Genomic DNA, 72,089 nt, shown 5'->3' with positions numbered 1-72,089 from the left:
CCCACCCACCATTACCGGAAACATGAAGTTTTCCTTAACTACACCTGAGGAGTTGTATTAACTTATTAACTCCAGTGATATTTATTTTGGGCTTGATAACATGCCAAGCCCTGGGGATGCAAGTTAAGTGTGCTGTGTTTACACACAAAATTGTCAAGGTGGGAAGACAGGCATTTTGAATAGAGAATAAGGGTATCCACCCTAGTCAGGAAGCAGCCCAGGAAGTCCTCTCTGAGGAGGCAGCATCTGAACTGAGCCGTAAGGATGACCAGGAGGTTACAGGGAAGGGAAGGAGAAGGGAAGGAGTCTTGATACTGCACAGTGTGATGGGTTCACAGGACATGGTGTACATGTCACTGAGGAGTACAGGCCTCACCTGAACCACCCAGATTCCAGAATTTCTTCCACACCACTTAGCTGTGTGACCCAGAGAGAGAATCTAGCACAGGTTGGTTCTGGGAGCTGTACAGGAAAGGGTCTTGTTTCATTTCCAGAAGGACCAGCCACCCTGAGTGTGGTGTGCCAAGATGTCCTAGAGCACAAACGTCAATTGGCACTGCAGAAGAAGGGAGACGCTGTGTCTTAGGAGGCAGGTAAACCCTTTTAGTGTCTTGTCTAAATTGGGACAAACTTTTGCTCTATTATTAGCTTTAGCATTATTCCTGAAACTAAAGTCCTGTATTCTAAACACAATCCTAAAGCACAGTAGCTTCTCTTTCAGTCCTGGTTCTATTGGTAAAAGTTATTTATGAATACAAACCACCTCACTCCTCAATATCTCAGGCAGCAGAAGACATTACAGTTCTCTGCTGCAGATCTAGAAATTGTAGTGTGCCTCTAACATTTCCCATGCCATCCATAATCCTCTGTTTAGGAAACATCATTGGATACAAATTGAAAAGGCAAAAAAGCACTGACTAGACAGGGCTTTTATTTAAGGTAGACTGTACTATTTGAGCAAATAAAAACACCATTGTTTCTAGAAAAAGTGTACCCTTGATATGTTCATCAGGTATTTGGGGGCTGAAAATGGTAAAATCTAACTCCAGCTGTCAGAATGGGATTCTTTGTCTTGTTGAATGGACTAAAGAAAGGCAGGAGTCAAGAGGACCTGCACTAAGCCTGAGTGCCCTCTGCTCCTCTTGCTGCTAAATGAGGAACAGCCTGTCCCTGGGGGACCATCCTGGGCCGACACTGCCACCATGGGGTGGTGGGTTCACCGATGGTGGTTCAGTAGTAAGAAGCCATTGGCTCTCACACTAGCTATTCCTTCAACTTACATGTCAGTCCTAGCGGTGATCACGGGACCTTCCAGCCTCCTCATTCTATTTTCTCAGTCTGTTCAAAAGGAGAGGGGCTGTTTACTGAAGGCCCTTCACAGACAATGATGACCTCTCAGGCTGAGGGTCCTCTCACGCCAAGAGAGGTGTCTGGTGGTCACTTAACTACTGTCCTGTCTCTCAGGTGAGAGTGGATGCAGTTTCCACCCCAATAACTCTGTGGCCAGCCTTTTGGAAACAGAATCCCTGAAATCCCCAAAACCGGATATGCTGCCAAAGTCTGAAGTACTGCAGAGGTCAGGAGGGCATCAGCTGTAGACTCTTGCTCTCGCTTCTGCCTGATGGGAGTGAGGAATTTATAGTGGAGTGTTAGATTATGGGCCTATTTTTTAACATCGTTGCCACTCGGGGGAAGGAAAATAGAATGTTTTATACCAGGAATCAGACTCATAGATCTGTTATTTGAGGTCAGTAAATTATTTAAAGTCAGTGAGCCCCTTTTATACCACATTACTTATGATCTTCCATTTTACTTATGATAAAACTGAGCCTTGGGGGAGGAGCCAAGATGGCAGTGTGAGAAGGGCAGAGGAAATCTCCTCCCAAAACCATACATATTTTTGAAAATACAACAAATACAACTATTCCTAAAAGAGAGACCAGAAGATACAGTACAACAGCCAGGCTACATCTACACCTGTGAGAACCCAGCACCTCATGAAGGGGGTAAGATAAGCCGTGGCCTGGCGGGACCCGAGCGCCCCTCACCCCAGCTCCCAGCAGAAGGAGAGGAGTCGGAGTGGGGAGAGAGTGGAAGCCCAGGACTGCTAATTACCCAGCCCTAGTCATCTGCACCAGGAGCACAGACACACAGCATGTGGTGTGCTGGATACTAGGGAAATGGAAAAGTGAAATCTGTGAGCAGGTCCCCACACCCAGAGCCCCTGGGACAAAAGAAAAGTGAGTGATTTTTGAAAGTCTTAAAAGGACAGGAACCTCACAGCTGGACGGAAACATCCGAGCACACTCAGCTGAGCAGCTGGGAATCCCATGGAACTCCGGGCACCCTAACCCCCTGGGTGGCAGCCCCTCACAGTGATAAACAGCCCCACGCCCGTTCCCCCTCCAGCACGGCCCTGCCATAGTGGAGCAGCAGCCTGAGAGTGGCCGCACCCACAGCAGCTGTGCAGAGTCCTGTCTGCAGCTGCCCAGGCCAAACTCAGAGGCTCTGTCGGTTCACAGCTGCACAGCACAAGTTGCTAGGGGTCGCTATTCTCGTCAGAGAGGAAGGCCATAAACTAGCAAGAAGGGACTTTGTTCTCCCAGCTGACACATGGTCCAACTCCCCACAACTACATCTATCACCATGAAAAGGCAGAAGAATTTGACACAGACCAGAATCACAGAGGCAACCCCTGAGAGGGAGCCTGGGGATATAGATTTAACCAATCTTTCTGAAAAAGAATTCAAAATAAAGGTCATAACCATGCTGATGGAGCTGCAGAGAAAAATGCAAGAGCTAATGGATAAAGTTGGAAGGGAGAATACAGAAATAAAACAATCTCTGGAAGGAATTAAAAGCAGAATAGACAAGGTGCAAGAGGATGTTAATGGAATAGAAACCAGAGAACAGTAATGCAGAGAAGCTGATGCACAGAGAGATAAAAGGATCTCCAGGAATGAAAGAATATTAAGAGAACTGTGTGACCAATCCAAACAGAAAAATATCCAGATTATAGGGGTACCAGAAGAAGAAGAGAAAGACAAAGGGGTAGAAAGTGTATTTGAAGAAATAATTGCTGAAAAATTCCCCAAGCTGGGGAAGGAAATAGTCTCTCAGACCATGGAAGCACACAGAACTCTCTCCCAACATAACGGACCCAAGGACATCAACACCAAGACACATAATAATTAAAATGGCAAAGATCAAGGACAAGGACAGAGTATTAAAGGCAGCCAGAGACAGAAAAAAAGGTCACCTACAAAGGAAAACCCATCAGGCTATCATCAGACTTCTCAACAGAAACCTTACAGACCAGAAGAGATTGGCATGATATATTTAATGCAATGAAACAGAATGGCCTTGAACCAAGAATAGTGTATCCAGCATGATTATCATTCACATATGAAGGAGGGATTAAAGAATTCCCAGACAAGCAAAAGTTGAGGGAATTTGCCTCCCACAAACCACCTCTACACAGTATTTTAGAGAGACTACTCTGGATGGAGGCACTGCTAAAGCTAAATAGATCTCACCAGAGAAAATAAAATCACAGCAAAGAAAGCAGACCAACTGAATATTAACTAAATGCAAAAAATAAAATAAACTACACACAAAAGCAGTCAAAGGAAACACAAAAGAGCACAAAATAAAACACCTAGCATATAAAGAATGGAGGAGGAGGAATAAGAAGGGAGAGAAATAAAGAATCATGAGACTGTGTTTATAATAGCTCAATAAGTGAGTTAAGTTAGACAGTCAGATAGTAAAGAAGCTAACCTTGAACTTTTGGTAACCACGAACCTAAAGCCTGCAATGGCAATAAGTACACATCTTTCAATAATCAACCTAAATGTAAATGGACTGAATGGACCAATCAAAAGACACAGAGTAATAGAGTGGATAAAAAAGCAAGACCCATCTATATGCTGCTTACAAGAGACTCACCTCAAACCCAAAGACATGCACAGACTAAAAGACAAGGGATAGAAAAAGATATTTCATTCAAACAACAGGGAGAAAAAGCACGTGTTGCACTACTAGTATCAGACCAAATAGACTTCAAATGTGCACTACTAGTATCAGACCAAATAGACTTCAAAACCAAGAAAGTAACAAGAGATAAAGAAGGACATTACTTAATGATAAAGGGCTCAGTCCAACAAGAGGATATAACCATTATAAATATATATGCACCCAATACAGGAGCACCAACATATGCGAAACAAATACTAACAGAATTAAAGGAAATAGAATGCAATGCATTCATTTAAGGAGACTTCAAGACACCACTCACTCCAAAGGACAGATCCACCAGACAGAAAATAAGTAAGGACATAGAGGCACTGAACAATGCACTAGAACAGATGGACCTAATAGACATCTATAGAACTCTACACCCAAAAGCAGCAGGATACACATTCTTCTCAAGTGCAAATGGAACATTCTCTAGAATAGACCACATACTAGGCCACAGAAAGAGCCTCAGTAAATTCAAAAAGATTGAAATTCTACCAACCAACTTTTCAGACCACAAAGGTATAAAACTAGAAATAAATTCTACAAAGAAAACAAAAAGGCTCACAAACACATGGAGGCTTAACAACATGCTCCTAAATAATCAATGGATCAACAACCAAATTAAAATACAGACCAAGCAATATATGGAAATAAATTACAACAACAACACAAAGCCCCAACTTCTGTGGGACACAGCAAAAGCAGTTTTAAAAGGAAAGTATATAGCAATCCATGCATATTTGAAGGAGTAATAACAATCCCAAATGAACAGTCTAAAGTCACAATTATTGAAACTGGAAAAAGAAGAAGAAATGAAGCCTGAAGTCAGCAGAAGGAGGGACATAATAAAGATCAGAGAAGAAATAAACAAAATTGAGAAGAATAAAACAATAGAAAAAATCAATGAAACCAAGAGCTGGTTCTTTGAGAAAATAAACAAAATAGATAAGCCCATAGCCAGGCTTATTAAGAGAAAAAGAGAATCAACACACATCAACAGACTCAGAAATGAGAAAGGAAAGAAAACGACAGACCCAACAGAAATACAAAGAATTATTAGAGAATACTATGAAAACCTATATGTTAACAAGCTGGAAAACCTAGAAGAAATGGACAACTTCCTAGAAAAATACAACCTTCCAAGGCTGACTCAGAAAGAAACAGAAAATCTAAACAGACCAATTACCAACAACGAAATTGAAGTGGTAATCAAAAAACTACCCAAGAACAAAACCCCCGGGCCAGATGGATTTACCTCGGAACTACATCAGACATACAGAGAAGATATAATACCCATTCTCCGTAAAGTTTTCCAAAAAACTGAAGAGGAGGGAATACTCCCAAACTCATTCTATGAAGCCAACATCGCCCCAATACCAAAACCAGGCAAAGACCCCACAAAAAAAGAAAATTACAGGCCAATATCCTTGATGAACATAGATGCAAAAATACTCAACAAAATATTAGAAAACCGAATTCAAAAATACATCAAGAGGATCATACACCATGACCAAGTGGGATTCATCCCAGGAATACAAGGATGGTACAACATTCGAAAATCCATCAACATCACCCACCACATAAACAAAAAGAAGGACAAAAACCACATGATCATTTCCATAGACGCTGAAAAAGCATTCAACAAAATTCAACATTCATTCATGATAAAAACTCTAAACAAAATGGGTTTAGAGGGCAAGTACCTCAACATAATAAAGGCCATATATGATAAACCCACAGGTAACATCATACTGAACAGCAAGAAGCTGAAAGCTTTTCCTCTGAGATCGGGAACAAGACAGGGATGCCCACTCTCCCCAATGTTTTTCAACGTAGTACTGGAGGTCCTAGCCACGGCAATAAGACAAACAAAGAAATACAAGGAATCCAGATTGGTAAAGATGTCAAACTGTCACTATTTTCAGATGACATGCTATTGTACATAAAAAACCCTAAAGACTCCACTCCAAAACTACTAGAACTAATATCAGAGTTCAGCAAAGTTTCAGCATACAAAATTAATATACAGAAATCTGTGGCTTTCCTATACACTAACAATGAACTGAAAGAAAAAGAAATCAGGAAAACAATTCCATTCACAATTGCATCAAAAAGAAAAAAATACCTAGGTATAAACCTAATCAAGGAAGTAAAAAACCTATACCCCGAGAACTACAAGACACTCTTAAGAGAAATTAAAGAGGACACTAACAAATGGAAACACATTCCATGCTCTTGGCTAGGAAGAATTAATATTGTCAAAATGGCCATCCTGCCCAAAGCAATCTACAGATTCAATGCAATTCCTATCAAAACACCAACAGCATTATTCAACGAACTGATACAAATAGTTCAACATTTTATATGGAACCACCTAAGACCCCGAATAGTCAAAACAATCCTGAGAAGGAAGAATAAAGCAGGGGGGATCTCACTCACAACTTCAAGCTCTACTACAAAGCCACAGTAATCAAGACAATTTGGTACTGGCGCAAGAACATACCCACAGACCAGTGGAACAGAATAGAGACTCCAGACATTAACCCAAACATATATGGTCAATTAATATATGATAAAGGAGCCATGGATATACAATGAGGAACGGAGAGTCTCTTCAACAGTTGGTGTTGGCAATACTGGACAGCTACATGTAAGAGAATGAAATTGGATCATTGTCTAACGCCATACACAAAAGTAAATTCGAAATGGATCAAAGACCTGAATGATAGTCATGAAACCATAAAACTCTTAGAAAAAAACATAGGCAAAAGTCTCTTGGACATAAACATGAGCGACTTCTTCATGAACATATCTCCCTGGGCAAGGGAAACAAAAGCAAAAATGAACAAGTGGGACTACATCAAACTGAAAAGCTTCTGTACAGCAAAGGACACCATCAATAGAACAAAAAGGCATCCTACAGTATGGGAGAATATATTCATAAATGACAGATCCGATAAAGGGTTGACATCCAAATTATATAAAGAGCTCACACACCTCAACAAAAAACAAATAATCCAATTAAGAAATGGGCAGAGTTGAACAGACAGTTCTCTAAAGAAGAAATTCAGATGGCCAACAGACTCATGAAAAGATGCTCCACATCACTAGTTATCAGAGAAATGCAAATTAAAACCACAATGAGGTATCACCTCACACCAGTAAGGATCGCCACCATCCAAAAGACAAACAACAACAAATGTTGGTGAGGTTGTGAAGAAAAGGGGAACCCTCCTACACTGCTGGTGGGAATGTAAATTAGTTCAACCATTGTGGAAAGCAGTAATGAGTTTCCTCAAAATGCTTAAAATAGAAATACCACTTGACCCAGGAATTCCACTTCTAGGAATTTACCCTAAGAGTGCAGCAGCCCAGTTTGAAAAAGACAGATGCACCCCTATGTTTACTGCAGCACTATTTACAATAGCCAAGAAATGGAAGCAACCTAAATGTCCATCAGTAGATGAATGGATAAAGAAGAGGTGGTACATATACACAATGGACTATTATTCAGCCATAAGAAGAAAACAGATCCTACCATTTGCAACAACATGGATGGAGCTAGAGGGTATTATGCTCAGTGAAATAAGCCAGGCGGAGAAAGACAAGTACCAAATGATTTCACTCATATGTGGAGTATAAGGACAAAGAAAAAACTGAAGGAACAAAACAGCAGCAGAATCACAGATCACAAGAATGGACTAACAGTTACCAAAGGGGAAGGGGCTGGGGAGGATGGATGGGAAGGGAGGGATAAGTGTGGGGGGAAAAGGGGGCCTTACAATTAGCATGTATAATGTCGGGGGAGGCACGGGGAGGGCTGTGCAACACAGAGAAGACAAGTAGTAATTCTACAGCATCTTACTACGCTGATAGATCATGACTGTAATGGGGTTTGTGGAGGGGGGACTTGGTGAAGGGGGAGCCTAGTAAACATAATGTTCCTCATATAATTGTAGATTAATGATACTAAATAAAAAAAACTGAGCCTTGGAGACAGTATAGGATTTGTTCAAGTTTGTCCAATTAGGAGGCAGAGTCAAGATTCAAACCAGTCTTTCATCATTTGAAAGATGCTGCTCTTTGCTACATGACACTCTACAGCTTTTCAAAGTGATCTATTGACAACAAACTCAGTCCACTTTCTGAGCCTAGTCAGTCTTCCCCTAATGGGTCACCAAAGGTAGGGCAGCTCAAGGCAAGACCATCTGCCCCTTCTGCCTCTTCTAAGTGAACTCTCACTCCATGGTGATCTGTCCTGTTTCTTCTTCCAGAGGCCATGTCTGTTGACCTGGAGCAACACCATGGAAATCTGGAAGCCACTAGAGCACAATGAAAGAGCATCCAGGACAGCCCAAGGTGAATCCCGCTGTGGCCCTAAAGAGAGTGAGTTTATACCTTGTATTATAAAATGAGGAGGTCCTTCCTTCTCACTCTAGGAAGAGACTGGGAAGCTCTTTAGCACCTTCTGCACCTCCCAATTTGTAGAAGCTTCTCAGCACATGGACTGTCCACAGGCCTATGAAAGAAGAGGTTTCCTGGGGTCCTAAGGATCCCTGAGAATGACTGTCAGGTCTAATGTAAAAGAACTCATAGCTTTTGTGCAAAAGGCATCTTCTTTACCTCTGTAGACTTTAATTAACTAGTTTTTAGAAGACTTCTGTGAGATTAGAGAATGGAAAGATTGTCATATCACTGAAATTCAGTCCGTGAATTCAATTCATACCTTCTACAACATTTTTCCACCATAAGATGTGGGAATCCAATCTGGTAGAAGAACAAAGAAAAGCCTGGGGACAGTCAAGACTAGAAGTAGTTCTAAGTGTAATAAATGTAACCAAGGTCAAACTAGAGGGAGAATGAGTTAAAGATCTTAAATGTAATATTTAGAAGTCTTGGGGAGATTGTAGCAGTATTGAGCTTTAGGAATCCCCCATTATTTATAGGGGATATGTTCTAAGACCCCCAGTGGATACCTGAAGCCATGAATAGTACTAAACCCTATCTGTCCAATCCTTTTCCTATACAGTCATACCAATAATGTTTAACAAAAATTAGGAACAATAAAAAAAACTAACAACAATAACTAATAGTAAAATAGAACAATTAAAAGAGTATGCCGTAGTAAAAGTCATATGAATGTGCTCTCTCTCTCTCTCAAAATACTTTATTGAACTGTCCTCACCCTTCTTGTGATGATGTGAGATGATAAAATGCTCACATGATGAAATGAGTGAGGTGAGTGATGCAGACACTGCAACGTAGTGCTAGGCTACCACTGACCTGGTGATACATCAGAAGGAGGATCATCTGCTTCCAGGTCAGGGTTGACCTCAGGTAACTGAGACAGTGGAAAACAAAACAACAGATAAGGGGGCACTGTTGTCATTACTTGCTCACATGTCCAAGTGAAAACCATGGAAATTTACTGGACACCTCGTGTCATCCAGGTCCCTTCATATGTAATTTCATATCCTCCTACAAATAATGCATCCAAGGCAGATTCTATCACATAGAAGTGGCCATAAGGAAACTGATGCCTAGGAAGACTTACTCATGTCTTACAGTCACAGAGCTGCAAGGCTGTTTAGCCAGAACCCATCCCAGGTCTGGCTTCCACTGGGTTTGGGAGTCTGTACTCCACCCCCATCAGGCTGCCTCTCCAGCCCTGCAGCCCAGCACCCAGGAGACATGTGGGTTAGCCAGATACAGAGCAGGCACTGGCATCACCAGGCTGGAGAGGGGGTGGGCCTGGTCTATGTTCAGCCCACTGTTCTCTCCATCGCAGAGGGGCCGCCATGAGATTATGGAGCATAGAGAAAAGGTGGGGCTGAGGCTCCTCCATCTCAGTGTTCAGTATGCAGCCAGTCCGGAGCCTTATATCCAGACCCCAGGGAGCTGGAGATACACTTCCTGATAATGAGACCTATGTTCTCCTCTCAGCTGAGGCCAAAGAGCAGACGAGTGCTGCTTCAATGGAAATAGGTGAAAAGGAGATTTAGAAGAGGAAAGTTTATAGAAGGATGCTTGTCAGACTGTGCACCCTCCCAGGTCACCTAGAGGGCAAGGAGTCAAGGTGGTCACTTCCCTGAGCCTGTGCCATGACCCTAATCAGTCCAAGCAGAGTGGCAGGGCCTGAACCCAACCACAGCTACTCAGCTCTCTCCCACTCTGGGGCCAAACCTGGAGCAGTAGACATGTCACTGCAGGCACATGATGACACTGGAATGGGTGGCATCCCCACTGAAGGCTGTGTGCCTAGCACACCTGCCACCTGCCTTCTCTGTTTAGTCCTGAGAAAATAACACTAGATAAGGAAGGTGACATTAGAGAGACTGGTGGCTGCCAGAAAATGTTTAGATGTAGAACTAGTAAAGACCTTATAAATCATACTCATTATATGGAAAACAGTAAATGGATTTTAAAGGCCATTAGGGCTGACGAATGGCAGGATGGTGGTGCAAACCCAGCACTACTCCTCCTCCTCCAGTGCACTTTTCATTGTGCCACAAGGAAGGACCAAGGCTGGAGGTCCAAGAGAAGGGCTGGAGGCTCATCTCCTTCCACTTCTTTTCCACATAGAAAATGTAGGGCCCAAATGGAGGCAAGAGGCCACTGAAACTTACAGGCTTGTCTCAGGTGGTTCTACTCCTAGTCCAGAGTTGAATGTGAGTTATCTGACCTCTAAGCTTTAAGCTATGAATGACAACAACATTTTTGAGAGGTAAAGCCAAGCAGCAGCAGATCTGTTTTCTCTGCAAACAGTTCAAGCCTTCTCACTGAAGTTTATTAATATAGAGGGAAACTGAGGAATCTAAGTTAGATATGAAAAGTATGCCAAACTTTAAGAGTCCTGGGTGTTGCAAGTCATATAATAAATAAATAATCTTTTAGCAGTGGGATGAACTTCAGAGAGACAATTCGCCTCCTGAACATAAGCAGCTATGCTAGAAGAAGCTGTCCAAGGTAAAGCCTGTATTACACAAAGCTAAGAGGCCTTTTTAGGGTCCCACTGAAGGCATACAGCTCTCTTTCCTTCCTGGTGGCATCTGTCTAAGATCAGTAAATATTTTGACTAAAATCATGAAAGGTATGTGTTGGGGGAGCAACTGTTTTAAAAGAGCATAGTGGAAAAAGTTTGAGATTCTCTGGTGGAGGAAATAATAACTTAGACTTTGAAAAGTAATGATGATTTTCTGTTTCTTTTAGGAGCAATGGACATGAACACAGAGAGTTCAAAGTGTAAGCAAGGTTTTTGTGACCCACAGGCTGAAGCATCCACATGAGTCAGAAATGCTTCTGTAAAAACAGCCACAGAACATGAATAATGGAAATTAAGAGAGAGAACCTAGAAAGTCCCCTTTCCTCATGTGGACAATGCAGGTAACAGGAAGAATAAGGTCACCCTCCAGAGGTCATGTCAGAGCTGCTCTTCCATCTGAGGTAGCCACATGATACAACCCCCTCATCTTTCTGAGACTCAGCTTCTTTCCTATAAAGAAGTAACACTTTCTTTATCTCCCAGAATTGTCATGAACCTTAAATATTTATTGGTAAATTGTAAGATGCTAGGTAAGAGCATTCATTAAGAATAATAATGACTTATCTCATCTTGTGGAGGAGGAAACTGAGTAACACATCACTGGAGTGATTGACTCCAACTGAACCGGGGCTAGGATCTGGGTCTCCTATTTCTGTCCAGTGGAGCTCTGACCCTCAGTCTCTTTCTCTAGCAGTGGAAGTGGTCCTGGACCAGAACACTGCTCACCCGAAGCTCCTGGTCTCTGAGGACAGAAATGTGTGACTATGAGAGGCTCTTTGCAGGACTGTCTGCTCATCCCAAGACATTCAACACCAACCCCTGTGTGCTGGGTCAGATGGACTACTTCTATGGGATCCACCATTGGATGATGTCACTGTCATAATAGGGGGACTGGGTCCTGGGGGTGACTCTAGAGTCAGTGAGAAGAAAGGGAGAGATCTCCCTTTGCCAGAAGGGGGGCATCTGGGCTGTGAGGGTCACCAGGGGACTGTTCTGGGCTCTCACAGCACCAGAAACAAAACTGACCCTGGATGAAAATCCCCAGATTACAGGGTGACAGCACTTCTGAGTGAAGACTTCCCCCAAACATCAGAAACATTAAGTAGCAGAAATTTTAAAAAATCATACTCATTAAGGTATCAAAGGTCAGCATCTGTGGCTGTCAGTGCATTTGGAAATTTAAGGGAAATACCAGGAACAAGGCAACCACAGAGAAGGTGAGTGCCACAATCTGAGTAAAAACTGCCCACATCCTTGGTTGAGCACTAAATCATACACACAGAGGAGAGATCACTCAAGAGTCAGGATGAAAACATGGCAACTGGGGACCAGAAAATGGAGCAGAGACAACAGCTGTTAACGCTGCAGAGGTTCACACTGTAGTGTGCTCCATGCAAGGTAACCAACTCTAGGTGAAAAAGAAACCCTCAAAAAAATAAAGATTCTGGAATTGCTAAAACATAGTATCATCAACATTCCCTTTTAAATTAAATATTACCAGACATGCAAAGCAGAAATGTGTGACTCTAATGAGAAAGTCAGTAGAAATGGATGCCCAGTATGCTCACATGTTAGATTTAGCACCCAAAGATATTCTCACAGTTGTAAGAAATATATATTCAAAGGACTGAAGGAATATATGTTGAAGAAATTAAAGGATATCTTGGTAGTAAAGAGTGAATGGACAGCAGATATGAATGAAGACATAGAATGTATAAAGAGGACTAAATATAAATCCTAGAACTGAAAAGAAAAAAAAAAGTGAAATAGAAGTTCAGTAGGTAAGCAGAGGGTCTGGGAAGGCAAAACAAAGAATCAGTGAGCTTAAATATAAATCCACAGAAATCATCCAAACCAACATATCATAGAAAAGATTGGAGAATGATTAATAAAACTTCAGAAACCCATGGGAGAATGCAAAAAAAAAGCCAATACACAATCAAAAATGAGAAGGAGGAAAAAAGAGCAGAAAAAGATTTGAAGAAATCATATTTGAAAGTTCTCCATATTTGTTGAAAAACTTTAGCATTTAGATCCAAGAAGCTCAACAGACATCAAAAGAGAGAAGCTTTGGAGCTGGGCAGTGGTTGGAAGCTGGAAGTATCGTGGAGTATTTAGGAAAACTAGATTAGTCAGAACATTGCAAATTTTCAATGAAAAGGGCAAAGACATTATAAAATGAAAGGGGGCACATACATACTTAAAATTACTGGTAAGAAGGAGACTGAAAAAATGATGCAACCACAAGCATAGTACATTTCATGGAAAAGATGGATCACTGAGTGTGGAAGAGGTTAAAAACAAAACCAACTATATGCTGTTTACAAGAGATGTGTTAATATAAAAACACAAGTTGAAAGTTACTGATGATAACTCATATACACAGAAAGGAATAACAACAGAAATGTTACATAATATTCTGCTTACATACAATTTTTCTTAATTTTTTCTAAAGACATATGACTGAGGACTTTGCAAGGCTCAAGACGGTGGAGTAGGAGGGCAAGACAGACACCTCCCCCCACCCCCACACACAAAGGAAACAACTACAGAAAACACAACTAAACCTGATATGCCATGCAAACAATAAAAAAGGAGGTGAAGTGGCTATATTGATATTAGAAATAAAAGAGATTTTTAAATAGAATTCATTGCTAGAGATAAAGAGAGAACCCTCAAAATGATCAAATTTAATAGAATGTGAATTTCACAACTAAAGACAGAGAGGAGAGCAATAGTTGCCTGGGGTTGGGGGCAGGAGGAAGTACTAGGATAAGGGAACTGTTCTTATGTTCATTGTGGTAGTAGTTCCATGATTCTAAACAATTACTGATATTCATCTAGCTATACATATAAAATTGGTGATTTCATTCCATGTAAAGACTTTATTAAACGTTTTTAATGGAGAGAAAGATGACAAAGTAAAGAAACTTACAGATAAATAAAAACGGAGAATTCATTGCTAGCTCTCCTGCACTAATTTTAGAGGAAACCCTACAGGCTGATGGGAAATGTCACTAGATGATAACTCATATACACAGAAAGGAATAACAACAGAAATGTTACATAATATTCTGCTTACATACATTTTTTTTCTTAATTTTTTCTAAAGACATATGTCTGAAGACTTTGCAAGGCTCAAGATGGTAGTGTAGGAGGGCAAGACAGACACCTTCTCCCCCCCACACACAAAGGAAGCAACTACAGAAAACACAACTAAACCTGAAAATGAACTGAAGACTACAGAACATGCCATATACATCTGGAAAAAAAGAGAAGACCACACAGAAAGGAGTAAAGTGGCAGAGCCATGATCCAGCGAGACCCAAGCCCTTCCCCCATTCCCACCCCACAGGCAGGAGAAAGAGGAATGGAGCAGGGAGGGGATAGGCGCCGAGGAACTCTGCACACCTGACCCTGGAGATCTGCTCCAGGAACACAAGTCCACATTGCACTGGGTTCTGGTGATTAGTGGGACTGCACATCAGGGACAGTTGGAACACTCTGAGAGGCTAAGACTCCAGCCACCTGTGGAGAAGAGACACGCTCTTCTGGCTCTACTGGGACCCAACACAAAGGTAGCAGTTTGAAAGACTTGCCAGCAATGGGAGGGATGCCAGAGGGGTGAGGGTTGGGCAGAACTATCTCTGCAGGAGAAAGGGCAGGTGAAGGGTACCTTCCCAGCCCTCCTAAGCCCAACAGGTTGAGCATTCTCAGGGGGCCCAGATGTTCCATTGCCGTGGCTGATGGCTTAGCCACAAGGCACCTCCCCATGCACCAACACACCAGCCCACTCAGCCCAACAGCTCCAGACTTTGCTGCCTTAGCAGGCAGAGGGAGAGTCCCCCGTTTTCACAGCCCTGTGTCAACCCAGTTGGGAGTCACCTGCAGGAGCCAGCTCCCAGAGGTCCTTCATCCCCATAGGTGGCCAAGCCAGATACTGTGCACCTTGCTAGGAGAGGCCAGTGAGACTCACTGCTGCAGGAACTGCACACCACCATGGGATGACTAGCTTCCTCTGCTGCTGGAATGTGACTCACTATTGCCACTTGTCCGTGCAGTCACACAAACCCCATCATGTGTCATGCCTCCTCCGTGAGCCCATGCACACTTCCACTGGGCCACTAGCTGCCCCAATTCACAGTTCACCACTGCTGCATGCCCCACCACCAGTGGCTTTGCTGTGCCTGTGGGCTCTTCAACAGGGTGACTGGCCACCACTGTGTGCTTGTGCACCCCACCATTGTACAACTCGCCCTGTGACTGCCCCTCTTACCCTGTTAACCTAACAGCACCACCATCACTGCAGGGCAGGCAGAGGGTGGCCCCACTCACAATGATCACAGCAGAAACCACTGCTCTAATCACAAAGGGCCAGGCTGAGGCAAACCACCAGCATCAGCCAACTGAGATAAACCACTGCAGACAGACAGAAAGGTGACCCCACCATGTCCACCAACAACTTGGGCTCTACAGCAAGGGAGAAGCAGGCACTGGAAAGGAATGAGTCCTGAGCTTCTGGGCACCACAGGATATCATCTTCTTAAAGCCGTTACTCTCCAGATCAGGAAACATAGCAGATCCATCTAATGCAAAGGAAGAAACACAAAAACCCTGACAAATGAGGCAGGAAATATGTTCCAAGCCAAACTATAGGACAAGACACTAGAAAGAGGACTAAATGAAATGGAGATGGCCAAACTTCCTGATAAAGATTTCAAAGTAAAAGTCAAAAAAATGCTCAATGATCTGCAGAAACATATTAAAGCTCACAGGGAGGACTTCAACAAAGAGATGTAAGAGCTGAAGAATACAGTAACTGAAATGAAACACAAAATGGAGGAAATGAATAATAGGTTGCTCCATGTAGAGGAGATCATCAATGAGACAGAAGTCAAAGCAAAGGAAACCAATGAAGGTGAGGAACAGAGAGAATAAAGGATCTCTAGGAATAAAAGAATGATGAGAGAGCTGTATGACCAACCCAAATGAAACAATATTTGCCTAATAAGGGTACCAGAAGGAGAAGAGGGAGACAAAGGGATGGAAAATCTCTTTGAAAAATAATTGTTGGAAACTTCCCCAGTATGGAAAAGAAAATAGACACTCAGGTGATGGAAGCCCAGAGAGCCCCTAACAAAAGGAACTCCAGGAAGAAAACACCAAGACATGTAATAATTAAAACGGTGAAGATTAAGGATAAGGAGAGAGTATTGAAAGCAGCCAAGGACAGAAAAAAAGATTACTTATGAGGGAAACCACATCAGGCTATTATCAGACTTCTCAGCAGAAACTTTACAGGTTAGGAAGGAGTGGCATGAAATATTTAATGTACTGAAACAGAAGAACCTTCAACTAAGAATCCTCCACCCAGCAAGATTATCATTTAAATTTGAAGCATGTATTAAACAATTTCCAGAAAAATGAAGGTTCAAAGAATTTATAACAACTAAACCAGTATTACAGGATATATTAAAGGAACTACTGTGGCTAGAAATGTTCCTACGGCTAAATAGATTTCACCAGCAAAACTAAAACTACAGTAAATATTGTAGACCAATTACTTATAAACCAAGTTAGAATTAAAACAAAACAAAAGGAACAAAACCAGCTATACACAAAATCAGTCAAGGGATATGCAAAAACTTCAGATTATGAAGCCTAATACATAAATGTGGAGGACAAAGAAGAAAAAAAGAAGTACTTTTAGATTGTGTTTGAAGTAGAGAAATCAGCAACTTGATATAGACTGTTATGTAGCTAGGAAGCTATCCTTGAACCTTTGGTAACCACAAACCTATGGCCTATAATAGATACATAAAACATTAAAAAAGAGAAATCCAACTACAATACTAAAGAAAACCATCAAATAACAAGAGAAGAGTATAAGAGAGGAAGAAAGGAACAGAGAAGAGCTATAAAAACAAACAGAGGGGGCGGAAGATGGCGGCGTGAGTAGAGCAGCGGAAATCTCCTCCCAAAACAACATATATCTATGAAAATATAACAAAGACAACCCTTCCTAGAATAAAGACCAGAGGACACAGGACAATATCCAGACCACATCCGGACCTGAGAGAACCCAGCGCCTCGCGAAGGGGGTGAGAGAGACCAGCGCCTCGCGAAGGGGGTAAGATACAAGCCCCGGCCCCGCGGGAGCCGAGCGCCCCTCCCCCCAGCTCCCGGCGGGAGAAGAGCAGGCAGAGCGGGAGGGAGACGGAGCCCAGGACTGCCGAACACCCAGCCCCCGCCATCCGGGACAGAGTGCAGGGCCCTCGATACTGGGAAAACAGGGCAGCAAGAACAGTGAGCAGGCACTGGAGGCTGGGCGACAGAGGACATAAGAAAAGCGCGCGACCATTTTTTTTTTTGCTTTTTTGCTGCTTTGTTTTGGCGAGCGCTTTTTGGAAGTCTTAAAGGGACAGGGACCCCAATATTAGGGAAACAGGGCAGAAAGACCGGTGAGCAGAGGCCTGAGGCTGGCACCGGAGAATAAAGAAAAACGAATGACCACCTTTTTTTTTTTAATTAAAAATTTTTTTTTTTTTTTATTAAAAAATTTTTTTTTTCTTGTTTTTTTTTGTGGTCGTTGTTTTGTTTTGGCGGGTGCTTTTTGGAAGTCTTAAAGGGGCAGGGCGGGCCACTTAATCCAGAGGTAGGGAATCCGGGATCTCTGGGCACCCTAACCCCTGGGCTGCAGGGAGCAGGGAGGCCCCTTACGGAGATAAATAGCCTCCCAGCAGCTCCTGCTCCAACGCGACTCCACCATTTTGGAGTAGCTGCCCGAGCCAGGCCACGCCCACAGCAACAGCGGAGATTAACTCCATAGCAGCCGGGCAGGAAGCAGAAACCCTGTCTGCGCGCAGCTGCGCAGCACAAGCCACTAGAGGCCGCTGTTCTCCCAGGAGAGGAGGGCCACAAACCAACAAGAAAGGAAGTCCTTCCAGCCGTCACTCGTCCCAGTTCTGCAGACTATTCCTATCACCATGAAAAGGCAAAGCTACAGGCAGACAAAGATCACAGACACAACACCAGAGAAGGAGACAGACCTAACCAGTCTTCCTGACAAAGAATTCAAAATAAGAATCATAAACATGCTGACAGAGATGCAGAGAAACACGCAAGAAAAATGGGATGAAGTCCGGAAAGAGATCACAGATGCCAGAAAGGAGATCGCAGAAATGAAACAAACTCTGGAAGGGTTTATAAGCAGAATGGATAGAATGCAAGAGGCCATTGATGGAATTGAAATCAGAGAACAGGAACGCATAGAAGCTGACATAGAGAGAGACAAAAGGATCTCCAGGAATGAAACAATATTAAGAGAACTGTGTGACCAATCTAAAAGGAGCAATATCCGTATTATAGGGGTCCCAGAAGAAGAAGAGAGAGGCAAAGAGATGGAAAGTATCTTAGAAGAAATAATTGCTGAAAACTTCCCCACACTGGGGGAGGAAGTAATCAAACAGACCATGGAAATACACAGAACCCCCAACAGAAAGGATCCAAGAAGGGCAACACCAAGACACATAATAATTAAAATGGCAAAGATCAAGGACAAGGAAAGAGTGTTAAAGGCAGCTAGAGAGAAAAAGGTCACCTATAAAGGGAAACCCATCAGGCTAACGTCAGATTTCTCAACAGAAACCCTACAGGCCAGAAGAGAATGGCATGATATATTTAATACAATGAAACAGAAGGGCCTTGAACCAAGGATACTGTATCCAGCACGACTATCATTCAAATATGACGGTGGGATTAAACAATTCCCAGACAAACAAAAGCTGAGGGAATTTGCTTTCCACAAACCACCTCTACAGAACATCTTACAGGGACTGCTCTAGATGGGAGCACTCCTAGAAAGAGCACAGCACAAAACACCCAACATATGAAGAATCGAGGAGGAGGAACAAGAAGGGAGAGAAGAAAAGAATCTCCAGACAGTGTATATAACAGCTCAATAAGCGAGCTAAGTTAGGCAGTAAGATACTAAAGAGGCTAACCTTGAACCTTTGGTAACCACGAATTTAAAGCCTGCAATGGCAATAAGTACATATCTTTCAATAGTCACCCTAAATGTTAATGGGTTGAATGCACCAATCAAAAGACACAGAGTAACAGAATGGATAAAAAAGCAAGACCCATCTATATGCTGCTTACAAGAAACTCACCTCAAACCCAAAGACATGTACAGACTAAAAGTCAAGGGATGGAAAAACATATTTCAAGCAAACAACAGTGAGAAGAAAGCAGGGGTTGCAGTACTAATATCAGACAAAATAGACTTCAAAACAAAGAAAGTAACAAGAGATAAAGAAGGACACTACATAATGATAAAGGGCTCAGTCAAACAAGAGGATATAACCATTCTAAATATATATGCACCCAACACAGGAGCACCAGCATATGTGAAACAAATACTAACAGAACTAAAGGGGGATATAGACTGCAATGCATTCATTCTAGGAGACTTCAACACACCACTCACCCCAAAGGATAGATCCACTGGGCAGAAAATAAGTAAGGACACGGAAGCACTGAACAACACAGTAGAGCAGATGGACCTAATAGACATCTATAGAACTCTACATCCAAAAGCAGCGGGATATACATTCTTCTCAAGTGCACATGGAACATTCTCCAGAATAGACCACATACTAGGCCACAAAAAGAGCCTCAGAAAATTCCAAAAGATTGAAATCCTACCAACCAACTTTTCAGACCACAAAGGCATAAAACTAGAAATAAACTGTACAAAGAAAGCAAAGAGGCTCACGAACACATGGAGGCTTAACAACACGCTCCTAAATAATCAATGGATCAATGACCAAATCAAAATGGAGATCCAGCAATATATGGAAACAAATGACAACAACAACACTAAGCCCCAACTTCTGTGGGACACAGCAAAAGCAGTCTTAAGAGGAAAGTATATAGCAATCCAAGCATATTTAAAAAAGGAAGAGCAATCCCAAATGAATGGTCTAATGTCACAATTATCGAAATTGGAAAAAGAAGAACAGATGAGGCCTAAGGTCAGCAGAAGGAGGGACATAATAAAGATCAGAGAAGAAATAAATAAAATTGAGAAGAATAAAACAATAGCAAAAATCAATGAAACCAAGAGCTGGTTCTTCGAGAAAATAAACAAAATAGATAAGCCTCTAGCCAGACTTATTAAGAAGAAAAGAGAGTCAACACAAATCAACAGTATCAGAAACGAGAAAGGAAAAATCACGACGGACCCCACGGAAATGCAAAGAATTATTGGAGAATACTATGAAAACCTATATGCTAACAAGCTGGGAAACCTAGGAGAAATGGACAACTTCCTAGAAAAATATAACCTTCCAAGATTGACCCAGGAAGAAACAGAAAATCTAAACAGACCAATTACCAGCAACGAAATTGAAGCGGTAATCAAAAAACTACCAAAGAACAAAACCCCCGGGCCAGATGGATTTACCTCGGAATTTTATCAGACATACACGGAAGACATAATACCCATTCTCCTTAAAGTTTTCCAAAAAATAGAGGAGGAGGGGATACTCCCAAACTCATTCTATGAAGCTAACATCACCCTAATACCAAAACCAGGCAAAGACCCCACCAAAAAAGAAAACTACAGACCAATATCCCTGATGAACGTAGATGCAAAAATACTCAACAAAATATTAGCAAACCGAATTCAAAAATACATCAAAAGGATCATACACCATGACCAAGTGGGATTCATTCCAGGGATGCAAGGATGGTACAACATTCGAAAGTCCATCAACATCATCCACCACATCAACAAAAAGAAAGACAAAAACCACATGATCATCTCCATAGATGCTGAAAAAGCATTTGACAAAGTTCAACATCCATTCATGTTAAAAACTCTCAGCAAAATGGGAATAGAGGGCAAGTACCTCAACATAATAAAGGCCATCTATGATAAACCCACAGCCAACATTATATTGAACAGCGAGAAGCTGAAAGCATTTCCTCTGAGATCGGGAACTAGACAGGGATGCCCACTCTCTCCACTGTTATTTAACATAGTACTGGAGGTCCTAGCCACGGCAATCAGACAAAATAAAGAAATACAAGGAATCCAGATTGGTAAAGAAGAAGTTAAACTGTCACTATTTGCAGATGACATGATACTGTACATAAAAAACCCTAAAGACTCCACCCCAAAACTACTAGAACTGATATCGGAATACAGCAAAGTTGCAGGATACAAAATCAACACACAGAAATCTGTGGCTTTCCTATATACTAACAATGAACCAACAGAAAGAGAAATCAGGAAAACAACTCCATTCACAATTGCATCAAAAAAAATAAAATACCTAGGAATAAACCTAACCAAAGAAGTGAAAGACTTATACTCTGAAAACTACAAGTCACTCTTAAGAGAAATTAAAGGGGACACTAACAGATGGAAACTCATCCCATGCTCGTGGCTAGGAAGAATTAATATCGTTAAAATGGCCATCCTGCCCAAAGCAATATACAGATTTGATGCAATCCCTATGAAACTACCAGCAACATTCTTCAATGAACTGGAACAAATAATTCAAAAATTCATATGGAAACACCAAAGACCCCGAATAGCCAAAGCAATCCTGAGAAAGAAGAATAAAGTAGGGGGGATCTCACTCCCCAACTTCAAGCTCTACTATAAAGCCATAGTAATCAAGACAATTTGGTACTGGCACAAGAGCAGAGCCACAGACCAATGGAACAGACTAGAGAATCCAGACATTAACCCAGACATATATGGTCAATTAATATTTGATAAAGGAGCCATGGACATACAATGGCGAAATGACAGTCTCTTCAACAGGTGGTGCTGGCAAAACTGGACAGCTACATGTAGGAGAATGAAACTGGACCATTGTCTAACCCCATATACAAAAGTAAACTCAAAATGGATCAAAGACCTGAATGTAAGCCATGAAACCATTAAACTCTTGGAAGAAAACATAGGCGAAAACCTCTTAGACATAAACATGAGTGACCTCTTCTTGAACATATCTCCCCGGGCAAGGAAAACAACAGCAAAAATGAGTAAGTGGGACTATATTAAGCTGAAAAGCTTCTGTACAGCAAAAGACACCATCAATAGAACAAGAAGGATCCCTACAGTATGGGAGAATATATTTGAAAATGACACATCCGATAAAGGCTTGACGTCCAGAATATATAAGGAGCTCTCACGCCTCAACAAACAAAAAACAAATAACCCAATTAAAAAATGGGCAGAGGAACTGAACAGACAGTTCTCCAAAAAAGAAATACAGATGGCCAACAGACACATGAAAAGATGCTCCACATCGCTAATTATCAGAGAAATGCAAATTAAAACTACAATGAGGTATCACCTCACACCAGTAAGGATGGCTGCCATCCAAAAGACAAACAACAACAAATGTTGGCGAGGCTGTGGAGAAAGGGGAACCCTCCTACACTGCTGGTGGGAATGTAAGTTAGTTCAACCATTGTGGAAAGCAGTATGGAGGTACATCAAAATGCTCAAAACAGACATACCATTTGACCCAGGAATTGCACTCCTAGGTATTTACCCTAAGAATGCAGCAATCAAGTTTGAGAAAGACAGATGCACCCCTATGTTTATTGCAGCACTATTTACAATAGCCAAGAATTGGAAGCAACCTAAATGTCCATCAATAGATGAATGGATAAAGAAGATGTGGTACATATACACAATGGAATACTACTCAGCTATAAGAAAAGGGCAAATCCAATCATTTGCAGCAACATGGATGGAGCTGGAGGGTATTATGCTCAGTGAAACAAGCCAAGCGGAGAAAGAGAAATACCAAATGATTTCACTTATCTGTGGAATATAAGAACAAAGGAAAAACTGAAGGAACAAAACAGCACCAGAATCACAGAACTCAAGAATGGACTAACAGGTACCAAAGGGAAAGGGACTGGGGAGGATGGGTGGGTAGGGAGGGATAAGGGGGGGAGAAGTAGGGGGGTATTAAGATTAACATGCATGGGGGGGTAGGAGAAAAGGGAGGGCTGCACAACACAGAGAAGGCAAGTAGTGATTCTACAACATTTAGCTATGCTGATGGACAGTGACTGTAAAGGGGTTTATAGGGGAGACCTGGTATAGGGGAGAGCCTAGTAAACATAATATTCGTCATGTAAGTGTAGATTAGTGATAGCAAAAAAAAAAAAAAAAAAAGGGCAGTTCCTGTGTGGTAACCTCCAACGAGTTCTACACAAGGGTATAAAGGGCATATAAAAGTGTAGGCAAAGGGTCTGTTTGTGTTTATACAGAGGATCAAAGCCTAATTGGGCTACCCCGAAAATGAACTAAGATACGATATGAAAAAGAACTTCCAACATCTGCACCCTCTGGAAGACTCATGCCAGAAGATGATCATCAAAAAACCCCAACAAAGATCCACGCACTGCTACAGCTGTAGATGCACTCATCCCACCAGTTCCTGGACTTGCCATGGGAATGAGGAAGGAGATATCTAAGCTGGCCTGTGCATATAGTAAAACAACAAAATTGGACTGGATCTATACTGTTGGAACTCAACCAAGAATTTGGAGAAGTGCAAATTGTAGCGCTCCAAAGTCTTACAACTACAAACTATTTATTGTTAAAAGAACATATGGCATGTGAACAGTCCCCAGGAATGGGTTGTTTTAATTTGTCTGATTTCTCTCAGACTGTTCAAGTTCATTTGGACAATATCCACCATATCATAGATAAGTTTTCACAAATGCCTAAGGTGCCTAACTGGTTTTCTTGGTTTCACTGCAGATGGCTGGTAATTACAGATATGCTTTGGTTATGTAACTATACTCCTATTATGTTAATGTGTGTGTGCAATTTAAGTAGTAGCTTAAAACCTATACATGCTGAAGTTACTCTACAAGAAGATATATCAAAGAAATAATCAATCTTCCCAAGTTTTCTTCCGCCTGCTACTTCTATAGCTTTTCTTCTTCCTTCCTAATTACAACCCTTAAATAGAATTCGTGCCTCATATCAAATTTACCGAGTATCATAATTCTTCCAAGTGGTAAAGATACCTCAAGACAAATGCTGGGCATAGAAGCCACAGGGCATAAATATGCAAAGAAGTAAAAAGCTAACTTTTTCAAACAATAAGGCTTCTCTCTCACTTACCAACTTCACATTTCCCTGTATGGCCCCGGAAGATGACTGGTTAGCCAGAGACGGGTAAGATTCCTCAAGGGAGGAACAACCTAAGACAGGCACAGTCGCAGGGGGGCCATCAGGTGAGAAATTGGGGATCAACAGAGGTGAGGCTTAGAACCTCACCCCCCCGTTCTGAGAGAAATCTTCTGCATACGTGGATGTTTTATTGCCCTGGTCTAGCTTGGATTAACACATAGTCTACAGGCACACACCTGATCATCTACATGTGCTCTCTTACAACACTAAACTATGTTTTCTACCTTTATCTTGTATCTACCTACCACTTCAGCATTTTATTAAAAATAATAATAATAAAGAGAGAAATGTGGTATCCACATATAAATCAAGTATAAAAACCAAATGAGTATTCATATTTGAACTGACTGTTTATAGTTCATAATGCATGAGCAAAACCGAAAGTTTCTGTGATGACTGCCCTTGTACTGTTCACTATGTAACTTATTCATTATGTAAGAATTTGTTCTACATGTAAAAACTTGTTTGTTATGCCTCAGAAGATTGGAGACTGACAAAAATTAGGCTTGGGGTGGAATAATGATTGTGCATTGAGCATTGACTCCCCTATACAGAATTTTATTGTCGTTAACAACCATTTGATCAATAAATATGAGAGATGCCCTCACAAAAAAAAAAAAAAAAGGACAGACTTCCAATGGTAAAATAAATTAGTAACCGGGATGTAAGGTATAGCATAAGGAATATAGTCAAGATATTGTAACAGCCTGGTAGGGTGATAGCTGGAACCTAGAATTATGTATATAAATGTTCTACCACTGTGTTGTACACTTGAAACTCATGTAATGTAATACTGTGTGTCAACTACCCTTCAATAAAAAATAATTATTAAAAAAAAAAAACAAAAAAAAACAGAAAACAATTAATAAAATGATAGTACGTACATACCTATCAATAATCACCTTAAATGTAAATCAACTGAATGCACCAATCAAAAGACACAGAGTGGCAGAATGGAAAAGGAAATAAGACCTATCTGTATGCTGCCTACAGGAGACTCAGTTCAGACCTAAACACATTTACAGACTGAAAGTGAAGAGATGGAAGAAGATATTTCATGCAAACAATAGGGAGAAAAAAGCAGGAGTAGCAGTACTTAAATCAGACAAAATAGATTTCAAAACAAATAAAGTAACAAGAGACAAAAAAGGACATTACATACTGATAAAGGGATCATTCCAACAAGAGGATATAACCATTAGAAATATCTATGCACCCAACATAGGAGCATCTAAATATGTAAAATAAATAGTAATGGAATTAGAGGGGGAAAAGATTGTAGCACATATATTTTGGGAGATTTTAACACACCACTCACATCAATAGGTGGATCAACTAGACAAAAAATAAATAAGGAAACAGAGGCACTGAACTGTACATTAGATCAGATAGACTTAACAGATATCTACAGAACACTCCACCCAAAACAAGCAGGATACACATTTTTCTCAAGTCTACATGGAACACTCTCCAGAAGAGATCACAAGAGCCTCAATAAATTCAAAATGATTGAAATTACATCAAGCAAATTCTCAGACCACAGTGGAATGAAACTAGAAATAAATTATACAAAATAAAATGCCTACATACATATGGAGGCTAAACAACATGTTTCTAAATAATTAAAGAATCAATTACCAAATTAAAACACAAATAAAACAATACATGTAGACAAATGAAAACAAAAATAGAACATTCCAATATTTGTAGAACACCACAAAGGTCACTCTAAGAGGGAAGTACATAGCAATAAAAGTCTACCTCAAGAAATAGGAACAATTCCAAATAAACAGTCTAAATTTACAAGGAAACTAGAAACAGAAGAACAAATGAAACCCAAAGTTAGTAGAAGAAGGGACATAATAAAAATCAGAGCAGAAATAAATAATATGGAGAAAAATAAAACAATAGAAAAAAATAATAAAACTAAGAACTGGTTCTTTGATAAAGTAAATAAAATAGATAAACCCCTAGCCAGATTTATCAAGAAAAAGAGAGAATATACAAATAACAAAACCAGAAACAAGGAATAGTCACAACAGATACCACAGATATACAAAGAATTATTAAAGAATACTATGAAAAATTATATGCCAATATACTGGACAACCCAGAATAAACGGGAAAATTCCTAGAAAAATGCAACCTTCCAAGGCTGACCCAGAAAGAAACAGAAAATCAGAATAGATTACTCACCACAATGAAATTTATTTGGGAATCAAAAAACTCCCCAAAAACAAAATCCCAGAAACAGATGGCTTCACAGTTGAATTCTACCAAATATTTACAGAAGAGCTAATACTCATTATTTTTAAAGTATTCTAAAAAGAAGAGGAAGGAATACTTCCAAACTCATTCTAAGAGGTCAGCATCACTCTAATTCCAAAACCAGGCAAATAACACACAAAAAAAAATTATAGACCAATATCCCTGATGAACATAGATGTAGAAATCCTCAACAAAATATTAGCAAACAAATTAAAAAATACATCAAAAGGGTCACCTACCACGACCAAATTGGATATATTCTAGGAGTGGAGGGATGGTGTAATATTTGTAAATCAATCAATATCATATACCACATGAACAAAAAGAAGGATAAAAACCACATGATCATCTCAGTAGATGCTGAAAATTCATTTGACAAAATTCAATATTCATTCATGATAAAAACCCTTAACAAAATGGGCATAGGTACCTCAACATAATAAAGGCCATATACAACAAACCTACAACCAAAATCATACTTAATAGTGAAAAACTGAAAGCTTTTCCTCTAAGATCAGGAACAAGGCAAGGATGCCCATTCTCACCACTTTTACTCAACATAGTACTGGAGGTCCTAGCCACAGCAGTCAGACAACACAAAGAGATAAAAGGCATACAAATTGGTAAGAAGTTAAACTGTCACTATTTGCAGATGACATGATTTTATATGTAGAAACCCTAAAGAATCCGCCAAGAACTACTAGAACTAATATTGAATTCAGCAAAGTTGCAGGATAAAAAATTAATACACAGAAATCTGTTGTATTCCTATATATTAACAATGAATTGGCAGAAAGAGAAATCAGGAAAACAACTCCACTAACAATTGCATCAAAAAGAATAAAACACCTAGGAATAAACCTACCCAAGGATGTGAAAGACCTATATCCAAAAGCTGTAAGACAGAGAAATTAAAGACACCAATAAATGGAAATCTACCCTGTGCTCATGGAGAGGAAAAATTAATATTGTCAAAATGGCCATTCTGCTCAAAGTAATTTACAGATCTTATGTAATCCCTATCAAAATACCAACAGCATTCTTCAATGCACTAGAACAAATAGTTCTAAAATACATATGGAACCACAAAAGACTCCAAATAGCCAAAGCAATCCTGAGAAAGAAGAACAAAGCTGGGGGATTATGCTCTCTAACTTCAAGCTCTACTACAAAGACACAGTAATCAAAACAATTTGGTACTGGCACAAGAACAGACCCATACATCAATGGAACAGAATAGAGAGCCCAGATATAAACCCAGGCATATATGGTCAATTAATATATGATAAAGGAGCTATTAATATACAATGGGGAAAGGACAGTCTCTTCAACACTGGTGCTGGGGAAACTGGACAGCTACATGTAAGAGAATGAAACTGATTTACTGCCTAATTCCATACACAAAAGTAAATGCAAAATGAATCAAATAATGTAAGACATGAGACCATAAAACTCTTAGAAGGAAACATAGGCAAAAATCTCTTCAACACAAATATGAGCAACATTTTCCTGGACACATCTCCTCAGGCAAGGGAAACAAAATTTAAAAAATGAACAAGTGGGACTACATCAAATTAAAAAGCTTCTGCACAGCAAAGAACACCATTAGCAGAACAAAAAGGCAGGCTACAGTCTGGGAGAATATATTTGTAAATGACTCAGCTGATAAGGGGTTAACATCCAAAATATATAAACAATTCATAAGCTTCAACATCCAACAAACAAATAACTTGATCAAAAAATTAGTGGAGGACCTGAACAGACACTTCTCCAAAGAAGAAATACAAATGGCCAACAGGCACATGAAAAGATGCTCCACATCACTAATCATCAGGGAAATGCAAATCAAAACCACAATGAAATATCACCTTACACCAGTCAGAATGTCCAATATCCAAAGGACAAGAAATAACAAGTGCTGGCAGGGATGTGGAGAAAAGGAATCTACACTATTGGTGGGAAGGTCAATTGGTGCAACCACTGTGGAAAACAGTATGCAGGTTCCTCAAAAATCTAATATAGAAATACCATTTGACTCAGTAATTTCTCTTCTAGGAATTTACCCAAAGAAAATAAAATCCCTGATCCAAAAAGACATGTGCACCCCTATGTTTACTGCTACACTATTTGCAATAGCCAAGATATGAAAGCAACCTAAGTGCCCATGAGTAGATGAATGGATAAAGAATACGTGATACATACACACAATGGAATATTATTCAGCCATAAAAAGAAAAGAAATCCTGTCATTTGCAACAACATGGATGGATCTGGAGGGTATGATGCTCAGTGAAATAGGTGAGGCAGAGAAAGACAAATACCATATGATTTCACTTATTTGTGGAATATAAATTCAAAGCAAAACAGAAGGAACTAAACAGTAGTTGACTCATAGACACTGAAAGGGCTGGTGGTTACCATGGGGGAAGGGTTGGTGTGTGTGTGCAGAGGGCGAGGGGAATGAAGGCACACAAAAATTCTCAATCATAATATAAGCTGGTCACAGGATAGTAGTATAGCATGGAGAATATAGCCAATGATTCTATACCTATATTGACAGATAGTAGCTATACTAGTGAGTGTCAGGATTTAATAATATGGGTAACTGTTGAACCACTGTGTTGGTTACTTGAAACTAATATTAGAGCGTATATCAATTTAAAAAAGAAAAAATAGAGACATATGACTGTGTAAGTTAAAAAGTATTACATTTATTACATTATTATTGGGCTTATCATGTATATCAATGTAATATATACAACAATAAGAGCAGAGAACTAGTTAAATGGAACTATATTGCTGCAAGTTCCCTATATATTGGATGTAACTCAATGTTACTTTAACTAAATTATGAGAAGTTAAAGATGCACGTTTCAATTCTTACAAAAGCAATAAAAAATTAATGGGAATAATACAGCTAAAAAGCACTAGAAAAATTTAAATCATAAAAAAATGGAAACAAATAAGGTAGGAAAGGAGGCAGAGGAATGAAAAAGAAAGCATTCAATTAAAAAATACATAGCACCCAGTAACTCCATTTCTAGGAATTTACCCAAAGAAAACAAAATCCCTGACTGAAAAAGATATATGCACCCCTGTGTTTATCTCTGTACTATTTGCAATAGCCAAGATATGGAAGCAACCTAACTGTCCATCAATGGATGAATTATTAAAGAAGATGTGGTATGTATACACAATGGAATATTATTCTGCCATAGAAAAAGAAATAAATCCTGTCATTTATGACAACATGGATGGACCTACAGGGTATTATGCTAGGAAATATGCCAGGTGGAGAAAAACAAATACCATATGATTCCACTTATTAGTGAAATCTAAAATCAAAACAAAACAAAACAAAATGAACAAAATAGCAGTAGACTCACAGACACTAAGAAGTGACTGGTAGTTACCATGGATGAGTGATTGGGATGGGTGGGTGAAATAGGTAAAGGAGATAAAGAGGCAGAAAATCTCAATCATAATATAAATTAGTCAAAGTGGTGAAAGTAGAGCATGGAGGATAGAGTCAACAGTTCTGTAATATATTTCTATGTTGATAGATAGTAACTACACTAGTTAGAGTGAGGATTTAATAATGTATATGACTGTTGAATCACTATGTTGTATCTTGAAACCAAGACAATATTGTAGATCAACTTTATGTCAATTAAAAAAATTAAAAAATAGCAAAATGAGAGACCCAAATCCAACCCTATCAATGACCATATTAAATATAAACTGACTAAAATTCCAACCAAAGGGATGAAATTATATCATATTGGATAAATATCAATACATACTATATGCTGCATATAATTAATATAAGAAATGCAAATACAAAACTAAAAATAGGTTAAAAGTTAAAGGGTAAAAGAACATGGCTTATAAATAGAAATCATAAGAAAACTGGAATTGCCAGAGACAAAGAAGGACCTTTTCTCATTTTAAGTCTGCACGAGAGTCGTGATTTTTATTTGACATTATTTTTTTAGAATTATCCCTTAATCGTGTTTATCAAGTAGATTGATCACACAACTCATGGGAGGTGAGGAAAACCTGACTTCACTTTTGCCCTTCATTGCCTGTGAATAACTGGACGTGGGGGTAACTCGTTTAATCCAGGCATTTGCTTTAAAAAATGCTTCAATAAATACTTTTTTAAAAATTTAAAGTCAAATGTAATTACACCTGTAGGATTAATTTCTAGAAGGGAAACTATTATATCACTTTCCAGAGAAATTATACCAATTTAACCTCTCACTTAAAGTGTATAAAATGATGGTTTTTCCACATTCTCTGAACACAGTACATTATCAAACTTTTAGATCTTTTGCAATCTGGTAGGTGAAAAATGGAATCTTACTTACATATGTATTTTCTTCATTATGAATGAGATTAACCTAGTATCATACAATATAAGCCATCAGTTTTCTTCTGTAAACTGCCTATTTATGTCCTGTGCCATTTTTTTCTATTGTTTTGGTATTGTTCATATTAACTCATAAACTCTTTGTATATTAAGGAAATTCACCCTTTCTCATGTGGGCTGAAAATGTGGGGATGGAGCAACTATGAAGGGGGAACAAGGCAAGCGTAGCTCAATTCAGTGGGTTCAGAACATGGCTGTTGCAGTCCCACCGCTTGCCCTCCAGATATGACGGAGCTGTTGCCTTCTCTCTCAGTAGCTCAGCAAAGATCTGGTGCTTCAGAAACATTTTACCAGACTGAAAGTGGTTGGCTGATTCTCCTGGAGCATGGAGAGTATCACCAGTTCAGGACTGGTCCTGCTGCTGCCAACCTGGACCCTCATCAGTGACTTCATGACCCCATGCATAGCTCTGATCCTGGCACTGCCCTCTCATTCATGATTCCACTGAGCAAGCACTGAGCCTGTCCGCGGCAGTGGTGCTGGCTGCCCCTGACCCAGAAAGGTCTCTCTCAGACTCGTCGGGGCTGCTACCTCACTGCAGGACCACTGGCACCAGCAACAAGAGGCAGGAGGGTGCACAGCCCATCGCCCCTGCTCCTACCCTTGGCCAAAAGGCAAAGAAGGACTTTTTATAATGACTTCAGGACACTATGACAAGAAGATAAAAGTAATAAATACAAATATCTAATTACAGAGCTCCAAAACTGATGAAGCATAAAGTGGCAGAACTCCAAAAGAAGTAGACAATTGTCAATTATATTTAGAGATCAATACTTCTACCTCATTAAAAGAACAAGTAAGCAAAAAGCAAGGATATGGAAGACTTAAACCATGCTGTGAGCCAACTTGCCTAATAGACATATGTCGAGTACTACATCCAAGAAAAATAGGATAGTCACATTTTTCAACTGCACATGGAACATTAACAAATACAGACCGTAATCTTGCCCTAAAACAATTCTGAATAAATTTAAAGGGATTGAAATTATAAAGCATGTTCTCGGACCACCATGACATTAGAGATCTGTAACATGGAGACAGCTGAATACCTGCAAATATTGGAAATTAATCAACATATTTCAAAACCATAGGTTATCATAGCTTAGAGAAGGAAGCACAATGGAAATTAGAATTACTTTTAACTCAATGAAAATGTAAATTTTGTAGGATGTAGCAAAACAGTGTTTCAAAGGAAATATAGAACATTAAATGGATAATAAGATTATTATAAAAACTAAAACAAATAGCTAGGAAGAATTAATATCATCAAAATGGCCATCCTGCCCAAAGCAATATACAGATCTGATGCAATCCCTATCAAATTACCAACAACATTCTTCAACGAACTGGAACAAATAGTTCAAAAATTCATATGGAAACACCAAAGACCCCGAATAGCCAAAGCAATCCTGAGAAGAATAAAGTGTGGGGGGGATCTCGCTCCCCAACTTCAAGCTCTACTACAAAGCCATAGTAATCAAGACAATTTGGTACTGGCACAAGAACAGAGCCACAGACCAGTGGAACAGAATAGAGACCCCAGATATTAACCCAAACATATATGGCCAATTAATATATGATAAAGGAGCCATGGACATACAATGGGGAAATGACAGTTTCTTCAACAGATGGTGCTGGCAAAACTGGACAGCTACATGTAAGAGAATGAAGCTGGATCATTGTCTAACCCCATACACAAAAGTAAATTCGAAATGGATCAAAGACCTGGATGTAAGTCATGAAACCATAAAACTCTTAGAAAAAAACACAGGCAAAAATCTCTTGGAGATAAACATGAGCGACTTCTTCATGAACATATCTCCCCAGGCAAGGGAAACAAAAGCAAAAATGAACAAGTGGGACTCTATCAAGCTGAAAAGCTTCTGTACAGCAAAGGACACCATTAATAAAACAAAAAGGTACCCTACAGTATGGGAGAATATATTCATAAATGACAGATCCGATAAAGGGTTGACATCCAAAATATATAAAGAGCTCACGCACCTCAACAAACAAAAAGCAAATAATTCAATTAAAAAATGGGCAGAGAAGCTGAACAGGCAGTTCTCCAAAGAAGAAATTCATATGGCCAACAGACACATGAAAAGATGCTCCACATCATTTGACATCAGAGAAATGCAAATTAAAACCACAATGAGATATCACCTCACACCAGTAAGGAACGCCACCATCCAAAAGACATACAACAACAAATGTTGGCAAGGTTGCGCAGAAAGGGGAACCCTCCTACACTGTTGGTGGGAATGTAAATTAGTTCAACCACCGTGGAATGCAGTATGGAGGTACATCAAAATGCTCAAAACAGACATACCATTTGACCCAGGAATTGCACTCCTCGGAATTTACCCTAAGAATGCAGCAATCAAGTATGAGAAAGACCAATGCACCCCTATGTTTATCACAGCAGTATTTACAATAGCCAAGAATTGGACGCAACCTAAATGTTCATCAATAGATGAATGGATAAAGAAGATGTGGTACATATACACAATGGACTACTACTCAGCCATAAGAAGAGGGCAAATCCTACCATTTGCAGCAACATGGATAGAGCTGGAGGGTATTATGCTCAGTGAAACAAGCCAAGCGGAGAAAGAGAAATACCAAATGATTTCACTCATCTGTGGAGTATAAGAACAAAGGAAAAACTGAAGGAACAAAACAGCAGCAGAATCACAGAACTCAAGAATGGACTAACAGGTACCAAAGGGAAAGGGACTGGGGAGGATGGGTGGGTAGGGAGGGATAAGGGTGGGGGGGGAGAAAAAGGGGGTATTAAGATTAGCATCCATAGGGGGGTGGGAGAAAGGGGAGGGCTGTACAACACAGAGAAGACAAGTAGTGATTCTACAACATTTTGCTACGCTGATGGACAGTGACTGTAAAGAAGTATATAGGGGGGACCTGGTATAGGGGAGAGCCTAGTAAAGAAAATATTTGTCATGTAAGTGTAGATTAATGATAAAAAAAAGAGTTCCAGTGTGGAGACCTCCAATGAGTTCTACACAATGATATAAAGGGCATATAAAAGTGTAGGCAAAGGGTCTGTTTGTGTTTATACAGAGGATCAAAGCCTAATTGGGCTACCCCGAAAATGAACTAAGATACAATATGGAAAAGAACTTCCAACATCAGCACTCTCGGGAAGACTCATGCCAGAAGATGATCATCAGAAAACCCCAACAAAGATCCACGCACTGCTACAGCTGTAGATGCACTCATCCCACCAGTTCCTGGACTTGCTATGGGAATGAAGAAGGAGATATCTAAGCTGGCCTGTGCATACAGTAAAACAACAAATTTGACTGGATCTATACTGTTGGAACTCAACCAAGAATTAGGAGAAGTGAACATTGTAGCGCTCCAAAATCTTACAACTACAGACTATTCACTGTTAAAAGAACATATGGGATGTGAACAGTCCCCAGGAATGGGTTGTTTTAATTTGCCTGATTTCTCTCAGACTGTTCAAGTTCCGTTGGACAATATCCACCATATCATAAATAAGTTTTTCACAAATGCCTAAGATACCTAACTGGTTTTCTTGGCTTCGTTGGAGATGGCTGGTAATTACAGGTGTGCTTTGGTTACGTAACTGTACTCCTATTATGTTTATGTGTGTGCGCAATTTAATTAGTGGTTTAAAACCTATACATGCTGAAGTTACTCTACAAGAAGATATGTCAAAAAAATAATCAATCTTCCCATGTTTTCTTCCGCCTGCTACTTCTATAGCTTTTCTTCTTCCTTCCTAATTACAACCCTTAAATAGAATTCGTGCCTCATATCAAATTTACCGAGTATCATAATTCTTCCAAGTGGTAAAGATACCTCAAGACAAATGCTGGGCATAGAAGCTACAGGGCATAAATATGCAAAGAAGTAAAAAGCTAACCTTTTCAAACAAAAGGCTTCCCTCTCACTTACCAACTTTACATTTCCCTGTATGGCCCCGGAAGATGACTGGTTAGCCAGAGACGGGTAAGATTCCTCAAGGGAGGAACAACCTAAGACAGGCACAGTCGCAGGGGGGCCATCAGGTGAGAAATTGGGGATCAACCGAGGTGAGTCTTAGAACCTCACCCCCCCTGTTCTGAGAGAAATCTTCTGCATACGTGGATGTTTTATTGCCCTTGTCTAGCTCGGATTAACACATAGTCTACAGGCACACACCTGATCATCTACATTTGCTTTCTTACAACACTAAACTATGTTTTCTACCTTTATTTTGTATCTACCTACCACTTCAGCATTTTATTAAAAATAATAATAAAGAGAGAAATGTGGTATCCACATGTAAATCAAGTATAAAAATCAAATGAGTATTCATATTTGAACTGACTGTTTATAATTCATAATGCATGAGCAAAACCGAAATTTTCTGTGATGACTGCCCTTGTACTGTTCACCATGTAACTTATTCACTATGTAAGAATTTGTTCTCCATGTAAGAACTTGTTTGTTATGCCTCAGAAGATTGGAGACTGACGAAAATTAGGCTTGGGGTGGATTAATGATTGTGCATTGAGCATTGACCCCCCTATACAGAATTTTATTGTTGTTAGCAACCATTTGATCAATAAATATGAGAGATGCCCTCACACACACACAAAAAAGTACACACTTCCAATTGTAAAATAAATTAGTAACCGGCATGTAATGTATAGCATAAGGAATATAGTCAAAATATTGTAACAACTTGGTATGGTGATAGCTGGTACCTAGAATTATCATGTATATAAATGTTGAATCACTATGTTGTACACCTGAAATTAATGTATTGTAATACTGTGTGTCAACTACCCTTCAATAAAAAATAATTATCTACAAAAAAAAAAAGATATGTCAAAGTAATAATCTTCCCATGTTTTCTTCCGCGTGCTACTTCTATAGCTTTTCTTCTTCCTTCCTAATTACAACCCTTAAATAGAATTCGTGCCTCATATCAAATTTACTGAGTATCATAATTCTTCCAAATGGTAAAGACACCTCAAGACAAATGCTGGGCATAGAAGCCACAGGGCATAAATATGCAAAGAAGTAAAAAGCTAACCTTTTCAAACAATAAGGCTTCTCTCTCACTTACCAACTTAACATTTCCCTGTATGGCCCCGGAAGATGACTGGTTAGCCAGAGACGGGTAAGATTCCTCAAGGGAGGAACAACCTAAGACAGGTACAGTCACAGGGGGGCCATCAGGTGAGAAAATGGGGATCAGCGGAGGTGAGGCTTAGAACCTCCCCCCTCCTGTTCTGAGAGAAATCTTCTGCATACGTGGATGTTTTATTGCCCTTGTCTAGCTCGGATTAACACATAGTCTACAGGCACACACCTGATCATCTACATTTGCTCTCTTACAACACTAAACTATGTTTTCTACCTTTATTTTGTATCTACCTACCACTTCAGCATTTTATTAAAAATAATAATAAAGAGAAATGTATCCACATATAAATCAATTTAAATGTCAAATGAGTATTCATATTTGAACTGACTGTTTATAGTTCATAATGCATGAGCAAAACCGAATGCTTCTGTGTTGACTGCCCTTGTAATGTTCACCATGTAACTTATTCACTATGTAACAATTTGTACTCCATGTAAGAACTTGTTCGTTATGCTTCAGAAGATTGGAGACTGACGAAAATTAGGCTTGGGGTGGATTAATGATTGTGCATTGAGCATTGACCCCCCTATACAGAATTTTATTGTTGTTAACAACCATTTGATCAATAAATATGAGAGATGCCCTCACAAAAAAAAACAAAAAACAAAAAAAAAGCACACACTTCCAATTGTAAAATAAATAACGGGGATGTAATGTATAGCATAAGGAATATAGTCAAAATATTGTAAGACCTTGGTTTGATGATAGCTGGTACCTAGAATTATCATGTATATAAATGTTGAATCACTGTGTTGTACACCTGAAACTAATGTAATACTGTGTGTCAACTACCCTTCAATAAAAAATAATTATCTAAAAAAAAAATTTGGAAAGTGTTTTTCTCTTCTATTTTGTTGAAGAGTTTATGTAAAACTGGTGTTAATAATAATGTAAATGTTTGCTAGTATTCACTAGTGAAGCCATCTGAGCCTGGAGTTTTCTTTGTGGATACTTTAAATTCATTGATTTAATTTCTTTCATTCATCCAAGATTATTTAGGTTTTGTATTTCTTCTTAATTCCATTTGGTAATTTGTGTCTTTAAAGGAATTGTCCATTTCATATCAGTCATCAAATTTATTTGCTTTAGTTTTTTTTCTTTCTTTTTTTAAAATTCATTTTATTATCATTAATCTACAATTACATGAAGAACATTATGGTTTCTGGACTCCCCCCTTCACAAAGTCCCCCCCCACAAACCCCATTACAGTCACTGTTCATCAGCATAGTAAGATGCTGTAGACTCACTAACTTGTCTTCTCTGTGTTGTATATCCCTCCCTATGCCCCCCCCCCCATTATATGTGCTAAGAAAAGCTTCTGTACAGCAAAGGACACCATCAATAAAACAAAAAGGTACCCTACAGTATGGGTGAATATATTCATAAGTGACAGATCCGATAAAGGGTTGACATCCAAAATATATAAAGAGCTCACGCACCTCAACAAACAAAAAGCAAATAATCTGTTTCCCTTGCCTGGGAGATATGTTCATGAAGAAGCCGCTCATGTTTATGTCCATGGAGAACTGCCCCCTTTTTCCCTGCCCTTATCCCTCCCTCCCCACCCCTCCTGCCCAGTCCCTTTCCCTTTGGTAACCGTTAGTCCATTCTTGGGTTCTGTGATTCTGCTGCTGTTTTGTTTCATCAGTTTTTCTTTGTTCTTTTACTCCACATATGAGTGAAATCATTTGGTACTTGACTTTCTCCGCCTGGCTTATTTCACTGAGCATAATACCCTCTAGCTCCATCCATGTTGTTGCAAATGGTAGGATTTGTTTTCTTCTTATGGCTGAATAATATTCCATTGTGTATATGTACCACATCTTCTTTATCCATTCATCTATTAATGGACACTTAGTTTGCTTCCTTTTGGGCATTACGATTAGCACACATGGTGTGTGTGGGGGGGCACGGGGAGGGCAGTGCAACACAGAGAAGACAAGTAGTGATTCTATAGCGTCTTACTATGCTGATGGACAGTGACTGTAATGGGGTATGTGGTGGGGACTTGATAATGGGGGGAATCTAGTAACCATAATGTTGCTCATATAATTGTAGATTAATGACACCAAAAAAATTTTTAAAGGGAAGGAGAGAGGGAGAGGGGAAAAAAGTAGAGAAGGGAATACTTGACAAAAACAATGGCAACAATATTGAAGTTTCGAAGCTGGGTGATGGGTAAAAGGGATTCATTTTGTATTCTCTTTGCTTAGTATATATTTGGAAATGTCTATAATAAAAAAATCTGCAATAAAGATTCACATATTTATCTCTCAAAAAAAAAAGATATCTGCATCCCCACAGATATGACAACATTATTTATATAACCAAGATATGGAAATAACCTAAGCATCCATTAAATGGATGATTGGATAAGACACACACACACACACACAGGAATATTAGCCATAGAAAAGAAGGAAATCCTACCAATTTTCAACAACATGGATAAACCTTCGGGGCACATTCATCAAATGCAATACCGCTCAGCAGTGAAAACAAATGAATTACAGCTACAAGCAACAACAGGTGAACAAGAAATTCATGTTTGCAAAAATAGCCTGATATATAAAGGAATTCAGCATATGATTCTCTTTTACATAAAGATAAAAAATGGGTCAAAACTAAACTATATACTGTTTAGGGACATATAGGTGGTAGTAAAGCTATAAAGAAAAGCATGGACATAAATAATCATAGAAGTCAGGAGAGCTGTATGAGAGGGAGGAGGTGGTTATGACAAGGTTCAGGGGGCGTGTTATGCAGAGGGAGGATTCTAAAGGGCTGGTAATGTTCTATTTCTTGAGCTGAGTGATGATTACACAGAAATTCTTCACTGAAATACATGGTGACACAGTCAATTTTTATGACTTTTCTAAATTCATTAATTTCACAATTTAAAAAGTACATTTACATCTGTATCTATCTAGTTTTGAAGTAATTAGGGGAAACATTACTTTAAACACTAGGGAAGCATTATTAGGGGAAGAATTTTTCTTCATTCTCATGGTTTCCTTGAAAAGAGATTTCCCCCAAACTCTTCCCCCACACCCCACCCCCAAATGCTGGCCACTGAGGACTGACCTAACAGCGGGTTTGCAGCAGGAGCTGAGCATACCTACACCTTGCCCTTTTCCTCTTCAAATCTTCCTGCAGGGGGGATGATGTCTCATATGCTCCCAGCCATATGGAAGATCAGCTGGCAAATTCTGATGAGGGGTTGACAGGTGAGGGGAATGGGCCTCAAGTGTTAGATGGCAAGTTCAATTCAAGGGTGGGTAAGCAAAGCAACTAGCTATTTCTAAGCTATTCCTTCCAATTGCAGTTTCACAAAATAAAGGTGTTATTTTAGTCTCTGACTCTCCTGTATCTCTCTTGTAAAACTAGCAGGGAGAAAATAGGATGATATTTATTATGTCCCTAAAATCACAGTAAGAAAGAATAAACAAATGATTTTTTTCCCTAGCACAACAGAAAAGTCCACTATTTTCCTTTCTTTACCACTGACAACCAGGGAGTAACGTCCTACATACTCTAGAATTCAACCTTTAATTGTGAAACAAGATTTGCAGCAAGGAACTATACTATCTATACTGAGAATCATAAATGATACTATTAAAAATTTTTTCTAAGTTAGTGACTTATAATCCAATGAGTTGATTAAAAACATATATTGGGAGTAGCAAAAGAACAGTTCAGAATATTACAAGGTACTAAAATCCCATGCTCAAAGGCAAATATAACAGAAGTTCTGGAATGAGAGAGGCCAGAAAATCCACACAAAGAATAACACTGTAACACGGGGCAGAAAAGTCACAGGCCCAGCCAGCTGTGGCTGGGTATGATTTCCTTGGTAAAACTATAACACTCACTGTATTCCTAGCCAAGAAACTATACGGTAAAAAGAAAATTCCTTTTCCAATCCCTTACTGTTCCTGAAAAAAAGAAAGCACTGTGTTCCTTCTCAATTTAAACATTTAATTGCTAATTACTATGGAAAAAGAGATCATGAACTTTGGGAATCCATTCTACATTTACTGAGCACATATGTGCCATAAAATGCAGAAGGTCCGTAGGAATAAAGATAAAAGACCATTTTATCCTTCATGTGCTCAGTCTACTTAAGAAGACACATAAACAAAAACAAAATGGGGTGGGAGTGTACGTAGGGATGTTATGAGAGCCAGAAAAGAAGTTCAGATAACCAGATATGAATTAAAGAAATGACACCTATATAAAGTTATAAAAGATAACTGGTTTCAGTGTTTGGGGAACTATATAAAGTTCGATATGGCAGGTGCATGTGGTACCAAGTGAATGGTGTGGAGGGGCCAAATTGTGCATAGTGTGCCGCCATATGTGCTACGCTGAGGAGTTTGGACATGATCCTGAAGGCAGCAAAGAGCTACCAAATGAGGGAGGAAGAAATTCAAATTTGTGCTTGAACTGGAAAGGAGTAAAGGGGGCAGAAGCCTACTGCAACAGTTCAGGTAGGAAAGATGGGCAGCAGATGAGAAGAATTCTTGGAACTCAGCAGCAAATTAATTGTGAGGGGTGAGAGAAAAGTCCTGGGCTCTGTGCTCTAAGACTGGGTGGACAAAACCTCTTAACCAGAATATAAAAACAAAAGTAATCTTTTTCTTTTGTTCCTGTGAGAAGATAATATGTACAGTTTTGCACATGTTGAGCTCCAGGTGTCTGAATTTCAGGAGAGAGATATAAGCCAGAAATAAATTTTGAGAATCTTTAGCATATATATTAGCAGATACCAAATGTGCTTCTCTGGCCAAATGCATAAAAATTATCTGGGGAAACTTGTTGAAACCTTGGAGTGCCAGTAACACTTAAATAACTATTATTTGTAAGAAATTATGAAGAGGGTCTAGATATGAGAAATAGTCAAATATCAATTATTTCTTCTTTATCCAAACAATGAAGTACTTGGTTTGCTTATTAGAAATCAGGGGGAAATTCGTAATAGCAATAAAAATGATAAAATAATCTGTATGTAGAAAACTGTAGGACCTTACTGAAGAAATAAAACAAGACCCGAACAAATGGAAAGCAAACCACATTCTTGGATGGGAAGACAATATAAAAAATGCAAACTCTACCCAAATTAAGTTATATATTTAGAATCATAAAAGTTTTTTTTTTTGAGGGGAGGGAACATTACATGGAATACACGCCCAAGAACATCTAAGAGAAAGTATAAAAATGACAGTAAAAACAGACTTAAATTTCTAGATTTCTGAAAAAAACATCATCAAATAAAATCTGTGTTGTTGGTATAACATAGATGAGAGGATTAGAATATAGAATCAAAAACCCAGAAATAGATCTTACTATGAAAGAATTTCACAAGTGTAGTAGTTCAATTCAATTAGAAGAGGATGATTACTTAATAAATGGAACTCATCTAATCCATCTAATGTAAGTGGTTAAATACAATAGCCACTACCACGTGGCCAGTGAACACCTAAAATGTGCCTATGCTGAACTGAGATGTGATATAAATGTAAAATATATACCAGATTTCAAAGACAGCATGAAAAAAGAACATATATCTCGTTAGTAATTGTTTAAAACTGATTACATGTAAAAATAATTTTTTATATAATGGGTTCAATTAGTGAAATAAAATATATTATAAAAATTGATTTCACCCACTTTTTACATGCAGCTACAACTAGAAAACAAAATTATGTAAGTGGTTTGCATTATATTTGTATTGACAGCACTGCTCTAGACAAAAATAAAGGTCTTCCCTTTACATCATATTTTTTTAAATAAAGACTTAAATGTAAAAAACATATATTGTAAGAAAATCTAGGAAAGTAAATTAGAATATTGGGGTCAGGATGAATTTCTCAATGAGGACAATGTGGCATGTGCATGTGCATGTATGTAGAAATTGATATGAAAAAGACAAACAACCCCACAGGAAAAATGGACAAAGGGTAGTACTGGAAATGCACAGAAAAACAAATCCTAATGATAAACAAGTAATAATAACAAAAAGATACTCAAAATTACTTAGAGAAAATGCAATTCAAGAAACTAAGATCTCTTCGTCGGCTAGAATAAAACAAAAACATAGTAACACCCATCTCTACTGGGTATGTGTGAAAGCAGCAAACCAAACATCGCTGCCAAGGGAATGCAAGGAATAACTGCCTTCTGAAAAAACAACAGGGCAATATCCATTAAAAGTAGGACTACATAATATCCTTCAATCTGAGAACCTTCCTCACAGTAATAAATCCACTAGCACATAAAGACATAGGTTCAGAGAATCTTTACTCTAACACTGTGTAACAGTTTAAAAAAAAAAACTAAGTAATAATAGGAAACTGAGTAAAAGTAGGACTACATAATATCCTTCAATACCAGAACCTTCCTCACAGTAATAAATCCACTAGCACATAAAGACATATGTTCAGAGAATCTTTACTCTAACACTGTGTAACAGTTTTTTTAAAAAGAAAACTAAGAAATAATAGGAAACTGAGTAAATACCCATCTGCTGATACTAGGTTAAAAAAATGTGTGGTACCTGCAGAACATGACCTGTTACACAATCATTAAAAATTTTTAATCAATTTGTTAAAATCTTTAAAATATGAAACTTTCAGCACTGGCTCCATTGCAGAAAAACAGACTATCTCATAATATGCTGGTGTAGGTATAAAAAAGTACAATTTTATGGGAAGGAAAACTAGAATATCTCTTAGAATTTCAAATTTCCATGCCTTTTGACCCAGCAGCCCGACTTCTAGGAATCTGTCCTCCTACTTCATGGCATGACGGAATACATCAAATCATTATGTTGTACACCTTAACCTAATACAATGTTACATGTCAATTATATTTTAATAAGCCTGGGGGGAAAAGATATATGTGCAAAGATTTTCAGAGCAACCTCTGTTTAATAAGACTTGGAGAATGAAACTGGACCATTGTCTAACCCCATATACAAAAGTAAACTCAAAATGGATCAAAGACCTGAATGTAACTCACGAAACCATTAAACTCTTGGAAGAAAACATAGGCAAAAACCTCTTAGACATGAACATGAGTGACCTCTTCTTGAACATATCTCCCTAGGCAAGGAAAACAACAGCAAAAATGAACAAGTGGGACCATATTAAACTGAAAAGCTTCTGTACAGCAAAAGACACCATCAATAGAACAAAAAGGAACCGTACAGTATGGGAGAATATACTTGAAAATGACACATCCGATAAAGGCTTGACATCCAGAATATATAAAGAGCTCACACGCCTCAACAAACAAAAAACAAATAACTCAATTAAAAAATGGGCAGAGGAACTGAACAGACGGTTCTCCAAAAAAGAAATACAGATGGCCAACAGACACATGAAAAGATGCTCCACATCGCTAATTATCAGAGAAATGCAAATTAAAACTACAATGAGGTATCACCTCACACCAGTAAGGATGGCTGCCATCCAAAAGACAAACAACAACAAATGTTGGCGAGGCTGTGGAGAAAGGGGAACCCTCCCACACTGCTGGTGGGAATGTAAATTAGTTCAACCATTGTGGAAAGCAGTATGGAGGTACATCAAAATGCTCAAAACAGACATACCATTTGACCCAGGAATTGCACTCCTAGGAATTTACCCTAAGAATGCAGCAATCAAGTATGAGAAAGACCAGTGTACCCCTATGTTTATCGCAGCACTATTTACAATAGCCAAGAATTGGAAGCAACCTAAATGTCCATCGATAGATGAATGGATAAAGAAGATGTGGTACATATACACAATGGACTACCACTCAGCCATAAGAAAAGGGCAAATCCTACCATTTGCAGCAACATGGATGGAGCTGGAGGGTATTATGCTCAGTGAAACAAGCCAAGCAGAGAAAGAGAAATACCAAATGATTTCACTCATCTGTGGAGTATAAGAACAAAGGAAAAACTGAAGGAACAAAACAGCAGCAGAATCACAGAACTCAAGAATGGACTAACAGGTACCAAAGGGAAAGGGACTGGGGAGGATGGGTGGGTAGGGAGGGATAAGGGGGGGAGAAAAAGAGGGGTATTAAGATTAGCATGCATGGGGGGGTAGGAGAAAGGGGAGGGCTGTACAACACAGAGAAGACAAGTAGTGATTCTACAACATTTTGCTACGCTGATGGACAGTGACTGTAAAGGAGTACATAGGGGGGACCTGGTATAGGGGAGAGCCTAGTAAACAAAGTATTCATCATATAAATGTAGATAATTGATAAAAATTTAAAAAAAGGCATTTCCTGTGTGGTGACCTCCAATGAGTTCTGCACAATGATATAAAGGGCATATAAAAGTGTAGGCAAAGGGTCTGTTTGTGTTTATATAGAGGATCAAAGCCTAATTTGGCTACCCCAAAAATGAACTAAGATACAATATGAAAAAGAACTTCCAACATCAGCACTCTCGGGAAGACTCATGACAGAAGATATCAGCAAAAAAAAAAAAAACCCCAACAAAGATCCACGCACTGCCACAGGTGTAGATGCACTCATCCCACCAGTTCCTGGACTTGCCATGGGAATGATGAAGGAGATATCTAAGCTGGCCTGTGCATACAGTAAAACAACAAAATTGGACTGGATCTATACTGTTGGAACTCAACCAAGAATTAGGAGAAGTGCAAATTGTAGCACTCCAAAATCTTACAACCACAGACTATTTACTATTAAAAGAACATATGGGATGTGAACAGTCCCCAGGAATGGGTTGTTTTAATTTATCTGAATTCTCTCAGACTGTTCCAAGTTCAGTTGGACAATATCCACCATATCATAGATCAGTTTTCACAAATGCCTAAGGTGCCTAACTGGTTTTCTTGGTTTCACTGGAGATGGCTGGTAATTACAGGTATGCTTTGGTTATGTAACTATACTCCTATTATGTTAATGTGTGCGCACAATTTAATTAGTAGTTTAAAACCTATCCATGCTGAAGTTACTCTACAAGAAGATATGTCAAAGAAATAATCAATCTTCCCAGGTTTTCTTCTGCCTGCTACTTCTATAGCTTTTCTTCTTCCTACCTAATTACAACCTTTAAATAGAACTCGTGCCACATGTCGAATTTACCGAGTATCATAATTCTACCAAGTGGTAAAGACACCTCAAGACAAATGCTGGGCATAGAAGCCACAGGGCATAAATATGCAAAGAAGTAAAAAAGCTAACCTTTTCAAACAATAAGGCTTCTCTCTCACTTACCAACTTCACATTTCCCTGTATGGCCCCGGAAGATGACTGGTTAGCCAGAGACGGGTAAGATTCCTCAAGGGAGGAACAACCTAAGACAGGCACAGTCGCAGGGGCCATCAGGTGAGAAAATGGGGATCAGCAGAGGTGAGGCTTAGAACCTCCCACCTGATCATCTACATTTGCTCTCTTACAACACTAAACTATGTTTTCTACCTTTATCTCGTATCTACCTACCACTTCAGCATTTTATTAAAAATAATAATAATAAAGAGAGAAATGTGGTATCCACATATAAATTAAGTTTAAAAATCAAATGAATATTCATATTTGAACTGTTTATAGTTCATAATGCATGAACAAAACCGAAAGCTTCTGTGATGACTGCCCTTGTAATGTTCACCATGTAACTTATTCACTATGTAAGAATTTGTACTCCATGTAAGAACTTGTTCGTTATGCATCAGAAGATTGGAGACTGACGAAAATTAGGCTTGGGGTGGATTAATGATTGTGCATTCAGTATTGACCCCCCTATACAGAATTTTATTGATGTTAACAACCATTTGATCAATAAATATGAGAGATGCCCTCAAAAAAAAAAAAAGACAGACTTCCAATGGTAAAATAAATAAGTAACCGGGATGTAATGTATAGCATAAGGAATATAGTCAAAATATTGTAACAACTTGGTATGATGATAGCTGGTACCTAGAATTATCATGTATATAAATGTTGAATCACTGTGTTGTACACCTGAAACTAATGTAATACTGTGTGTCAACTACCCTTCAATAAAAAAATAAAAAAATAAAAAAATAAAAATAAATAAAATAAATAAATAAATAAATAAATAAATAAGACTTGGAAAGGACCTAAACATTTACGCTTAGTAAAATGGTGAGTAAACTATATACATACACAATGAAGTAGTAACACAGACTTGAAAAAAGAATGAGGTGGCTTCATGTTACTGAACTGAAAAATAAGATAGCCAGTTTAAGGTATAAAAAGCAAACTGAAGTGTCTTTCCGTAAGTTTGAAATTTCTTTAAAAAATGGAATAAAAAATGGTCAAGAAAAATTAGACACTTTGCCTTTGCCTAGGAGTCTCATTAGTCTGGACAGCTGAACCCTTTCCTGCAATCTACCATATCTTACCTCAGTCAATTTTCTACCCTTTTCCTTTACATGACTCAGTGGTCTCAAGTCTTTTCTCCTTTCCTGATATAAAAGCAATAGTAAAAATACATATTTTTTTTAATTTAATTACCCCTCATTGCATTACTGTAATTCATTTTTGCACACTCCTGTGTTGGAAATTACAATTCAGTGTTATTTCAACTCCCTTGAACTACAATCCCTTTTAATTTTAAACAAGGAATACTCTTCATAAATCTTAGCCCATTAAATTTCACAGGTCATGATAACAAATCTGGGTTAAGACCTCAGATTTCCGTTATCATTATTTTGTGTGTTATTACATACAGATGGAAATAAGAGATTACAGCACCGTGTTCACTCTCTTTTCCACTTATTCTCTCTTGAAAAATACTGGGTACTTCATTATTGTTCTGTGTTGGGGTCAGCAAACTACGGTCTACTACCTGTGTTTGTATGGCCCACAAATTAAGAATAGTTTTTACATTTTTAAACCATGGGTGTAAAATCAAAAGGAGAATATTTCATGACATGTGAATATGAAACTCAAATTTCCATAAATAAACACTATTGGAACAGAACAATTCTCATTCCTTCGTATTGTCTAATGCTGTTTTCCCACTACAGAGAGATTTGAGTATGGGCCACAAAACTGAAAACATGAACCATCTGGTTCTTTACAGGAAAGGTTTGCCAGTGCCTGTTCTATGTCACACTACATCTACATGCCCTTAATAATTTTATAGTCCTAGACAGTCTCCCACTTCTCCTTCCACACTGAACATAAGGACCTCTTAATTTGTTAGTCTCCAGGCAAACACTTTATTTACAGTCCTTGAAAATGTACTTCCTTTTGGGAATTTCCTTAGTCTAACCACATCCCTGGTCACCTACAAACAGAAAGCCAGAATGGAGTGCTGGCAACACCTTAAAAGTTACAAATGAACAAGTCAAAACTAGAACAAAACCTCACCGTCATCACTCTGTCTCCAAAACAAGGCTAAAGAGACTTGTTAGCGGTTTACAAACTACACTACCTTAGAACGAAGGTATTTTGTCACTTAGAACAAGAATTGTTGCTAAAATTCCTAACAGCAAAATAGCAATGAAACAAAAAGCTAATAAACGTAATTTTCTCGAATTTAATCCTCTTGAAATCATTGACTACTTTTCATTGAGAAAAGGAAAGTCAACAAAGAATAAGAAACAAAAGCAAAGTTTGGAGAAAGTAGACCAGCTGTATTTAGCATGGGTGATGTTAAATCTTTTTATCTCGCACATTTGATATTTCCTGCAAGTAAAGAGTTTCTGGTTCCCAGGAGGAGCGGTTCAATACGGCAGTGTTTGTAAACAGCACCACAACTTAGACTGGACGAAGTTGTGTCATTGGGCCATTTCCTCGGAGGGAACACCAAAATTTTTTCATCTCTTTCAGTCAGCATTCTGCATGTCAAGTGTTGGCGGACAGAAGGCGGAGCACGCTGCCTTTTCTACCAGCAATGTCATATACTACTAGCACTAACTCCTCCCCAGCTCCAACACCCTACTCAGCACCTCTCCCTGTCTCATCACACTTCCATCGGCAGATTCTTCCCCTGCCTCATCACCTCACCCTCTTCCTCCAAAGTCACAGGCCCCTCTCCTTCCAGCATCAGTAGAGGAAAGCAAAAAGGCTATATAATGCAAAAGAATGGAGTCCCCACAGAAGCACCATCTGCTCTTGAGGAGAAAGTCAACTCACAGCCCAAAGTGGAAAGAACAGGCCTACGGCTCGCACCCAATTAACGGGTGTTTACGGCGCGCTAGCCGCGGTCGGACCCCAAGCGGCAGAGTCACAATACCAGCTCTCCCGGCGTCGCACTCCAGCGGAAAAAGTAGATAATTTTTTTAAAGCTCGCCTTGCAGGCGTAGAACGAGGAGCATTTGAAGACCGCGGCAGAGAGAACTTACCTAACCCTGTAATGTTAAAAGGCTAAAAACCCAACCAGTCGGAAGTGACGTGTCAGCTGAGGTTCGTCACGCAATCGGCCGCAGCCTCAACTAGCCACCTTACCCCTGGACTGGCTTGAAGAGAAGATAAGTAGCTCAAAGTCTGCAACCCGCCCTTTCCCCGCCCCGGGACGCTCCCAGCTCCACTGGGGCCAGCAGAACCGGGACCGGCAGCCGGGACAAGACAGCCTCGCCAACCCCGGGGTCCGTCAGCGCCCTGCGGGCAATGGGCTTCAGCGATCAAGCACGCGCATGCGCGATCCTCTTTCTCCTGAGGATTCCTCGGGTCACCTGGACGACCGCATTTCAGCCACCTGCCCCTCTCGGTTCCTTGTCGCCCTTGACGCCTCCTGCTGGTTCTCACCTCCAGCCCCCTCTCCTTCTTCCACAGGCACCACTAAACCCTCCCGCGGCCGCCAGCCGATAACCCGGCTTCCACTGACACGAGCCTCTCGGCACGGCTTCCGCTTCCGGCGAGTATTGTGTGTCGCGCTGCGGGCGGGGGCGGGGGGAGGAGGAAAGAGGGAGGCAGCGCTTCGGCGGCTCCGCTCCCCGCACTCCCGGACCCGAAGCCGGGAAGGTAGGTGCTGTCCCGTCGCCGCGCTCGGGCCCTGGGGACTGCCCCTGCCAGCCGGCTCCGCACGCCGCGTCCCAGCGCCCCGCGACTGCGTCACCGGCCCCCCGCACGTAACCACAGCTGCCTCCGCCCGCCTCGGGCCCGGGCGGACGTTTTGCCGCCCCGGCTACGTCAGCGCGTCCGGCGTTGCTTGGCTACCCCGCCGTTCCCCCGTCCCGCTGCCGCTCGCCTCCCGGGGTGAAACTCTGACGCCGTCACCGCGGGTCTCGGCTGCGTCATAACTGCGGGCATCCCACCTTCACGTCACACCTCCTCACCTGGACACGCATCCCTCTTACCCTGCCAACCACGACGTTTCCTCTCCCTCCCTCTCCAGCACCCCTGCGCCAGATCTGGCGGGAGAAGATGGAGAAGGGGGTGGGACTGAGTTGCGGAGCACGCTCAGGAGAGGGTCGAAGGTGGGACCCCGGACAGTGGTAGAAACAAAATGAGGACGTCCCTGAAGCTTGCCCTTCTACTGAGACACGAAGAATAGTGGGAAAGAAATGACCAACCTAGAGACACCCGAGGCCTCACTCTGCTGTAGCTCCAAGTTCTCTCCATACTTCCCTAACCTTTTCCCCATTTCTTTTTCACCCCACTTTGTCAGTCTAGATCCATTCTGGTCCCTAACTGCATACAGTTCAACTCACCTCAGGTGAGAAGGCCACCTAATTTCTAGAAGACTGGGGGGAGTGCCAGGGTCAGTACTCAAAATTGGATTCACATAGGTAGAGAAAAATCATCTGACTGAAATTCTCTCCTAGTTGAGGGAAGAAGTTCAGGTCTAAATAAGTTACCAGCTGCTACCCCAAATTAAACTGTTGTCACATGTGCCATCAATATATACAGGAATAATCATTGTTAACTAGTTACGTGGCTACTTCTCTCTCAGCACATAGACTTGCTAAATTTCCTTCCTTCTGTTGGGTCCCTTAGTGAGAAGGAGGAGGGAGGGTGAACAGAAGGGGTTATGGGGATAGAGAAATCAACTATTTAGTGGATAAAAGTGGTGATGTTTTAAGGATGGACTAGGGATAGACTAGATTTATAAAGCCTCCTGCTTTATAAATCTCTTTGGTGCATTTCCAATTGTTTTGAGGCTTCACTTGAAGAAGCTTTTGATTGCTTTCTTAACTTTTCCTCTCTTAATTCCCAACCACTCCAGGAAACTATTAGTTGGAGAAACAGCGTGTCGAAGTAATTAGTTATCAATAGCTATTTCAAAAAACTCCAGTCCCTGCCAAATCTTTAGACTTGTCAGCCCTCTTTGCAAGAAGTTACTGGCCTGGGTTCAGTAATATACTCTTTAGTATAGTTGCCATGAATCTATCACTTTTCACCAGTTCCAAATGTCCAAATACACACAAATAGAATGGAAATTGTATGAATCATTTCATTCCAATGATAGGGCACACTTCCTCTAGACTACCGTGATAAAAGGAAGAATAATTTCAAACTCTCCTGAAAAGAGGTTGTTATTACCCTTGCCTAACTCATTCCATTTATTACCCTTTGAGAAAGTGAGAGAACAGAGAATCAAGCTTAGGCTCCAAAGGACTATTATAATAAAGCTCTTCTGTAACATTAAAATATACTTAAGAAATCTTAGTACTTTGATTTTTATGGCACTTTTCACTTTCCCAAACTCCTTTCTCATCTATTAGAAAATTATGTCAAACTAGGAACACATTGGTTGGGAACTATTTGGTTCTAAAAAATCAAATGGGGTGATCCTGGATCAGGAGAAGTACACAGAGTTGAAAGAAGCCTCTGTTTCTAATAAGAGAAAGCAGAGGTAAAAGACAAAGATTGGTGGTTGTGTGTCAGTTTGCTGGAGAGGAAAAAAATTAAGATTGATGGCGGAAAGTCACAAGTTTTGGATATGGAGAAACAAAAGGTTGAATCTAGTGGGAAAGAAGATGTAAAATACCAAGATGGGGCTAAATGTCAGGCCAGGGATACAAAAAAGTTAAACCTCCAACTAATAATTTTTCTTTTCTCTGCTCCCTTCCCATTTCCAAGTTAAATAATGGCAGAGACAAGTCTGTTGGAGGCAGGGGCCTCTGCAGCCTCCACAGCTGCAGCTCTGGAGAATTTACAGGTGGAAGCAAGTTGCTCTGTGTGCCTGGAGTATCTGAAGGAGCCTGTCATCATTGAGTGTGGGCACAACTTCTGCAAAGCTTGCATCACCCGCTGGTGGGAGGACCTAGAGAGGGACTTCCCTTGTCCTGTGTGTCGAAAGACATCCCGCTACCGCAGTCTCCGGCCTAATCGACAACTAGGCAGTATGGTGGAGATTGCCAAACAGCTGCAGGCTGTCAAGCGGAAGATCCGAGATGAGAGCCTCTGCCCCCAGCACCATGAGGCCCTCAGCCTCTTCTGCTATGAAGACCAGGAAGCTGTATGTTTGATATGTGCAATTTCCCATACCCACCGGGCCCATACCGTCGTGCCACTGGACGATGCCACACAGGAGTACAAGGTGGGGAATCAGACACATGATGCCAATGTGAGGCAAAAGGGAGAAGCACAAGGATAGGAGACTCCCTGGGTAGAGGATCCTAAATTCCTGAGGGCAAGACTGTATCTGGTCCTCACTGTGTAGTCCCCTCAGTGCTACCCACATGGAGGGCACACAGTACATCTGACTGATTATCCTCAAGCATGAAGAAAAGCAGTTGGGAGGAGTATCCCACAGTTTCTCTCTGACTTTTCTAATGCATTTGAGTCATAAGTGAATATTGGTATATGTGGTCTTGAAATGTATCATATTTTCCATGAATGACACATGGAGAAGATCAAACTTAGGAAAAATGAGAAGTTATCTGGTTTCTTCATTCTGTCCCCCTGCTCAAACCCTCATTTCCCCACTGGTATTGGGGATAGGTGACATCACTTTAGGCTGCTCCCCACCAGACTAAGCTGAACCAGTCTATTGTTTGCATCTTCCCCAGATAATGGATAACACAGCATCTCATTTAACTTAATGCTGGGACACAGGGTAAATGTTAATAGGAACAAAAGATTTTAATGTCTTACCACTGCATTAAGTACTTTGCTTAATTATGTTAATAGAATCTTGGCAACAGGATTTAAGGTAGTTTACAGTATAAGTGATATTATTTTTACAGTGATTAGAGTTGGATGGGAGGACAGGTTTAAAGAAGGGTACAGAAGGTACCTTCAACAGTAACAGGTAGTTACTTGACTAAGAAAATGGATAGGATTGAGGAAGGACACAGAGTTAGTGATCACTGGACCACAATGAGACTCAGTGAGAGGAAAGTTTGGTGAGCAAGGAAGGTGATGGAGACTGGTGGCAAGAGGAAAGACCTATAGGAAGTTGACACTCCAAATGACAGGCAAGGAAGGGAGTTGGATCAAGAGGTGGTGTGATGGATAGGAGGTTAACAGATGGGTTAAAACAAATGGGTTAACCTCTGAATGTAGAATGTGCCAGCCAACCCCAAATGCCACCTCTCCCACTTCCCACCTCTCAGGAGAAACTGCAAAAGTGCCTGGAGCCCCTGGAGCAGAAGCTGCAGGAGATCACCCACTGCAAGACCTCTGAGGAGAAGAAGCCTGGAGAACTCAAGGTAAAGGCAGGTGATCCCATTTGGGCTGCTCTGCAGGCAGTTAACCAAACATTACCCGCACATTATTTAATCCACTAGTTCTGATCCATTGGAAAAATGCCTTTCTCTCAAAATGATAAGATTGTATCATCATTAGGTTTGATTATTATTAAATATTGTACTTAAATTACTTGTCATGAAGTAAGTTTTGAGGAAAAGGATGTAAGAAGTGAAAAACAGAACATCTTGTATCTGGTGAGTTAAGGGGTTTAGGCCCATTCGTTCTCTTTTCTCTGTAAAGCAGGAAGGAGGCTCTCTACTGAGAGTGCAAGGATAGGAGTCTCTTAGAGGGATTGAGGAGAGGTGAATTTGGAAGATTCACTGGAGAGGAAGGAAGGAGGAGCTGAGCAAGAGCCCCCAGAAGAACTGCCCAGTGACTTTAGGACCACATTCTCTTAACTCAAGTAAACTCAAATGCCAAGTGATACTGGTTTATGCCTAGAATGTTCCTCTTCCCATCCTCCACCTATAAAATCCTATCCATCCTTTAGGCAAGATGAAAACCTTTCCTAACCCTTCAGAGATTAACTTTCTTAATTTTCATACAGTTTTTCATCACCTTCACAGCATTATCATATTTGTAGCAGTGTATTTTGGCATCTGCCTTATTTCTTCTTTTGGACAGTGAACAATTATTAATAGTAGCAGTAATAAAGGCTGCTATTTATTGAGTCCTGTGCATTAATTCAGGATGTCCATGACATTCCAAATTTACAGGATTGTGTTAGGTCTTCAGGTTCTTCCTAGGCTGGAGTTCTAAGAGTTTAGGCCAGTGACACAAGTAAGACATAAAGGAGTCCTAAAGTTCATCTTAAGCTAGATACCCTGTAAGGTAGGTATTGTTACCCCCCAATTAAACACCACAGGAAGGGGAACTTAAGGATAAGATCTAGTCCAAGATTATACAGCCAGTATGTGGCAAAATCAGTGATGCCAGCTCTCCATGAAGCAAAGAATATTTATTAAGTTTCCAGTGTAGGCCAAATCCTGAACTTGACACTAGGGAACAATGATGAACAAAACACAGTCCCTGCCCTCTTTGAGCTTACAGTCAAGTAGAGAAAACAGATAACAACATGCACAAAAAGCACAGTTGCCAAGTTTGAAAGAACACAGTATAGAAATTTGACCTCATTAATGGCTTCCAGAAAAAATGAGTTTTTGGAGTTGAGATTTAAGTATTGCCAAAAATTAAAAGCATCTGAAACAGTAGAAACACTAATTTTTTTAAGTGACAATATTTCAACAGAAAGCAAGTATAATTAACTTAATGCTTTATATATTTGAACAAAGCAAGAATTTGAATTTTTTTTTAATTTTAACTAATTCTGATTGCAAAAGTAAATATTTTAAAAAGTTCCTTAGAAGGCTCCTGAGAAATTTAAAATATGTGAAAATGAGAGCCTAGTCCCAGTCATTAACTTACCTCTGTTGATCATCTTAAGGGCAAAAGTTAGAGGAGAATAAAAAATTTTTAAACCTTCTGAATGCTTGAACAGAATTGCATTGTTTAAAAAATTTCAGTGATCTCTGAAATTACCACCAACATTCCTTTCGTGACCCTGTGAATTCTCCTTCCTCCTTCTCCCTTATTACCATGTCCAGAATCAGACCCAATGCCCCTTTTAAAAATAACTAATTTGTCATTAACTGCTGATATGAGAATTATAGAAAAAATAACCTATCTACATAATTTTAAAAAGAGACTATCATACTCAAATGGAGTATAATATAATACAACATAAAAGTAATTTACAATGAAATCTGGTGTGTAAATATTTGGGCATGACTGCCATGAAAGATACTACAGTGTGGTTTTATCCTAGCACCTATATGTTGCATCATCAACAATGCAACAAATACAGATGCAGACTGAGGTAATTGAGTAGTAATGTTGACAAAGACAGCACAAGCATCACAGCTTTTGGCGACACGACTGTTCAAAATGGTAAATAACTATTGGCAAAGTTCTAAGAAAACAAAATATAGTCTTAATGAGTTTTATTCAGCCATTCCTGAAAAATTCAGGTGTATTAAAACCAAGTAAGAATTACTCCATATTTATGTATAAAATGGCATACAAGACCAGGCCTATGTTTTTGAATATCCAGCAGAATATTAGAAAGTGGCACAGGACAGCTCATATTGCAAGGCTGCCTCTCACGTTTGAGGATTGCAAGCATTCTTGCCAGGAGTATCCCCAATCATGTCAAACAAAAAAATGCCCCCATCCACAAAATATCCCTAGAGGGAGGTAATGCCCTCATTAAGAACCACTGCCCTACAAATGCAGAGTGAAGAAAGAGAAGGGATTATGAGATTATGCAAGAGAGCCCTTTTGCTCTCTGTTTACCACAGTTAATTAATCTCATATTCTACTCACATATCACCCCTAAATGCATACACACACAGGAAAAAAGGCTGTGTTTTGCTTAAGGGTCATTAACTTTAAAACTGCCAGTTATTTTACAAGCAAAAATAGGTTTGTTCAGGAATAGCAGAGAATTGCAGTTCAGAACAAGCAAGCTAAGACAAAACCATGGACAAGTCTGGAGAACAAAGGAGAGAAAGGCACTGTTACAGAGAAAAAGAAGGAGTTGGGAGGGGCTCTTACAACAGAAAGTCCTTGGGAGAAAAGTAAGAGTTAGAGGTGTAGTGGCTTTTATTTGGCTAAGTTGTGACAGGCTCTCATTGGCTGGGCTGTTGACAGGCAAGAAGAAAATCTTTCTTTCTCCTACTGGGGTAGTAAAGTATAGGTTTCTTCCTGTTGGGTGTGCAGGGTACCTCTCTTACTGTCATGGTCTGTAATTGATGAGTGGTAGGGTATGAGAGCCTCCCTCTTCTGGCCTCACAACTCCATTTTAAATGAGGCTTCCTTGTATTAATTTTCACAGGGTAAATGTGAGAATATATTTTGTTCCACAGTGCCCTTGAGAAGGCAGCAGTGGCATGGGAAGAAGCAGTGGCTCTAGAACTGGAACTAGTTAGCCTCTGCTAAGAACTAGCTTGAAATCCAGAAACAGTAGGCTTGTAAGGCCCAGTCCCCACTCTATATTCACCCTAAGCCCTGCCTTGAATCCCTGTCCACTTGCTTCCAGAGTCCCAGTCTTTGTTCTCATTTTGCTTCCCTCTTGGGTTGATTCCTCCCCTAAGTCACTGGGAGAATCTGTCTTTGGGAAGATCACTTCTTGTTGCAGTGGAGGTGCAGGATGTGCTTGCTGATAACCTTCAGAAAATGTTTCATTCTTGCGTTATCTTATTTCAGAAATGTTAGAGGTTTAAGTCAACATGCTGGCTGAGAGAAACCATGTTTTGAATTTCAAGCAACTAAAAAACTTCGTAATTTGTTTGTTAATTCACTAACTTCTAGAACCTGTTCCTGGGGTGGAACCTGCCGATTTTCAGAAGTAACTGCAAACTACTTAACAGGCTGAGTCCTGAAATCTGTATAATCCATATATATATATATATATATATAGCTACAAGCACTGCTAAAATCTTACTGATTCTGATACTTTCCCAGTTGGTTCTCTAGTTTTTAGCAGGTAGATGTCTTGTGAGATACAATGATAGCCTTCTTATCTCTAACTTTACAGTATTTATTACTTTTCTTTTCTTGACAAATTGTGTTAGCTAGAACTTTACAGTTGGGAATAGCAGAGATAAATCTGATATCTGTAATAGTAAATGCCATTATATTATTGAGTTCTTATGTCCTCAATTTTTCTTTTACTAATACATGAAAGTACAGCTTTTCTAGAAGCTAATTTAATATAGAATAATTTTTTAACATTAACTGTTTTTTTTTAATCTCCCAATAGTCTTTACTCTCAAGCATCAGTAGAGATAGCAATGGGGATGGAGCTATTCTTTACAAAAGAAAATTCCAATGGAGAGAAACATGAGTGTTCTGTTAAACTATTTCCAGAGACACTGGAAGTCTGTGTTCATTCATACCCATGGTGGGTGGGGAAAGGCACCCTTATGCCGCACTGGCCCTGCTAAAACTAACACCTTCCCTCTTTTCTCAGAGACTAGTAGAGAGTCGCCGGCAGCAGATCTTAAAGGAATTTGAAGAGCTTCATAAGCGGCTGGATGAGGAGCAGCAGATGTTGCTTTCACGACTGGAGGAGGAGGAACAGGACATTCTACAGTGCCTCCGAGAAAATGCTGCTCACCTTGGCGACAAGCGCAGGGACCTGGCCCACTTGGCTGCTGAGGTGGAGGGCAAGTGCTTACAGTCAGGCTTCGAGATGCTTAAGGTTCGACCTTTGCCCCTGCATAGCCCCTCAGGTCGAGCGCAGTATAGCTTTGCACAGGCCATTCTGTCAACCTGGGATGCTCACCCTTCTGCTCTGCTTCTCTAAATCCAGCTCTTCCAGACATACTCAAAGGATCTTTTTCTACAGAAAGGCTTCTTTGATTTCTCTCATCCCCTTCTAATCATTTCTGTGTTCTTATGTCTCGTCAACAATTACTGCTTAATTTGTACGAAAGAAAAAATTCATTATTTTGAAAGGAGGGAAGTCTAGTCTGAATTAGTGAAAAAAAAAAAAAAACATGCATTAAAAATTGTGTAAATGCAGTTGCCATTACTTTTAAGTCCTGGAACTTGATTGCCTAGAGCTAAAAAAGAATAGAAACCTAGTTTGAAGAACACTTGAAATTATGTATAAGTAATATATTGCTTTTGATATGTAAATGGTGCCTCTAAAATGTTTTAAATAATTTATTCTCTTAAGCAAATGGTGTTAGCATGTAGGAAACATATTTCTTATCTTAGAGATCAAATTACCAGCATTTGAATCAGTAAGGCTTTGTTGTAAATTGATCTGCATGTTATGTATTGCTTGGTATTTATTCTTGTGTCCTTTCATATATGTGTGTTCTGCCTTCCACATTAAACTGGGAAATCCTTGGGGGGCAGAGATTTGTCTTCTTTGTCTTCTGGACCCCAAGTATTCACAAATCAGGATTGGCACACAGTTACTAATGTTTATTAACCAATACCAGATGGGGATACTAAACCACAACAGGAAAGTGTGATTCATTCCTATGCCACCAGTCTGTACTAATCCTCAAGGAGACAGGTGTGTGGTTGGTACTTGGGGGACAGAGTAAAGAGCAGACACAATCCCTGTCCCTTTCATTGCGCTCCCAGTGCCCTTGAGGAGCAAAGACAAACACACAAGTAACCTTTTGAAAGTGATATAAATAACCAAGCTTCATGCTGATCAGAAATGGAAAGTGGTGATTAAGCTGGAGAGATGTATCAGATCCCTACAGAGAGCTCTCCCCTTTGTATTGTGACCCTCAGTTTTCCCTATGCCTATTTTATAGATCTAGACCTTTTGGGAGGAGGGGAACCTTTTGCCTTTAGGGCCCTTGACTACCAGGACCAATACTGCTTTCTTTTCTCCTTCCCTCTAGGATGTCAAAAGTACCCTGGAAAAGTAAGTGATTCTTGCATCTCCTTGAGTGAGTTAGGTTTTGGCCTAGAGACTAGGGGTAAAGTAAGGAATTAGGGGAGTCAGGATGGGAAGATCATGTAGTATCTGGGTAGAATATGAGAGAAGGTTCACTGCATCCATGAAGCTATTGAGAGCAAATCAACACGAGTAACAGCCCCTTACCTTTTCCCCTATGATCACCAGAACTTCCTTGTTAAAGAGGATACCAAGATAATACAGAACCAGATTTACCTGTGCCTGTGGGTGGACTTGTATCCAAACAAGATGGAAGGAGGAAGGGGTTGGAAGAGGGGGAGGGTGATTAGCCCTTTGCATGGAATATAATAATAACCCAGAAAGTTCTGAGACTCATTCTTAAGATAAGGTTCCATCCAGGAGACCATATGGCTCCATACATTGGCAAAAGAAAGAAATAAGCAAGTACTTGTCTTCAGGGAGGAGGGAGAAAATGGGAGGATGGAGGATTTTAGTTTCTCCCTAAAGACAGCATCTAAATACTCACTCAGCAGAAGTTCCCCTGACCCTGCCCTTTCTTCCCCTATCTCCCTATCCCTCCTAGATGTGAGAAGGTGAAGACCATGGAGGTGACTTCAGTATCCATAGAGCTGGAAAAGAACTTCCGCAATTTCCCCCGACAGTACTTTGCCCTAAGGAAAATCCTTAAACAGCTAATTGGTGAGTTGTTCCCAAAGGAACCTAGCAAAGGGAATCAGCAGAGAAGAGAGTCTTTAGGTCTTACTTTATCTGGGCTCCAGTTATCCCATCTGTCACTTTTCATGCCATAACCCCACCTGCCCCTTTACTTGGCTTTCATTCTCACTCTGCATCATAGAACTTGGAAGTGGGGAGCCTTAGATGTCATCTACTCTTAGGCCCATACTTTTTAAAATGAGACCCAGGAAGGTTAAATAATTTGCCTAAATTCGTCCCTTCTTGGAAGTGAAAGGAAATGTCATTAACATTTACTCAGAGAAAATGGTCATAAGCCAGGACTTTTACAGGAAAACCAACTCCCGGTCACCCTGTCGCTAGACCATAATGCTGTCTTGCTTTGTATCCTTCTTAACATTTTGCATTCATTCTGGCCCTTGAACTGTGACTTATACTTCTCCTCACAGTGCGATAGATGATGATGTCAGAGTGGGGTGGAGAGCAGATCAGCAGGAGGCTAAACCAGGAGCCCCTGCAGAATCAAAAGATCATTATTTGTTTATTTTAGGGCAAGGGTAAGAAGTGAAGCCATTGTTCCTTCCCCTTCCTTAGGTGATACCATGGATTGAGAAAGTCAACCAAACCATGGTGTTCTGGGGACCTTTAAGGGAACAGCCTCTGTAAAGCCAGGCCGGAAAAGCAAGGCAGGGATGTTTAGCTATTCCCATCCTCATCTAGCTCCCCACTCTGGCTTCTCCCGCCAGCGGATGTGACCCTGGACCCTGAGACTGCTCATCCTAACCTAGTCCTGTCGGAAGATCGTAAGAGCGTCAAGTTTGTGGAGACAAGACTCCGGGATCTCCCTGACACACCACGGCGTTTCACCTTCTACCCTTGCGTCCTAGCTACTGAGGGTTTCACCTCTGGTCGACACTACTGGGAGGTGGAGGTCGGCGACAAGACCCACTGGGCAGTGGGTGTGTGCCGGGACTCTGTGAGCCGAAAGGGCGAGCTGACTCCACTCCCTGAGACTGGCTACTGGCGGGTGCGGCTGTGGAATGGGGACAAATATGCAGCTACCACTACGCCTTTTACCCCTTTGCACATCAAAGTGAAACCCAAACGGGTGGGCATATTCCTAGACTATGAGGCTGGCACACTGTCTTTTTACAACGTTACAGACCGCTCTCATATCTACACCTTCACTGATAATTTTACTGAGAAACTTTGGCCCCTCTTCTACCCAGGCATCCGGGCTGGTCGGAAGAATGCTGCACCACTTACCATCAGGCCCCCAACAGATTGGGAGTGACAGGTAGGGACGTGGGAATAATTGGGGTGAGGCAGGGTCAAGAGCTATGGTCTTCCTTCCTGTGACCTGCTGGAATATCTTCATGCCTGCCTGGTTCCAGTCCTGAGCCGTCCGGGAGAAACAGCTTGGTTTCTAGAATGGTTTATGTGGATAAGTAGGTAAAACGGCTGGGATGAGAGCACAGCCATGTGTCCCTCCTAACTGACAAGGTGGGGAGCTGGTTCCTAGGGGATTGTCTCCCCTGAACTCTATCAGGTTTTCTATTGCACAAGGACGGGTTGGGAAGGAAGGAGAGGCTTTTCCAGAAACAAAAAAAGTCTGTGGGAGGGTCTGACTTGCTCAAACCAGAGGAGGAAACAGAAACCCCTGTACATCCTTTTAGAGGATTTTTGACCCAGAATGGTCTTGTTTCTTGAGGAATATCACAGGGGTCTGTGTACCTCTAGATTGAAATAACAGTGAATGACAGTTGCTTCATGAGTCTAGAAGTTGAGGAGTTTTCCTGAGGACAGAGATTGGACATCAGAAAGGTTAAAAAGAAGGTCAGGAAAGGAGACTAAAGGAACAGTGTCCTAGAGACTAATGAAGAAGAGAGGAGTTTCTTTGGTCTTCTGTTCCCAGAATATGGTGCCATTATTAGTAGGACGGGCCAGAGGTAGAAATGTGGGGAGGAGGGGTGAGAAGAAAGGAGAGAAACTCAGGTCCCCAGCCTTCAGCAGAATTGGCTTATTGCCTGCCTCCTTGTAATTGATTGTCTCCAAGAAGTTGCTCACTTTGCTCTTCTGAAAAGATGAGGTGCAGAAGTTGTGCAAGACACAACTACCCTCTCACTACTTTCCCAAGGGAACTTGGAAAGGAGAGAGTCAGGTATTAGAGGAAGGAGAAAGGTATTTCTATCCAAAGCCCTGGCCTTAAAAAAAATTGCTAGGTTGCTGTTCAAAAGTTGTCCGCCTTGTTTCTTAGCTAAGGTGTCTAAGCCAGAAAGAGAGAAAGGAAATGGAGTCTTCTTCACCCTGAAGACAGGGTGGAAGAAAGGGTATGTATACAGAAGGGCCAGATAGGTAACTTCTTTTTACTATGTGCATCTGGCCCAGAACAAGTGTTCACAAAAGCCAGACTTTTGCTTGTTTTTTGCCATCCTTCACCTTTTGCCATTTCCCCTCTCAGAGAATGTAAATCATTTTAATGTTAGGCCAGAATAAACAATCTGTAGGGCACATACATTGTCAAAAAAGGTAAAGCAATGCATGCCAAACCAAACTAAAATGACTTGGATCATCTGCTACTTGGGTAATCAGGGGTTCACAAAAGATTGGGACAAGAAACTGCAGTTTATTGAGGATGTTTCAGTTCCTCCTACCACCTCAACAGGACTTTGTCCAGACTCTCCTCTTACCTTTGTGCCTTGACTGTGGTTCTTTGTGGCAAGTTGCTTTGGTTGGTAAAACATAATATGGAACAAAGGATCCACTTAAGTAACCTCTGCGTTGTGTGGTAATTTGATGGTTGCCTTTTGTTGATGTGTAAGAATCAGTGGGTGTTAATAATGCATGTACCTGGGGCTCACCCTCAGTGATTGAAGGAGGTCTTGGGTGGGTCTGGGCATCTATATTTTAAACAGTCCTCATTTGAGACTGGGGACCCTTTTAAAAACAATCCCAGAGGAGATTTCAGCCATTTCCTTGGAACTGTGGACCTGATTCCCTACTCAGCCTGACGGGAGAGGGGAGAGAGGCCTCATCTCTCCTGACTTAGGCTGCCTCAGGGTTCATTCATATTATGCCCTTAACAGTTCTCATCCCCCCACTTCTGACCTCAGGAACTGGTGGTCAATAAATGAAGCAGAAGTAAACACAGGATGCCAAAACGAATGGGAGACAAAAGGAGGTCAGAGTTTAGGATGTCAAGTATATGCCTATTGTGGGGAGAAGGGTAGTTTTAGGGACAGGAGATGCTATCCACAGTACCTAAGACTAGGAGTTCACAAGGATCACCTGTGTATTCACTGCATAACAGGAAGTATGTTTCTTCGGTAAATGAGATAGAGTGGGAGTAAGCTGTGCTTTCTGAGGGCCAGGACCCCTCTTTTCTCCCTCCACCATGCTCATGATCCTTTCCAGTTTCACTCCCGCTGGCACCAGTTCTTATTTTAATATATAACCTCTGTCCTTTCAGTCCGTAGATCTTGCAGGCATCAGCATTTAGCTAGGGCGGAAGGTCTACATACATACAAATTGCACATAACTATATCTCCTGCCTATCTGCACAAAGAGACCAGTCTTCTGTCCTGAAAGCCTGAAAGTATTTAGTAGTTTAAGACCCTCTCCTGTACCCTAACATCGCTCAGTATAACTGAGCATGGGTTTAAGACTAGAAGAAAGCCGTAACTCGGAAACCTTGGGCTTGGATTGCGGGGAGATGGGTTTACAAACAGATGGGTCTTTAAGGCCGCAGGGTGGCGCCAGAGGAGGGGAGGCTCTCGGGCATGGGAACTACACTTCCCGGGAGGCCTTGCGCGGGCGCCTGGGCGGAGCCTGCGGACGAGCACGGCAGACGCAGGAGTGGTGCGAAACGGATGGCTGGGCAGGTGAAGGACCGCGAGGCCTTCCAGAGGCTCAGCTTCCTGTACCAGGTGAGTCCGCGTCGCGGGCGCAGTGAGAGGCGGCCCGGGGCGGCTTTCCCTTAATTACAGCTCCTCTGCCTCAGGCCGCCCACTGCGTCCTTGCGCAGGACCCCGAGAACCAGGCGCTGGCGAGGTTTTATTGCCACACGGAGAGGATCATCGCAAAGCGGCTTGTCTTGCGGCGGTGAGACGCGCAGAGGCCGGCGGTGGGCGGGAAGGGTAAGAAACGGAGAGGGAGCGCGGGCGTCCAGATCACCTTCCCTCTCCGTTTCCAGGGACCCCTCTGTGAAGAGGACCCTCTGTCGTGGCTGCTCTTCCCTCCTCATACCGGGCCTGACTTGCACGCAGCGCCAGAGACGTGAGTGCTCCCGCCGAGGTGGGGTGATTGAGGAACACTGGTGAGCGGGGAGACGGTGGGCCAGCGACCCCTTCTTTCCTCGCTTTAGATGGGTATCCGGCGTTGGAGTTGCAGGAGCCGACTTTTTCCAGCTCTGGGTTAAACTGCAACTCCGCTTGGACTAACTGAGGGCTGAGCATTAGAGAAATTATATTGCCATAAGAGGCAACACCACCCATACATAGCAATAGATGTTACTTTGCATCGTGGAGGACCGATTCCCATCACCGTTCATTCATTCATTGAACAAATATTTATTTTTCTAAGATATGTCAAGGATTGTGCTAGATTCATTATTCTCCTTGAAATTGTAGTCTGATGGACTACAAGATAGAAACTTGATAGAAGTTTCAAACAAAGTAGTGCACAAAAATGCTTTACCTGAGGAGTGGAATGCCAGGCTACTTAAGCCAGTGGTGGTGAGGTTGATGATGAGCAAAAGGAGTGGCAGTTGAAAATTCTAGGCATGTGTGAGAACTCCAGGACAGGAGAACTTGTGGTGATGTCCACAAAATGAGCATTCTGGAGGCTGGAGTTTGAGGTTGGCAAGGGCAAGACATGAGGCTGCAGAAGGAGCCAGGGCAAATCTTGAAGAGTCTTGTTAAGGAGTTTGGGTTTTATCTTAAAGAATAAAGGACTTTATCCACCAAGAAACTGATGGACTTCAAGCAGGGATTAAATACCTCAAGTTTGGACTTGGGGACAAGGGGTAGGAATTCCTACTAAAATTGGGCATAACTGGGTGCAGGAGAATTTTTCTTCTCTAAACCTGAGCACTCCCTTCCTTTTTCTCCCTTTCACCCCAGGTTGCAGGGGACAGCGCTGGACAGTACAGACCTGCCTAACATGTCAGCGCAGCCAGCGGTTCCTCAATGATCCTGACCATCAGCTCTGGGGAGACAGGCCTGAGGCCCAGCTGGCGAGCCAGGCAGGTGAGAGGTAGTGAAGAAAAATATGGGATATCCCAGGGGGATAAGGATGATGGGGGACATTGAGCTGAGGACGACACACATAGGTGGGTTCTGGGTTGGTGTGAGAGGTGCCAGTCTCAGAAAACTCCATTTTGCTTGTCTACCCAGATATCAAGCCACCACAGCCCCTGCCAAACACAGCCCACCCCATTCCAGCCCACCTTCCTGAGGAGAAAGTGAAACCTCAGAGCTCTGGTCACCAGTAATGGATTTACCCTGTCTTCCAAATAAAGTTCAGTTCTGGTTCACTTCGTATGATTCTGTTCTGTGAGTATTTCAGCTCTTCATTCTATTCTCCTCTATTGCTGTTTGTATTTCTGTCACAAGTTAAACTCTCCTTTATTCTTGTCCTTTGTATTTACTATCTTTGTACTACTACCATTGAGGGAGATCCCAATTTCCATTGATCACGTGGTCCCGTTAAGCAGCTCCTATTTCTAGGACCCTGACTCCAGTGCCCCTTTGTCCCTCAGTGCAATGCCACGTTTGGAACTCAGCCTCCAGGGTGTCTGCAAAAGGCCTGAGCCTTCTTAGGGCACTCCATAGTTAGGTAGCCCTGACTGTTCACTAAGGGGCTGGACAGACTGCTAATGCCACTGATGCTGTTTTTAAACAAAGAAAAATGTTTTGGGGGGCTGGGGCTCTCAGATCCTCCAGGTTGACTGGGAAAGAGTTGGTCTTTCCCAGTCTCTCAGTTTGTTTCTATAGAATTCTAATACAGGAAATTGTACAGACCCGAATTAACAAAATCAAAGATGCTAATAAAAGGATACTGGCAGACATTACACAAACCTCAAGGTTTTCTTGAGAATCAGTGAACAATAAAAATGGTTTTGTTTGATACCCCTAGAGAACTTACTCAAGGACAGAATTTCAGACTGACCTCTTTGCTAGGTGCCAGCTAATCAGTTTGCCCTAAAAGCATACACACAAAATTCACTATTCCCAGAATGCAGTTTTCCTTACCTTTCTCTTATAAATCCTGTGTTGCACTTACTTACTGCTGCATGCCACAGGATGAGTAGATCTCCGCATCTGCCACAGAAACCAAGACCTAATCATTCCCTGAATCTTAGGAACATTAGCACTTTTTAAAACCGGTAAAAATGAGTAGCAGTATGTTGGGAAGAGAGGTAAGGATTGAGAGACTGTTGTGAATTCAGAAGAGAGTTGGACAATTACTTAGATTCTCAACAAAGGGGACAATAAATAGTAATGCTAGCTTTGTCTACATCACATTGTTGCTGTAACTACCAAATAAGGTAAGATATGTGGAGGCACCTTGAAAATTGGGTCTTACAGCGCATTTTAATAGAGTGTAAGTAGTCATCACAATAACACAGAAAAATAACAAGTAGCAAAATATATTAGAAAAGACAGGTCCTGGATGTCAAGGAATCTGTGTTGTTCCCACAATATATGCTTGTAAAATGAGGCAGTTTGACCATGTTTTTTTCCTTAAGTTTCTTCAAACTCCAAAGACTAACAAATGAAGTTACCCTGGTTTTCCCACTAGAAGTCAAAAAAGCAGAGTTTCTTTCAGACTCTTTCATTCATTCATTCAATAAATGTTTTTTTAGGGCCTGCTGTGTGGCAAGGAATTGCTCAGAATTTAAGATGTACATCAGTGAACAAAGTTGGAGGAAAGACTAGCAAAAAACAATGTATGATAAATAAAATGTATATTTTAAAGGAATACATGCAAAAGGAAAAACCAGGAGGGTAAGGAAGCTGTGGAGTACAAGTTCCAGTTTTTAAATAGAGCGGCCTGGGTAAGCAGTACTGAGAAGGTGACCTCAACAGACTCTAAGGGTGCCTGGTCCGTATCCCCTCAGACAGCCTCAGGGAACATTACTTCCTAGGGTTAGTTCCCTTACAGGACACCAGCTTCTGTCTCTCTGTCCCAGGGTATGTTGGTTAGAAGCAACCTGTGGTTGTCATCTAAAACCAGACTCCTCACACAGAGGGCCAGGAAAGACTGAAGAAAGAGACCAATTGGTAGGTGGCAGATTTAACAAGGGAGTTAACAAATGAGGCTTGTCTTGCATGCCACAGGATGAGTAGATCTTCGCATCTGCCCACCAAATCCCCCAAGTTTATATAGAGGCTTAAACTCCCAAGCTTATATAGAGGTTCAGTCATGTACACAGTCCAGATAGTCTCAACAACACATCATTATCTCAATGACAGAGTTGGGCATGAGGAGCCTCTGAATGCCAGGGTCTAGTTTATGGGCCAACTGGCAATCATATCTTTTCCATGACCTCTCCAGGCAGTTATTACTTGGAAGCAGAAGCTGCGCAGGAGAGGCCAAAACTGCCAGGGAGTAATGCCCCTGGGAGCGACCCCAAACAATGAGGGATGAGAGTTGGTGGAGAAACAGTCTACATAGTCTCAGGGCCTCCTGCAGGCCTGAGCTCTGCTAACACCAGTACTCAGACGTGCCCTTTCTATACTTGCCGCCTCCCATTTCACTACCCACTCCCTCACCAGAATTCCTAGGATGATCTTCCTGGTGAGCTACATGCACACAAGTCTTTGTCTCTGGATGTGCTTTGGAGGAACCCTAACTAAGAGTGACATTTGAAAAAAAGACTTGAAGGAGGTAACAATCCAGCTAGGCAGGTCAATTGGGGGTGGGAAGGAGTAGGGACCTTCTACAGAGGGTCCTGAGGTAGGAGCCTGCCAAACTCAAAGATCAGAAAGGAGGCAGGTGGAAGTAGGACAGAGCAAATGAAGTGGAGAGTGGCAGAAGAGATACTGGGGGCCAAGGATCCTCAGGCTGTCAAGAGAAACTTGACTTGTTCGTTGCCACTGGAAATTTTTATCAAGGAATGATGTTATCTGGCTTAACATTTTTAAATGATCACTCTGTTCTTTGAACAGTAGACCAGGAGAGCAAGACTGGAAGAAGGAAAAACAGAAGGCTGTTGCAGTCACCCAGATGAGAGATGACAGTGGCTCAGACCAGAGTGTGCCAGTTCTGCCAAGTTGGTCAGGCAGAGGCCAGAATTCAGGGCTGCTGGAGGGGCTGGACCTTCAGGGTACAACAAGAACAGCAAAGCAGGTGTGGGGTGGCAGAAGGCTTTGTGGGTTCTCCTAGACCCCCAGGCCAGGCTCTGGGCTATATGTGCAGCAAGTACTGCTATAGGACAGATTACCAGTCACCAGGGGCCGCACTGGGGGAGACCCCGGGGCTCCAACCCAGCTAAGTAGGGTCCTTTAGCTGAGACACCAGAGAGGCTCACTCTGAGTGCAGACCACACCCTAGAGTAAGAGCTAAAAACCTTACTCTAGTGTGGGGGGGACTTGATAATATGGGTGAATGTAGTAACCATCGTTTTGCTCATGTGAAACCTTCATAAGTATATATCAATGATACCTTAATATAATTAATTAATTAATTAATTTTAAAAACCTAGGTTCAGCAGAGTCAAGGTGAGCTGCCAGGAAAGTAACTATCTGCCAGAAGAAAACTTTCTTGAAAAGAAGACAGCATAATCCAGTGTTAAGGACTGTTTTTTGATCTGGTTTCAGAGTAACTACCCTGCAGTGAAATTTATTCATTTCTTCTCCTTGTCATCCATGATTCCTCCTTTTGGAAATAGTTCTTTTTCTTCTCCCTCATTCATAATCATTGTGCTTTGCATGGGATAACTCCAAGCTTGATTCTGGAAGTGGGCAAGTGATCCAGGTCCATGAGATCAGAGCATCAAAATCCTCTAGGCATGGGTAATACCAGGCTCTACAGTTAAAAAGCAAAGTTCAAAATAGGGAGTTTAAATGGAAAAATAGTATATGTGCAACATCAGGTACCTCTGAGAAGCCCAGGGATGACCAAAGAATTGGGAGTGGAAGCCACATGACTAATGCCCAGACCACACTGAGGAAGTGTCCAAAGAGCACCTCACTGCTATCACTACCAGGCCCAGAAACAGAGGCCACCCTGCTGGTGCTGGGCACGGGGGCCTGCAGGTCCACATCAGTGCCCATGAGAAGCTGGGCACCTCTGCTGACTCCTTTGCCAAATGAAGGATTCCAGCAGACACCTACTTCCTCACATGCTGTCTCCCAACTCTTAAGTGTAGCATGGGTGTGACTGATTGGCAGACCTGAGGTCATGTCAATGCTCTAGTGTCAGCAAAGGTTTGGAAAGTTAAGTTGTAGCTTCTGTTGGAGGAAGGAAGGGATAGGACTTGTAATATGGGAAATTCCCCTGCATGCTGGCCAGCTATAAAGCATGTATAAATCCTAAGCCAGCAATTTCTTGAGGTCCCCCAACTGCTAGGGTTCCCCCAAGTCTTACTTTGATCACAATACTGACTTATTTTGCCATTTTCCCTATGTTGACATTTGCACTGGTGGTGCAAAAGCAATGGTGGGTAAACTGCTGGTGTCTTAAAATGAATCAAGAAGGTGGCATCAATATGTATCCCTTACTGCCATACAAGGGCAGGGAATGGGGGATGATTCCATTTAAGAATGTCCCCAGTAAAGAGTAAAAATTCTGTATTTTATTACACCTCTACCCTTGAGCATTTTAACATTCTGTGTGACACATTTGCAAATATGCATAAAACACTTGTGCTACATGCCAAAGTGCAATGTGGGATAAGTACTGCCTCCCAGAAAACACCTGCATGACTATCTGACTTGAAAGCTGAACTAGTTGCTTTTTTCATGGAACACTCTTTTTACTTGGAACAGTGACTGACATAACCATAATCTATGATTATTCTGGCTGGATTTTGGACAGACTTAATAAAAACTGAACAAAGTGAGCCTGACTCTTCAGAGAAAACAACCAACAGTATTTGTTGCTATTGATAAAATTCAAGCTTTTACAAGAAAATTATGATATGGAAAACTTGTGACCACCCATATTTCCATTACTGCTGTAATCAGTTACCACAAACTTAGTAGCTTGAAACAATGCAAACTTATCTTACAGTTCTAGAGGTCAGAATGCTGAGATGTGTCTCATGAGCTTAAATCGAGGTATCAGCAGGGCTGCATTCCTTCTGGAGGCTCTGGGGAAAATCCATTTTCTCGCCTTTTCTAGGTTCTAAAGGCCATCTGCAATCCCTGGCTTGAGACCCTTCCTCCATTTTCAAAGCCAGCAGCCTAGCATCTTCAAATCAATCCATCTCGATCTCTCTCTCTCTCAAAATATGTCTCTCTTCTCTTATATGGACACTTGTGAGTACATTGGGCCACCCAGGTAATCTAGGATAATCTCCCTAATCCTTACTTTAATTACAATGCAAAGTTCCTTTTGCCATATAAAGTAACATATTCACAGCTTCCAGGACTTAGGGTGTGGACATCTCTGGTGGACATTATTCTGCTTACCACATTGCCACTGTGAGCTCAACAGTTTTCCAATACTTAAAGATTTTTCTGATGAGCTTAGTAGTGATTTTTAATGAATGTAATTTTTTATATTATATGAAATGTGTCAACATTTGGAAGATCTGCATAACACTGTGAACCAATATTTTCAGATAACCAATGCTTGATATTACAATTTATACACAGGCAAAAGATCCACTCGAAATGCAAAAATAGCCTAGACAATTTTTAATATTTAAATGTTTAAAAGTTAGTATGTGCACTATAGAAAACAAAAAACACAAAAAGCAAAGAGCATACAAATCAGCCATAATCACATGTAGTTGACAGTTTGGCTGGTCCTTCTAGTCCTTGTGGGCATATACATATAAACAACTAAGCATACATATTTGTGTGGATGAGACATATGTATCATACTTTTCCACATATAATGAATATTTATCAATTCAAAACCCCAATGCCACGAGTATCTTGATAAATATTAATATACTGCCCCACCTGAATCAGGAAAGAAATGTAATCCTGCCTTTCACAGAGACAAAAATTTCATAAAAGACAAAAATGACGTCTTGATAAAGATGTTGGCAGAATTAAATTAAAATACTGTGCCATTCCATCCCCTATGGCCAGGGTGGCAGAGCTCTTGGTCACCTGGCCCTGCTTCTCTGTCCCTCATGAGACTCTGAGGCAGCAGCTTCTCAGGCCAAAGGAGGGGAGAGCGTGCAAGCTGTGCCTCTCCCGAACTTACCACCCTCTTCACAGTATCTCAATTTTAACATAACAGTAGTAAAACTCATCAATAGTATTTCAAATTCCACATTCCAGTTAACCTTTAAGAAGTTGTTGTTTGTTGAGTTGTGGTAAAGAGTCAAGAATGACTATAATTATTTGTGAAAGCTATAAAAATACTCCCTTATTAAATGACATATTTAATGAGACTAGATTTTTCCTCATATAGTTGAAACACCATACTGCAACAAATTGAAAACAACACATATGAAAATCTGTCTACTATTCAGCTAGACATATTTAAAGAGATTTTCAAAAATGTAAAACAGTGCTACTCTTTCCACTAAATATTTATTTGAAATATTGTGAAATTCAACATATTTCTTCGTCATCTGTATTTCCTCAAAATTAGGACCTGGACCCAGAAGCATGATTAGACTAAGGTTTCACTGCCTTGACGACTATAGCTGATTTTGTGTTCTTTCTTAAGGAATCACATAATTTCTGGTTTTCCCTCATTTTGTCATGTCAGCAGCTGTTGATGTCCAATATCCAGATCCACTATTTCATCAGAAGTGACAAAACGTTGATATTCTAAATTTCTCATTACACTTCACAACTTGAATTTTAAAAAATTTTTATTAAGGTATTATTGATATACACTATAATGAAGGTTTCACATGAAAAAACAATGTGGTTACTACATTTACCCATATTATCAAGTCCCCACCCATACCCCAATGCAGTCACTGTCCATCAGTGCAGCAAGATGCCACAGATCCACTATTGGCCCTCTCTGTGCTGCACTGTTCTCCCTGTGATCCCCCACACCATGTGTACTAAACATAATACCCCTCAATCCCCTTCTCGCTCCCTCCCCACCCACCCTTCCACACCCTCCCCTTTGGTAACCACTAGTTCCTTCTTGGAGTCTCTGAGTCTGCTGCTATTTTATTCCTTCAGTTTTGCTTCATTGTTATACTCCACAAATGAGGGAAATCATTTAGCACTTGTCTTTCTCCACCTGGCTTATTTCTCTGAGTAAAATGTCCTCCAACTCCATCAATGTTGTTGCAAATGATAGGATTTGTTTCTTTCTTATGGCTGAATAGTATTCCATTGCATATATGTACCACATCTTTATCCATTTATTCACTGATGGACACTTAGATTGCTTCCATATCTTGGCTACTGTAAAAAGTGCTGTGATAAACATAGGGATGCATATGTCTTTTTGAATCTGAGAAGTTGTATTCTTTGGGTAAATTCCAAGGAGTGGAATTCCCAGGTCAAATGGTATTTCTGTTTTTAGTTCTTTGAGGAACCTCCATATTGCTTTCCACAATGCTTGAACTAGCTTACATTTCCACCAGCAGTGTAGGAGGGTTCCCCTTTCACATCTTCACTAGCATTTGTTGTTCTTAGTCTTTTCAGTTCTGGGCATCCTTACTGCTGTGAGGTGATATCTCATTCTGGTTTTAATTTGCATTTCCCTGATGATTAGTGATGTGGAGCATCTTTTCATGTGTCTGTTGGCCATCTGAATTTCTTCTTTGGAGAACTGTCTCTTCATATCCTCAGCCCATTTGTTAATCGGGTTATTTGCTTTTTGGGTGTTGAGCCGTGTGAGTTCTTTATATATTTTGGGTATTAACCCCTTGTCAGATATTTCATTTACAAATATATTCTCCAATACTGTAGGATGCCCTTTTGTTCTGTTACAGTGTCCTTTGTTGTACAGAAACTTTTTAGTTTGATG

General features: G+C 40.7%; 2 protein-coding genes across 7 annotated transcripts; both read left to right on the top strand.

Moving 5' to 3' along the window:
- The first annotated feature begins 49,064 nt into the window (after positions 1 to 49,064).
- On the top strand, positions 49,065 to 61,737 carry TRIM39 (tripartite motif containing 39). Of its 5 annotated transcripts, none has more exons than XM_036875453.2 (8): positions 49,065 to 49,605; positions 49,802 to 49,844; positions 51,212 to 51,671; positions 52,690 to 52,785; positions 56,856 to 57,086; positions 58,255 to 58,277; positions 58,855 to 58,970; positions 59,711 to 61,737. In XM_036875453.2, the coding sequence occupies exons 3-8, from the start codon at positions 51,219 to 51,221 to the stop codon at positions 60,256 to 60,258; spliced, it is 1,467 nt and encodes a 488-aa protein (XP_036731348.1). In that variant the 5' UTR covers positions 49,065 to 49,605; positions 49,802 to 49,844; positions 51,212 to 51,218; the 3' UTR covers positions 60,259 to 61,737. The 5 variants fall into 5 exon arrangements, with proteins under 5 accessions (XP_036731348.1, XP_036731347.1, XP_036731352.1 ...); XM_036875452.2 differs by having other exon boundaries at positions 49,797 to 49,844; XM_036875457.2 differs by lacking the exon at positions 49,802 to 49,844 and having other exon boundaries at positions 49,067 to 49,150; positions 49,524 to 49,605.
- Positions 61,738 to 62,676: 939 nt separating this feature from the next.
- RPP21 (ribonuclease P/MRP subunit p21) lies at positions 62,677 to 64,502 on the top strand. Of its 2 annotated transcripts, none has more exons than XM_036875461.2 (5): positions 62,677 to 62,890; positions 62,965 to 63,065; positions 63,157 to 63,239; positions 64,085 to 64,217; positions 64,358 to 64,418. In XM_036875461.2, exons 1-5 carry the CDS (start codon positions 62,744 to 62,746, stop codon positions 64,416 to 64,418), a joined length of 525 nt encoding a protein of 174 aa, XP_036731356.2. In that variant the 5' UTR covers positions 62,677 to 62,743. The 2 variants fall into 2 exon arrangements, with proteins under 2 accessions (XP_036731356.2, XP_036731355.2); XM_036875460.2 differs by having other exon boundaries at positions 62,696 to 62,890; positions 64,085 to 64,210; positions 64,358 to 64,502.
- Positions 64,503 to 72,089: the final 7,587 nt, after the last annotated feature.

The sequence above is a fragment of the Manis pentadactyla genome, chromosome 16 (genome assembly GCF_030020395.1).
Source record: "Manis pentadactyla isolate mManPen7 chromosome 16, mManPen7.hap1, whole genome shotgun sequence".
Classification (NCBI taxonomy): Eukaryota; Metazoa; Chordata; class Mammalia; order Pholidota; family Manidae; genus Manis; species Manis pentadactyla.
Note: the sequence above shows the minus strand (reverse complement) of the source record. Positions and strands in the feature narration are given on the sequence as shown.

Coding starts and splice junctions, on each gene's coding strand:
- TRIM39 (XM_036875453.2), top strand. CDS start 51,219: ATGGCAGAGACAAGTCTGTTGGAGGCAGGGGCCTCTGCAGCCTCCACA. Junction 52,786..56,855: donor AGAAGCCTGGAGAACTCAAG/GTAAAGGCAGGT, acceptor CTCTTTTCTCAG/AGACTAGTAGAGAGTCGCCG. Junction 57,087..58,254: donor CAGGCTTCGAGATGCTTAAG/GTTCGACCTTTG, acceptor CCTTCCCTCTAG/GATGTCAAAAGTACCCTGGA.
- RPP21 (XM_036875460.2), top strand. CDS start 62,744: ATGGGAACTACACTTCCCGGGAGGCCTTGCGCGGGCGCCTGGGCGGAG. Junction 62,891..62,964: donor GGCTCAGCTTCCTGTACCAG/GTGAGTCCGCGT, acceptor CCTCTGCCTCAG/GCCGCCCACTGCGTCCTTGC. Junction 63,240..64,084: donor TTGCACGCAGCGCCAGAGAC/GTGAGTGCTCCC, acceptor CTTTCACCCCAG/GTTGCAGGGGACAGCGCTGG.